The sequence below is a fragment of the Phalacrocorax carbo genome, chromosome 25 (genome assembly GCF_963921805.1).
Source record: "Phalacrocorax carbo chromosome 25, bPhaCar2.1, whole genome shotgun sequence".
In the NCBI taxonomy this organism is placed as follows: Eukaryota; Metazoa; Chordata; class Aves; order Suliformes; family Phalacrocoracidae; genus Phalacrocorax; species Phalacrocorax carbo.
Window position 1 is genome coordinate 1,624,252 of NC_087537.1, and position 53,256 is coordinate 1,677,507.

At 56.5% G+C, this 53,256-nt stretch overlaps 6 protein-coding genes across 9 annotated transcripts; 1 reads left to right on the forward strand and 5 right to left on the reverse strand.

The window, feature by feature from the left end:
* Positions 1-1,482: 1,482 nt before the first annotated feature.
* Positions 1,483-4,494, reverse strand: CSF3 (colony stimulating factor 3). The gene is made up of 5 exons (XM_064473620.1): positions 4,155-4,494; positions 3,635-3,804; positions 3,102-3,209; positions 2,803-2,949; positions 1,483-2,592 (listed from the first exon to the last, which is right to left on the reverse strand). The coding sequence occupies exons 1-5, from the start codon at positions 4,168-4,170 to the stop codon at positions 2,422-2,424; spliced, it is 612 nt and encodes a 203-aa protein (XP_064329690.1). The 5' UTR covers positions 4,171-4,494; the 3' UTR covers positions 1,483-2,421.
* A 2,266-nt stretch (positions 4,495-6,760) lies between these two features.
* PSMD3 (proteasome 26S subunit, non-ATPase 3) lies at positions 6,761-11,459 on the reverse strand. The gene is made up of 12 exons (XM_064473356.1): positions 11,246-11,459; positions 10,313-10,503; positions 9,820-9,957; positions 9,453-9,589; positions 9,164-9,354; positions 8,876-8,979; positions 8,657-8,771; positions 8,265-8,384; positions 8,049-8,152; positions 7,576-7,731; positions 7,410-7,460; positions 6,761-7,284 (listed from the first exon to the last, which is right to left on the reverse strand). The coding sequence occupies exons 1-12, from the start codon at positions 11,409-11,411 to the stop codon at positions 7,207-7,209; spliced, it is 1,551 nt and encodes a 516-aa protein (XP_064329426.1). The 5' UTR covers positions 11,412-11,459; the 3' UTR covers positions 6,761-7,206.
* A 749-nt stretch (positions 11,460-12,208) lies between these two features.
* LOC135317316 (gasdermin-A-like) lies at positions 12,209-19,994 on the reverse strand. Its single transcript, XM_064473357.1, has 11 exons — positions 19,394-19,994; positions 17,470-17,738; positions 17,096-17,306; positions 16,349-16,514; positions 16,164-16,257; positions 15,300-15,338; positions 15,055-15,093; positions 14,641-14,795; positions 14,065-14,215; positions 13,366-13,439; positions 12,209-12,784 (listed from the first exon to the last, which is right to left on the reverse strand). Exons 2-11 carry the CDS (start codon positions 17,687-17,689, stop codon positions 12,548-12,550), a joined length of 1,386 nt encoding a protein of 461 aa, XP_064329427.1. The 5' UTR covers positions 17,690-17,738; positions 19,394-19,994; the 3' UTR covers positions 12,209-12,547.
* Positions 19,995-20,328: 334 nt separating this feature from the next.
* On the reverse strand, positions 20,329-27,656 carry LOC104050553 (gasdermin-A-like). The gene is made up of 10 exons (XM_064473358.1): positions 26,993-27,656; positions 25,353-25,621; positions 24,979-25,189; positions 24,232-24,397; positions 24,048-24,141; positions 23,175-23,222; positions 22,761-22,915; positions 22,185-22,335; positions 21,486-21,559; positions 20,329-20,904 (listed from the first exon to the last, which is right to left on the reverse strand). Exons 2-10 carry the CDS (start codon positions 25,570-25,572, stop codon positions 20,668-20,670), a joined length of 1,356 nt encoding a protein of 451 aa, XP_064329428.1. The 5' UTR covers positions 25,573-25,621; positions 26,993-27,656; the 3' UTR covers positions 20,329-20,667.
* A 3,512-nt stretch (positions 27,657-31,168) lies between these two features.
* ORMDL3 (ORMDL sphingolipid biosynthesis regulator 3) lies at positions 31,169-39,856 on the reverse strand. 4 transcript variants are annotated; one of them, XM_064473360.1, is made up of 4 exons: positions 39,405-39,856; positions 34,711-34,911; positions 32,948-33,099; positions 31,169-32,811 (listed from the first exon to the last, which is right to left on the reverse strand). In XM_064473360.1, the coding sequence occupies exons 1-4, from the start codon at positions 39,612-39,614 to the stop codon at positions 32,676-32,678; spliced, it is 699 nt and encodes a 232-aa protein (XP_064329430.1). In that variant the 5' UTR covers positions 39,615-39,856; the 3' UTR covers positions 31,169-32,675. The 4 variants fall into 4 exon arrangements, with proteins under 4 accessions (XP_064329430.1, XP_064329429.1, XP_064329432.1 ...); XM_064473359.1 differs by having other exon boundaries at positions 34,711-34,917; positions 39,405-39,854; XM_064473362.1 differs by lacking the exon at positions 39,405-39,856 and adding an exon at positions 39,085-39,231 and having other exon boundaries at positions 34,711-34,917.
* A 3,392-nt stretch (positions 39,857-43,248) lies between these two features.
* Positions 43,249-48,153, forward strand: LRRC3C (leucine rich repeat containing 3C). Its single transcript, XM_064473125.1, has 2 exons — positions 43,249-43,364; positions 45,312-48,153. Exon 2 carries the CDS (start codon positions 45,390-45,392, stop codon positions 46,170-46,172), a length of 783 nt encoding a protein of 260 aa, XP_064329195.1. The 5' UTR covers positions 43,249-43,364; positions 45,312-45,389; the 3' UTR covers positions 46,173-48,153.
* The last annotated feature ends 5,103 nt before the right edge of the window (positions 48,154-53,256 follow it).

The following is a 53,256-nucleotide window of genomic DNA, read 5'->3' on the forward strand; positions in this document are numbered from 1 at the left end:
GCGGGGCGAGGGCTGCTTCCCCCACGGGCTCGGTGTCTGCACTGTGCCATGGCCGGTGCTGCTCCCCACCAGGCCTGACTCGGGCATGAGTCCTGCGCTGAGCTGGCACCGACCTGCCCAGGCCCCTCTGCCCGGGCCGGCGGCAGCGCCTGCTCGCCCAGGGGCGGCTCTTTACCGTTAGCTCGGAGCAAAGAGCAGGACCTGGCGCTCTCGGCCTTCCCAGCTCTGTCAATATTTGCCGGTGGCAGCCCCGCGCTCAGCATTGGCGCCCGGCACTTCACCTTCCAGGAAAGGGCTGGAGCGGGAGAAGGCGTTTCCTGTAAGTGCTGAAAAGCCGGGGGAGGAAGGAGCAATGGCTCTCGTCGGTTGCTCCCCTGGGAGCCGCAGCAGGCAGGGTGTGTGGCCAAACAAGCACAGGCACGATGGCAGCGATGGTCCGGGATGGGGCGGTGGGTGGCAGTGGGGCTCCGGCCTCATGCCTCTGCCCCTTCCCAGGGCTGGGAAATTGGGGGAAGGCAGGAACAGGGACCCCCTGGCACCCACCGGAGCTCGGTTCCGCTGTGGTCAGGCTGAGCACAGTGCAGGGATGCTGGCGGTCATGGGACGCGAGCACGGGACTGGTGGGAGGAAGCGGGGCTGGTGCAAGCCTGGGAGCACAGGAACAGCCCGTCGTGGCCAAAAACCTGCGGGGGAGTGGGGAGAGGCCGTGGGGCTGGCCGGCGATGGCTGTGGGGGCTTGCCAGGGCACAGGGAGATGCCCAGGGCTCCTGGCTCTGCCAGCTTTACTCAAGCACATCCATTTGTCCATCCACCTCGCCTTTCTCACTGCTGGAAATCCCGTCCCATTGTGGTGGCTCCGGGAGAGCTCCAGGCATGTCCCCGGGCAGCTCTGGGGCAGATTCCTCTTGCAGCAGCAGCAAAAGAGGGACGGCTGGGTCCCCCAGCTGCCACCGGGCCCAGGGCCCGCGGTGAGGACACAGCACCCAGGTTGGCCCCGCAGCTGCCGCCACAGAGCCCCGAGCACGCATTACACCTGTGCTCGCCCTCCTGGTGCTCCCTGCGCGGGGCGAGGATGCTCTGCGCTGCCGGGGTGTGGGTGAGCCCCCACAGCGCGTCCCGGCGTGGTGCCGGTGCCAGGGCTGCTCCCCGTGACCCCGCGCTGCTGCCCTCGGCTCCGTGCTGCGGGCGGGCTCCGGCGCTTTCTAGGAATCGGCTCTTGCCCAAGCGGCGCTGCCGGGTGCGGGAGGAAGCTGCCGCCCCCGGGGCAGCCGCACCCAGCCATCCCGCAGGTGCTTCCCAGCCCTGCGGGGGCTTGTGCCACGTTGCAGGGCCATGGAGGGCCGGGCGTGCTGGTTTTCACCCGCGCTGGGCACTACTGTGCCAGTGGCCACAGTGGAAACAAACCCGTTCCCCCGTGCCCTGGCCACGCAGCATCTCCCCCCACGCAGGCGGGAGACAGCAGGAAAGGCAGACAGCCCGGACTCTGGAGCAAAAATAGTTTATTTCCATTTTTATCGCATATAAAAAAATAACATGTATTTTTCTTGGGGCTCACCCAGCTGCAGTAATAAATACAGTACAAAATGCACCGCGCAAGAGCCCCTGCCGGGGCGGGCTGTGAAATTTCCAATATGCAAATACAGCGGCGTGGGCCAGTGGGGGCTGCCACAAGCCTGGGGGCTGTGCAGGGCTCAGGGCAGACAAGACTGTGTCCCACCGAGCCCTGCTTTCCCAGGCCAGGAGATGGGCGCAAATAAGTTAAACTGCAATAAATACACTGAGTTTAGCAGGGAAGGGGGGACGGGTGCTGGCAGAGCGAAGCCGCAGCCCCCCCAGAGGTGCTGGGGGTCCCCTGGAAAGCCTCATCGTGGGAGGCTGCTGCATCCCTACAGCACCTCTGTCCTCCCCTCCCTCCTCTTTACCTAATGGCTAATAAATATTAATTAATATAATGATGCCTAATAGAAATAACAGCTGTCAGATCTGTCCCTGCAGGCTGCAGCCCAGGCAGGGAGATGCTGCTCTGAAGCATCTTCATCCACAGACAAAGACGGTTTCCCCTTGGCCAGGCGGGACGCTGCAGGGGTACCCGCAGCGCCCTGCGCGAGCCGTGGGGAAACCGAGGCACACGCGGTGCCCACGGCAGCTGCGGGGGCTCAGCCCAGCTCCCGAACCTCGTAGCAGAGATACGCTTTTGTTTAAATATTAAACAAGGGTGATGCTGCGCACAGATACCTGTGTACGGATGCCACCGCAGGGCTGGCCGCCCTGCTTGGGGGCCGATGGGTGGGGGAGCATCCCCAGCCAGATAAATATTAAATAGCGATAAATATTAAATAAGCGGAAAAGCCGGGCACTCCTGGGGAAGGTCGCTCAGGCTGGGGCATAAATAAATAGGGTGCGGTGGTGCGGGGCCGGGTGTCAGAGGCAGGCGAGGTGCCGCAGCGCCCGGTACGCCGTCTCCAGGAACCTCTGGAAGTTGGCCAGGATGAAGAAGCCGCCGACCTGTTGCTGGAAGTGTGAGGAGAAGGCGGGGAGGGGGCCCTGGCTCTCCGTGGGGTACGTCACCGTGGCCAGGCCCAGGTCCTCCATCTGCAGCCGGGCAGAGGCAAAGGCATCAGCTCCGGACCCGGACACGTCCCCGGGAGCACAGCAGTGTCCCAGCGGTGCCTGCGGAGCTAGTGCGGGCCCAGGGGGGGATGCAGAGCCCCGGGTCCCTGCCGTGCCCTCCCCGTCCCCCCAGGGAGGCAGACCCCGTGCATGCCTACCCCATGCCCCCCAAAGCCCCTGTTCCTCCCTCACCTGCTGCTGGATGTTGGAGGAGAGGTTGGCAGTGTCCAGCTGCAGGGTCTCCACCATGCCGGTGTGCCCCGGCAGCAGCTCCAGGACGACGGCGAGGGAGCCGTGGTAGGTGCGGAGCCCGTCGCGGATCTGGCTGAAGCAGGCCTCCTGCGGGCAGGCACGGCGTGGTTGGTGGGGCTCGGCGCAGCCCAGCCACTGTGCCTCGAGCCACGGCGGGCTTTGGGCTGCCCGAAGTAGCGGCGAAGCCGGCGAGGCTGAGACCGGCCAGCTCATGGCAGGAGTGGGCTGCTTGCACTCACCACCTGGAAGGTGCGGCTGTGGCACTTCTCCAGCGGCACCTGCGCGATGCCCAGGTCCTGCCGCACCAGCAGCAGCTCTTCCTCCTTGCACAGCTGGAAGGTTTTGCACTGTGGCCAAAGGGGACAGGGTCAGGGTGACTGGAGGACCCCGCTGCCCCCTGACACCCCATCCCTGGGGTGCGGACACCCCCACAGCCCAGCCAGGAGGCGGGAGGGGATGGGGTGGACCTGCCACCCGGTGAGATGGGGACGGGACAAGAGCAAACTGCTGCATGGCTGCCCCGGCCGGTGCATGCCCCGGGGAGGTCCCCACACGTTCCCGAGGGCGCAGCGGGGCTCTGCGTGGCCACAGCCCCTGCGGGTGCCTCAGGACCGTGGTGCTGAGCAGCGTGGCGGGAGGCCGAGGTGCAGGGGACACCACTGGCTCCCGGCCTTGCGGTGCTGATAAGACTGGGGAGGGGAAGGTCACCTTATCTGCAACCCCGCAGCGCCCACAGCCGCTGTCCTCCCCAGCTGCGGAACCCAGGACTCACCACCGCGTCCTGCAGCGCGGCCACATCCCCCTTGATCTTGCGGGTGAACTCGAGGTTCTTTTGCAGGAAGAGCTGGAAGTCCTGGTCCCCCGAGAGCTCGGCCAGCGGCGCCCCGTGCAGCGCCCGCCACGGCGCCCACAGCAGCGTGCCCAGCAGCAGTGCCAGCGTGCCTGCGGGGACAGCGGCTCAGCGCCCACCCTGGGGACACCCCGCTCCCCAACCCAGCGCCCGGGTCTGGGCTCCACAACCAGCTGCCACCCCGCCAGGGATGGCGGCACCAGTGCAGCCTGGGGAAGGGGCAGAGACCCCCACCAAAAGCGGGGGAGAGGGACCGGGCGCTCCCTGCATCCCACCAGCCCCATGGTGCCGGGGCCACGGGGCAGTGGGCTGGGGGCTCTGGGTGTGCATACGCAGCGAGGGCTGTGGGTGCTCAGGTGCAGTGGGTGCTACAGGTAGAGTGGGTTTTATGGGTGCAATGGGTGCCGTGGGTGCAGTGGGTGCTGGGGCTGTGGGTACTCACGGGTGAGGGAGCACATGGTGCCCGGCTCGGCGTCTCCTCCTCTCTGCAAGTACGGCCCGGCCCGGCACAGCTCCTGCCCCAGCTCTGAGCGGCCTCATCGATTAGGGCATTTATAGCGGGCTCCGGGGATTCACACTGATGTGGCAACAGTGACGATTGCCTCATTGTCTTAATCACCAACATGCAAATCCTGGGAGCCGGGCGCTCCTGGCCGCTGCCCACACCTCGCTGCTGGTGGGGCTTTCCCGGGGCAGCGGGCAGCAGTACCCCTTGGTGCTGCCGCGGGCGCCCAGCGGAGCCCTGGCTCTGGGGCGGGTGCCGGGATGGTGCTGGTGGTGGCTTGGTGACTCATTAACCCACTCGCAGCGCTCCGGCCTCACTGGCCGGTGTCCGGCACTGCAGGGTCACTCATGGGTGACCGGGTGAAGGGATGGTGGCTTTTCACAGCCGGCATTCCTCCGGGATCATCGCCATCCCCAGCCCATGTGGACACCACCCCCGCCAGCTGCTCAAGCCCCTCACCCCGGCGTCAGAGCGGGCACCGGCGGTGCGACCTTCGCGGTGGTGGGACCAGCTGGAGGTGGCCAAGGTAAGACCCCCATCCAGGCACCTCGGCATCCCGGCTCAGCACCCCAGGGCCAGCCGCTGGCTGCTACAGGGCTGTGCTCCGCGTCCCCGTGTGCAGCGCCAAGCGCCCGGCCGCAACAGGGGCCCAATCCCTGCTCCCCCCACCCCTCCCCCCGCCTCCAGTGAGGGGCCATCCCCGCCTGCCCCTTCGGGGAAGCAGCTGCCAGGGGCAGCCCTGGGATCGGGGCCGGCTGCTCCCTGCCCTGCCGCGGTCCCGCCGTGCTGACGTGGGAATTTTGGCTCGTGCTGGTTCCCGCAAGTGCTTCCAGGATGATCAGTTGGGCCGGTGCCAGCTGGGCCGGCTCCTGGACAGCACGGGCCGGCTGGGGCGCAGGAGGCACCTGCTTGACCCACAGCCCCGGGGCCTGAGGGGGTCTCTGGGCAGGGCAGCACTGAGCCGGGTGGGGGTCCCACTCTGCACCACCAACCCCCGGCCTGGGTCCCACCACTGCCCTCCTGCAGGCCATGGGGACAGGGACGGGGATGGGACCCGCCCTGTCCTCGCACATTGCAGACCCCAGTGCACACCGCGATGGGCCGCACGCCTGGCGGGGAACAGCCCATGGGGTACAGCCGGCAGAGCCCCCCGGGCCCTGGGAGCTGCCCCCGCCTCCAGCTGGGGAAAGGAACCCCTGCGGCTGCAGCCAATCTGTGAGCACCACCCAGGGCTTCGCCCAGCATGAGGCAGGTGTTAACTCTGAAACCTAGTGATGACGCCTCTTCCCATAACCTGGCAGCACTAAGGGTTCTGCTTTCAGGCGGTGTGAAAGGACCTTGGCAATGGAGCCCGTTCATGGGATTTCCTGGGAGAAACCCCCTCCTGGCTCTGCCTTTGTCCTCCCCAGAGCTGGGGGAAGCCAGGGCCCTTCCGGAGTACATGGCCATTGAGGGGGCTTTGCGTGGTGTGCCTGAGCACCTGGGGGGTCACCCTTTTCCCCAGCGCAGAGCTGCCGTTTCAGCAGGTCAGTGCTTTCAGGAATCGGGGTGGGGGGATGTGAATCAGCGCTTGGTGGGGCCCAAAGCCCCCGTCAGCTTTCCAAGGAAGGAAGTGGTGGCCGGACCCGAAACCTCGTGGGTGTTGGGGCGCGGGTGGTGGAGCTGGCCCAGCACAACCATCTTCCCCCAGGGCTGGCACTGCTCAGCCCAGTCCCAGGGACTGTCCTGGGCACCCGCCCCGCTGTGGTTCTCCCTCGTGGTCACTCTTCCTCTCTGTGGGGCCTGACCCAGGCACCCTCAGCCCCTTCCCAGCATCTGCCAAGAAGCGAGAGCTTCCAGGGCACCCCCAGTGCTGGCTGGGCTCTTGCCTTCCCTGGTCTGCCCCGGCCACTGGGGTCCAGCCCAGGGACCCCAGGGGTGGCCCCAGAGGAGGGACAGGCTGCATCCATCGCCCTGGGGCAGCCCCACGCTTACCCCTCAGCCCCCAGCCCAGCATGGGCGTGCTGGGAGATTCCCAGATTTCCCCAGAGGATGAGGCCAGCTGGTCCCAGATGCCGCTGGGACCCACCCAGTGCGGCTGTATGTCCTCTGTCCCCACCATCACCCAGGGCCGGTGGGCTGCGGGAGGCGGTGGGGCTCAAGGAGGGCCCAGCCTGACACAGCAGGGTGAGGGGGTGGCAAGGCTCAGCCTTTTCTTCCTCTGCACAGACCCACGCTTGCCATGCCGGTCCTGGTAATCCCTGCTCTGGCCTTTGCCTGCAGCAGCAGCAGAGTTTTGGGGAAAGAGGGTCTGTGGGCTGGAGCAGTTGGTGTCCGTCAGCACCAGCCAGGGTGTTCCCTGCCCAGCCCTGCTGCTGCCATCGACCCCCAGGTGTCCCTGGCTCAGCACCAGGCTGCCCCACAGGTCCCAGAGGCCCCGGCCCCCCATCTCTGAGCTCCCAGGGCTGGTCCCAGTGCAGCCAGGACATCAGCTCCCACCCCCAAGAGAAGTCAGCCCCACACGCATGCAGTCACAACAAACCCACGGCAGGAGCAGGCCAGGCCAGTGTTTTTCCAACTTTTATTTTAAAAGTCATAATTGAAGCTTAACAAAGTTTGACCCCGTTATTGTTGCGAGAGCTGGGGGCAGCCGCGGTCCCTGCAGAGCCACGCTCCTGCCCCCCACCTGCCCCGGCCCCGCTTCCCCCGGAGCTCCCAATTCATGGGCTGGTCTGTGCCTCTGCTGGGCTCAGCAACCACCGTGACCAGAGCAACCTTAAAAGAGTGTTTTTTTTATTGGGGAAGGGGGTTCCCACCGTGGGTGGCAGAGGGACGGGAGAGCAGGGCCTGGGGCTGCGGGCCCAGGGACGCCCCGTGTCCCCCCCCACAGTACAGACATGCAGGTATTTATAAAAGAAAGGCAGACGGGGGACCGGGGCTGCGCGGGGGAGCTCCGCTCAGACAGCATCTTCCCTTGGAACAAATAAAAAAATACAGCCAGGCCAGAGGGTCATGGAAAACCGTCGTCATCATCCTCTGCCATCTCCTTTGCGAACTCCAGGTCCTGCTGCTCGCGCTCCCGGCGCTCCTAGAAAGCAAAGGCAGAGGTTGGTGGCAGCTGGGGGACAGGAGCCACGTCCTTCCCGCGGCCTCGGTGGCTGCAGCACGAACAGTTGCTGTTAGCAGGCTGCAGGGACCCAGATGAGATCTCACCTCTGCAGATTCCAAGTCCTTGTTATAAGATTTAGGTGGGAACCTCATGGCCTGGAAAAAAGACATGAGAGGAGAAGCTCTGAGCCGAGAAGCACCTCAACCCTGGCCCGCTGTCCTCTCCAGCCGGGCCCTGCCAGCCCCTCGGCCGGGGACCTGCTGCCCTCACCTTGACGGACATGTTGTGGATGTCGAGGCAGAAAGAGATGCGCTGGTGAAATGCCAGCTGGGGCTCCCGGGTGGAGTAGATGTCGATCATTTCCTTCGACTGGACATAGCCCTTCTCGTGGTTAATGCTGGCCTCGATCACGCCGTCCCGAATGGCCTGCAAGCCGGAGGGCACGCGGTCAGGGCACCCGCTGTCTCCGAGGGCTGAGGCAGCAGTTTAGAGTGAAGGGAGGAGCTGGCTGCTGTGACAGGAGCGGTGGGCTCAGGACACAGCGCACAGAGAGGGGACTTGGTGCCCTGAGTCTCCCCAGCAACCCCAGGAGGGGCCTCAACCTAAAGCCAGCGAGTGCCCCAGGAAGGGAGCGCCGCAGGGACAGGGCAGGGGCAGCCTGGCAGGAGAGCGAGGCCACCTGTGAGAAACAGGGGCTGTGGGCAGCCCAGGACCCAGAGGGACAGGACTTCAGAGGCAGCTACCTTGGCGACAATGAACTCCGCATCCTCCGGACTGTCCAGCTGCAGCTTCTGGGCAATATCAGCCAGGGAGATGCGGGAATAGGAGAGGCTGATCATACGGACACCTGCGGGGGAGGAACGAGAGTGGAGCCCCCCAGGCCAGGCAGCCCCGGGCCTGCTGAGCCCACGGCGCTGGCTGCGACGGGATCCCCAAACGCTGCAGAGGCAGCCTCCTACCGGTCTTGATGACGTTGTGCCTCAGACGAATGATCAGGGTGTAGGTGCCATCGGCCTGGAACTTGTCCCCAAACTGATCGAGGACTTGGTTGAACTTGGCCAGGTTCCCGGTCCTGACAGCTGGAGGAGAGAAAGTGTTAATCAGGGGAGAAGCGAGGGCTGAGGCGCAGGGGGGACAGTGAGGCAGGGCTGACTCTCAGGGCTGCCATCGCCTCCTCTTAGGGCCTCCCTCCTCCTCCTCCTCCTCCTCGCCAAGGGGAGTCTGCAGCTGGGTCCCATTGAGGGCAGAGGAGAGAAACCCCCGCTGCTTCCCCGCCCAGGGCTTCCTGCTCCCTCGGAGCATGGGATATTGCTGCGAGCGACCGCGCGCGGGCAGGAGCCACCTGTCGTACCCTGAGTCAGGAGGAAGTAGGGCATGAGCGACCGCTTGAGGGAGGGTTGTCTGAACTGGAGCCTGTCCGGGATCTCCCCAAGCAGCAGTTCCACCACTATGAGCAGCTTGTGCACCTTGGGCAGAAAGAGACCGTGAGCCTCCGCGGGCACCACCACAGAGGCAGCTTCCTTCGGGACCCAGGGGGTACCGGACCCCACAACTTCCCATCCCTGCTCACCGTCTGCTTGAAGCCGACGGCCGTGTGCTGCGGTGCCTTCCGCAGGGCGTTTGTCATGGTTCTCCGTGCCTCCGAGTACTCCAGCTGGATGGCCTTGATGCGCCCTGTGTTCACACAGGGCAGAAGGCGTTTAGAAAAGCCACTGAGTGAATCCAACTGGATGGAGCTTCAAATCCTGCCTGGAAGCCCCATCTCCAGCTGCTCAAACAGGTTCTCTGGGCAACCAGAGCCCTTGATCTCAGATGCAGCCCGAGCTGCCAGCGCTGTGCGGGGCGCTCTGCGTCTCACCTGTGTAATAGAGGTACCGAGCCCACTCGTTGTTGTTGGCCTGCTCGGGAAACACAGACTTGGAGACGAGCTTTTCTGCTTGGTCATAGAGGTTGTAGTGGAGATAGTTCCTCAGCAGCAGGTTCAGGAGGGTGGCCTGCCCATCCGCATCATGGCGTAGCGTGGCTGTCCGTAGCCGGGCGTGCAGGAAGCTGCAGGAAAGGGAGAGAGCGTGTCAGGGAGGAGGAAAGAAACAGTCCTGCTCGCCAGGGCGCACCAGACCAAGCTCAGGGAGAGCCCACGCGCCTACCTCCTGACCACGTCGAGTTTATTCAGGAATTCATAGATGCGGGAGTGGTAGTAATAACATTTTGCTACCACCAGGTCAAGGGCCCGGCGGTTTTGGGAACTGATCTTCTGCATCAGGTCATCGGACACTTTCTGAGCCTGCAGGAGGGGAACAGGGGTCAGAGCAGAGGAACTGCTGCCCGGGAAGAGCAGAGACACTGACAGGGCTGTGGGACTGAGCCCGGGGGCTGCCTCCAAACACAGCTGAAACTAAGGGGAAAGCATGGGGCCACAGACAGGCAGGTCCCTGCAGTTGTCCAGACCCTGTGTAGTGCAGAAGCACCACAGACAGAGCTCAGCTTCAGAGCTGGCAGCTCAGAGAACCTTACCTCTGGGTATCGCTTGCTGTTCATCAAGTAGATGACAAGGAGTAGTTGGAGGTAGGTCTCCACTTCTGGCAAGAGAGGGGCTGAGGCTGCCTTCCCTGTCCGCGGGCGAAACTGCAGCTCAGCTTCCGTGTCCATGGACTGGGGGGAGACAGATGTGCTGGACCCCTGTCCCACCAGCATCGCTACCGCCTGTCCAGCACCCCTCATGCCTCTGCCTGCAGCGAGGCCTGTCCCCAGCCCGATGACAGCTCTGCTTGAGGTGTGACAAGAGAGCCAGCCCAGGCTGCTGGCACTACAGTCCCATCCCTGCCAAGAGCTGCAGTGACCCATCTCATCTCACACATGCTCCCCAGCAGCATGTCCCAAGTGTCCCCAAACCCTTGCTGGTCCCAATGCCCTCCCGCCCTGCACAGTGACACTCCAGATGCTCCTCGGTGCATGAAAGGTGTCCCCTCCGCGGCTGGTCATCTCTCCCCATCCCCTACCACCGTACCTCCTCCAGGAAGCTGAGGAGGAAATCCCGCATGGTGCTGTTGGAGGTGAAGAAGCCATTGATGGCTTTGTGAAGCACATTGGAGTTGAGTCGGCGGGAGGTGGAGGGTAGAGCCCGCAAGGCACGCAGGACATAGCGTGGCTCCTTCCCAGACACTGCCTTCTCCAGCTGCTTCACGTGCTCTTTGATATCTGCAGGAGCACAAGGGATGTGCCATCAGCACCAGAGCGAAGTCGGCACCGGGATCCCTCCTGGTACGAGGTGCCCTGTCCTGCTGCTGTTGGGTTCCTCTGCCCACTGGTGACACTAGGGCTGTGTGGCCCAGTGTCCTGCGTGACCTGACCCCATGGCCATCCCTCCTCCTCCTCCTCGGGGGCTGGAGAAGACCCCTCCAGAAGTCCCTTCCTCCTCATTCACCCCACAGGCTCCAGCCTCCCTCTGCAGCCACCCAGGGTCCCACCACAGCACCTTGGGAGCTCCCCTGCCCCTCACAGCGACCCTCCCAAGGGCTCCCCTGAAACAACACCTCCGTTTCCCTCACAGGGCGCCCCCGAACTCCTTTTCCCTACTGTGATCCCCCTGTTCCCCTCCTCTGACACTTTCCAGCACCTCCTTCCCCCTTCCTTCTCCCATAGGCATCCCCACAGTACCCCCTACTCTACAAGGATACCCCTATTCAAGGTCCCCTATAGCCCCCCCCCATACCCCAGGGCACCCCACAGCCCCCTCCCGCCCCGGGGGTCCCCTATAGCCCCCCACACTCCAGGGCCCCGTAGAGTCCCGCGCCCCGCCCCAGGGCCCCCTATAGCTCCCTCTCCTGTACATGCTCCTCACACAGACCCCTCTGAGCTGCCCCCGGTCCCTCTCGCCCCACAAGCCCCCCCGCCTCATCCCCGTTACCGGGGCCCCCCTTCGGTGTCCCCTCCCCCTTACCCTCCAACGTGACGGCATCAAGCTCTCTCTGCGGCTGCCGCTCCCCGGCCGTTTCGGCCGTCGCTGCCTCCTCCTGCATCTCGACATCGGGGGGTGCGGGTGGCGGCCCGTCGGGGGGAGCCTTGGCCTTGTCACCGCGGCGGCGGGACGCGCCCTCCTGCTTCATGGCCGGGCGCGGCGGGCCGGCCGTGACACTGCAACAACCGCGGGGCACGCCGGGAGTCGCCAGGCCCAACCAGCCGCCACCGGCCCACACGGCCAGGCCAATGCTATCGAGCACCGAGAACGAACCCGTTCGGCTCTTTACGCCGCGCCCGCTCGTGTATTTCCGACACGCTTTCGGGTGTTTCCGGCAAACGCTCGGGTATTTCCGCCAGCCGCTCAGGCCATTCCCGCCCTTTGGGCGGCGCATGCGCGGATGCGGATAGGTCGCCTGCCGCGTTGAGGTGAGGTGCGAGGCGCTGGGGCTGCCCCAGGAGCGGCCGCCGTTCCTCCCCAACACCCCTCCGAGGGGCCGGGGCAGGGCTCCCCTCCCAGCCGGTGCAGAGCGTGGCCAGCCCACTCGTGCCGCCGGTGCCCCTGGAACCATCGGTGACTGCCCAGGGAAGCAGCGCTGCCCCTTGCGCAGGGCACCCCCTTCCCCCGGGAGCCTGAGGGGAGCTGGGCCTCTGGTCAGGCAGCCACCCCCGGGTGACTGAAAATACGTCCAGATTAAAAAACTGCCTTAAAGAACATCCAGTTATTTGGTAAGAACTTATCCTCTTTGCTTCTAAAGCAGTAGTCAAATATTTGTACTATTTTTCTGAAACTTTGTAATGTATCACCTGCTGCTGCTGCTGGTGGGGCGTGTAATCGTGTGATGGAGGTGCTGTTTTCCTGGGTGTGCATCATTCAAGTCCCCTGAGGCCCCACAGCTTCCTACCATTTAGCAGTTCATTGAGTCTCACATGAATCACAAATAAGTGAATTATTGCTGATTTAGTCCTTTGTGCTTTATTGGTTGCATATAACATGGTATAAGCACTACTGAGCAACAAGTAAAACATCAGCGTGTTATTAACATTATTCTCCCACTAAATCCAAAACGCGGCGCTGTACCAGCTCGGGTGAAGAAAATTAACCCTATCCCAGGCAAAAGCATGACACCGAGCCGTGTCCAACCGGCAGAAAGCACTAATGAGGAGTGCCTCACCTATGCAGGGGTAGAGTTTGGAGGAAGAAACTGGCTTGCTGTGAGAGGCTTTCGGATACCTTGTTAGGTGATTCCCTTTAAATCATCCCTAATGAGAGGACCCCAGGCACCTAATCTGAGTTGCTCAGAAGATTGAGGACGTACAGAGACACGTACAGGGCTGCCATGGCCGAGAAGGCCGCTTCCGCATAGACAGCGGATCCATCTTTCTGGAGCTTCACGCCGCTCATCTCAACCATTACAATGGTTAATTTTTCCTTCCTTTCTTGTGAGAAGGAGAGCAAGCTGGCATCCACGCTGAAACGCCCCTCCTTATTGTCCAAGTTGTGTTCCAAGATGCTCTTGACCTTTGCAGCAGCAGCAACAACAACAAAAAAACCCCAAATCAGTATTTTTAATACTCCCACCTGTGGAAGTTGTTTGGTGAGTGAATGACCTCTTTGACTTGTGAAGTGCTTTACTGTCTTACAGGCACAGTAAATAATCGACATTTCTATTTGGGGCTTTTCACGCTAAAGACTATCATGCTGATGTACCGAGTTCCCCGTTTCTTGTGAATTCGTTATGTCCAGGGAGTTAAGCGTTGGGTGCGTGTGTGGTGTTGTTTTTAAATCTGGAGCCAAAGAAGCCAGAAAATTCTGACTACCATTTCAAGAGAAATGGTAGCCAGCTGTGTCCAATTTAATGTTCATTATCAGCAAAACAGTTGTTAGAAATCTTAGGGTGTCCTGCCTTGGGGTGATTTCTCTTGAGGTGAGCATTTTGGCCCCTGCCAAGTTTGAAGGAATTATTCCTTCCCTTCTTCCCAGGGTTGCCTTAAGCTGTGATACCGCTACCCATATCACCCCCTGAATGTTGCTTTGCTTAAAATAACAGCCCCCCTGCCCGCCCCTTCATTTTCAGCCAGATGTGATGCGTGTTCTCTCACCAGCTGAAGCTGTTGGGACACAATCTTCTCTTCCAAAGACTCCAGCAAAAGCAGCAGCTGATCCATCGTTAGCTCTGCAGAATTAAAACAGGTTTTGTACCAAAACCCCAGCACCAATGTTTCAGAGACAACTGGCGAGATGTGAAGGGTGACCGTCAGTGCTCTTGCAGGGGATGCCTGCTTGGTCAGAAGTTCTTCAGCCGTTTTAAACTAAATTATTAGCGCAGCCTCCCTGTGGTGACAGTAACATGGAGTGTAGAGACCAGGGGGTTGAGGGGAGGTTCAAACCGTGTCTTGTGGCAGCCTTGGGAAAAGAACCCTGGAATTTGCACTGCTCTCTCTGTAAGGTGACCTTGCCATCCTTACCCTCGTTTTAATTCTGATTTCAAGCCCTCCTTTTGAAGCTCCCCTCGCGCGCGCTGTTCTGGACCGAGCGGTAATTCGGTGTCGTGCTCCGGGCGGTGAGCGCTCTCCGCGACACCCCAACTGTTGCTGAACAGCGGCCGCTACGGACAGGTCTGTGCTCTCAGCACAAACCCCCTTCCTTCCCCCAGTCTAAGAAATGATCTAACGTGAATCCTCTGCGAGTGTCTCGTGCTCTGTGAGTTTTCTGTGTTCTGCTAGTGTTGTTTGGAGGAATGCTCTTACTGTATTCTGGTGCTACTGGATTTCTGTATGAAAGTGGCCAGAAAGCCTTACCATCTAACGCGTCAAGAGCGTAGGTGATTGCTTCTGAGAGCTCAAGGAGAGGGTCTCTTGGACAACGCTGCAAGCTGCTCAGCAGGTCTTTCAGGTCTGGGCTTTGTGTTTCCAGCTCACAACTAGCAGTTTCATCAAGAAGGGCTTGCATCTAGGGGGATAAGGAAAAGAAATGTCAGGACTTAAGGGAAGAGGCTGCTGATAGGCCCTTGCAGTCGCCCTACAGAAGCATCTGAACAGTCACGTAATATGTGTCTCCCCTCCCTCAGCTCTTGGTGAGGCTGTAATTGAGGCTGCAGCATTCACAGCGGCTCCAGTTGGAGACAGAATATGAGATGTAGGTGGTCTGATACTGGTTCAGGTGAATCTGCTAGCCTATATTCAGGACGTATTTCAGGAGCTGACTCTGGCCGAGCACCTCCTTTCTCTGTATGGCGATGAAGACGAGGCAGATGTGCTGAGTGGAGGATTTTTGGGTTGTTAGGTGTGGCACAGGAGAGAGGACTTCTGGGGCAAGAGGTATGATCGTGGATGTCTCTATTCATAAATGCTGGCAGTAAGAACAACTTTGCTTACCCTCTGGGTCAGTTCTTGAAAGAGCTTCCTGTCTCTCATTGCAGCTTTGATGGCTTTTAAAACTATGACGGCCAGATCAGAAGACAACATGGAGAGAATTTGACAGTTCCATTTAACTTCTTCCTCCAGTGCTCCTAAATTCCCTTCTGAGGGAGCTGAAAGCCAGAAAGAGTCCAAATACGTTACCTGTAAAGTGGACCATCCCGCAGTATTCCCTGGACCCCTAAATTTAGAATTTGAAACCTTTCTATGAATATTTTTGAAAGCAATAGGCGATTCTGAGTTGGACAGTTGTTGCATCTCAGGTAACAGGCAAACAGGAAGCGCGTTGGTTTGTGTTTCTCCTGAGCGATTTCATCTTACCCAAAGGGGGTCAAAGCAGTGCAAGACAAAGCAGTAAAGTACATCGCTTACCTGCACGTGTGCTCAGCTTTCTTTGTACAGGCCCAGGAACTGCAACAGGACAAAAAGGGCATTGCTGGTTCAGAAAAATACATAAAGCTGGATAGGTATTTTTTAAATAGGGTCATTGTTTTTAAGTCTGAAGTGAGTGGTATCCCAGGTGTGAAATCTCACGTGCTATCATAAGTCAGACTGGTGTTTGCACTCGTCTCCAGCATGCAGTGGTGCAAATCAAAGTAGTAAAATACATTACTTACCTGTACTTCTGACCGTAATGCTTTGAAAACATCCAGGATCTGCAACAGTACAAAAAGGGCATTGCTGGTTCAGAAAAATACATAAAGCTGGGTAGGTATTTTTTTACCAGGGTCATTGTTTTTAAGTCTGAAGTGAGTGGTATCCCAGGTGTGAAATCTCACGTGCTGTCGCAGGTCAGACCAGTGTTTGGACTCTTCTCCAGCGCATCTGTGTCTGCTCTTTCATGTAAAACCTGTTATTCCTAGACCTTGTTCCCTACTGTCACATGCCTTATGTTAGGGTCTGTGTTGGCCAATACGTGTGTTAAGATACAAGTGAATTAAAACGGAAACTTATACTCAACAAGATCCACGCAGATGTGGGAAGCACAGAGCACGGGGGAAGCAAGCCCAATGTGGTCCCTGAAATCCTGCAGCAGGTTTTGTGGATCTCTGTCTTCTCTCTACCTACCCAGCATGAATGCCTCTTACACCAGTCTTCGCAGTGAAGGGTAAGGCACCCTGTTTCCTCCCTGGCTCTTTTCTTCTGAGTAGGAAAAGGAAAGAAAACCAAACCACCCTGTGTCTCCTGTGCTGTTTCTCAGCGGGAGCTCTGAAACTCGAGGTGAGACTTTGAGTACCCCTCTTTCATTTCCTTACCAGCCCCACCCCCCAAACTGCATCTCTTTCCCAAGTAGCTCTGTCAGCTTACGTTCTGCGTACGGCCTTTTCCCCGGTGATGTGTGTTACTCACGCTGCATGTGTTCATGTCCTTGCAAACGGGCTCAGGGTGGCCGTGAGGCTGAATGGTACTTCAGGAAAGTTTCTTCTTCTTCCGTGTTGTTCCCTGAACGGAGGAGTTGGCGGTTCCTGAAAGTTACTTACCCCATGGTTTGTCCTCAATGACCAGCTGGATTGCACTGAAGGCCACAGTGCAGCCCTTGGGTATAGTTATGCTTTGTTCGCTCTCTCTGGTGCCCTGGTCCATGAAAAAAAACTTTGTTACTAGACCAGGACGGTGTGCAGATGTTTGGGAAGGACTGACCCCTGAGGCTGGAAGGAAGACAAACCTTTGCACAAAACTTGGTGTACAGCTGGGCCATTAAGCTCCCCTCTGCCTTGGAGGACTCCTCGTAGCTGGTCTCCTCGGAGGTTTCTAGTGTTTCACAAACCACGTATAATTTGTGTTGTTTTTTCCGTAGTTGTTGAATGAAGGAGTGATTCATATTAATTCTTCTAAAAGAGAAAAAGGATGCAATACCCTGGCTAAAAGTGTCTGTTTTTCTGTGGCTTCTGACAAAAGTACTGTAACCTGCCCAGAGCCCAAAGCCTTATGCTTGCCTCCTTTCACACTCCAGGTAAATATCACGATATATACATGTAAATACCATGATATAAGGTGCTTCTGGGGGAAAAGGTGGCAGCAAATGGGCTGCACTTCTTTCTGTCCTCAGCACATTCCCCTTCAGTGTCTGAGGGGGACGAGGGTGGCGAGGCCGTGGCCTTGGCAGGTCATAGAGGCGATCTCTCCTGATCTGTACGCTCCTCTGCGGGTACAAGCCCTGAGAGAAGGTGGCTTGGCTCCACGTTGAGGCCTTCCCACTTTCTGAATGACAAAGAACTCTATAAGCTTTACAGAGCTATCTAAGGAGTCTTTATTGCCCCCTCTGTTGTCCTCCAGAAGTAGGCATCCTTAGGGAGAACGCATGCTCTGGGGTCTTAACCTTGGGTTTTGGCTGTTGAAAAACCATTGCGAGAGCTGGCGTGGGTAGAGGAGGATGACCGGAGGGCATGTTCTCCCTTGGCATCTGCCTTACCTTTCTGTTCTCAGTGGCTCAAGTTTTGATACCTCTATGTGCTTCTTCTCCAGCTTGATGGACCACTCTTTGGACAAGGAGGCAACTCCATTCAGCTCTAGGCTCGTAGTGGCAACAGAGAGGTTTAGGCTCCCATCAACTCTGTCACAGGTGTTTTGTTTGATTGTGAATGTTTTTGCATCTTGACTGCCTCCGCTGGGAAAGAGAGACTCTGAAATGATTCGATGCATTAGCTTAAGCGTGATTGCACAGCCTCAATAGTACAACTATTGCACACACAAGGAAGATGGAACACAGTAGAGCTCAGCCACAAATGATCCAAATGTTTTGTCTAAGAAAATAGTGACCTTAAGCTTGATAAGCGTGGGCTTTACCTGTGCTGTTACTGTATTTTCCAGGCAGCAGTATGTCGTCGAGTTTGTACCATGTCCGTCTGTAGCAGTGAAATGGGTGGAACACGTTTTTTTTTTTTCTTGTCACCAGACAGAGGAGTTTGAAATGTTCATGTTTGAAGCTGCTGTGAACAGGGACCAGGTCTCTGTCTCCTTTTGGATCCATTTCTTTTACTATGGATTGGGTGACTCTGTTAAACATTCTGTGGCAGCTGGATGAATTTTTGAACCAAAGCGAAGTGTACCTGTGCCTTAGGAAAGAGGCAGGACAAGTTAAACAAAATTACTTGAAATAGAAGCAGAAGGGTATTACAAAATATGTACATGAATTATTGGGAACTTTTCAAAATTGGTAGTAACCCCCCCAAGGCCACGTTATTACAAGGACACAGCTTTCACAGGGTTGTGTATAGGGAAGCATTTGGAGAGGCAGGAGTACGAGCTGTGGCTTGCTACAGAGTCGTTCCCCTTTGCCGATGAACATAGTGAATGTCCCCCTCCAGAGGACATCCATCTGTCCCTTGGCCATCTGTCCCTTGCCCAGACTGAGGATGCAGCTAGCAGTTTCTGGGGGTGCTGATCCTCAGCCCTGAGTCTGCTACTGTTCTTTCAGTTAAGGTCTGTTGTTGTAGATACCAGTTCATCCCATAATAATTTGCATTTCTACACTAGACATGATTTCCTCAAAGTCTACTGCAAGGAATTGGAAGTGCTGAACAGTGGGTTGAGGGGAGGTGGAGAGGTTGTCCTATGGCAAATGTGTCCAGTTTTGGGGCGCCCAGTTTAAGAAGAACAGGGAACTGCTCGAGCAAGTCCAGCGGAGAGCTACCAAGGTGAGCAGGGGCCTGGAGCGTCTCCCTTATGAGGAAAGGCTGAGAGACCTGGGTTTCTTCAGCCTGGGGCAGAGAAGACTATGGGGGGATCTCATCAACACTTATAAATATCTGAAGGGCGGGTGCCAAGAGGATAGGCTGGACTCTTTTCAGTGGTGCCCAGTGACAGGACAAGGGCAACAGGCATGAACTGGAAGGCAGTTTTCTCACCTAAATGTGAGAAAAACTCTGTGCGGGTGCCAGAGCAGTGGCACAGGCTGCCCAGAGAGGCTGTGGGGTCCCTTCCCTGGAGACATTCGAACCCCGCCTCGATGTGATCCTGTGCCCCTGCTCTGGGTGTGCCTGCTCAAGCAGGGGGGTTGGACGGGATGAGCTCCAGAGGGCCCTTCCAGCCCCACCATTCTGTGATACTGTGAAATCTCCCCCAGGTATGGGGGGAATAATCCCAGCACAGCTACTTGGGTGAGCCCTGGTGCCCTGCCTGTACCCCCAGCAGAGGAAAGCTGGGTCATTAGAAGGCAGAAACAACATCACTGCTGGTTTCCTGTTGCTGCTTGATTTCACTCCACACTTTTAGTTTCATTATTGCTTCTGGCTTCAGTTGGGGAACACAAGAGGGGACAAAAACCCCTTCGATCTACAACGGGAAAAACTTCCTGTACTTATTGAGAAGAAGAAAAGCGTGCAGGTCTTGCCCTCTTCTGCACCCTACTTTATCACATTGTGTTAGAGGAGAGATGCTGATCCTTGTTCAGATGAGGGGATGGCGGGTGGGGTGGGGGCGATACCTTCCCTCTCCCTAAAGTCCCACAGAGGTCTGAAAGAAGAGGCTGATTTAGTCCAATTCTTTGAAAAAGTAGAAAGTCTGTCACATCACAGAGGATGGTGTGTTGTACGCGATGGAGCTGTGGAGGGGAGATAGTCTTGGGTGCGCTTACTGTGGGATCATTTTAGTAGTACCTACAGAACTCATTCCCTTGGGAGACTTCAAGAAGAGGTAAAAACTAAACAAGAACACTTAACAGTTTGCTCCACCCCTCTGCCATACCAAAAGCTCTTAAAAATGTACTTGCCTGTTTGTGAACGGCTTCTTGTGTGCTGTCGGTGGGTGCTGTGCAGAGCAGTCCGCTGTGCCTCTGAGGAGATGTGGTGCCTTTCCAGCAGCAGGGCTGGGGAACTGCCCTCTCCCCGCCCTTCCTGTCAGAGATCCAGGAACATCTGCCAAGTTACGGCACAAAAAGCCTGTTGCTTGCAAAATTCTTCCTCCAAAAAGTTTCAGCCACTGGCCTTGAGTGAATCTCTTACAGTGGCTGTGGCTACCTTTAGCTTGTTGTGCAGATGTATCATTCCTGTGAGGTTTGTTGGATTTCGAGCATGGTTGTGGTTTTCATTTATAGTTCTGATCTGTTAGGATGACGAGAGATGTGTGTTCTGGTTTAGGAGGATCTCACAAAACCTGCGAGAGAGCCACCTACTGCAGTGTGGGTGTAGGCAAGGTGTGAGGCTCTGGCGCTGCCCCAGGAGCGGCCGCCGTTCCTCCCCAACACCCCTCCGAGGGGCCGGGGCAGGGCTCCCCTCCCAGCCGGTGCAGAGCGTGGCCAGCCCACTCGTGCCGCCGGTGCCCCTGGAACCATCGGTGACTGCCCAGGGAAGCAGCGCTGCCCCTTGCGCAGGGCACCCCCTTCCCCCGGGAGCCTGAGGGGAGCTGGGCCTCTGGTCAGGCAGCCACCCCCGGGTGACTGAAAATACGTCCAGATTAAAAAACTGCCTTAAAGAACATCCAGTTATTTGGTAAGAACTTATCCTCTTTGCTTCTAAAGCAGTAGTCAAATATTTGTACTATTTTTCTGAAACTTTGTAATGTATCACCTGCTGCTGCTGCTGGTGGGGCGTGTAATCGTGTGATGGAGGTGCTGTTTTCCTGGGTGTGCATCATTCAAGTCCCCTGAGGCCCCACAGCTTCCTACCATTTAGCAGTTCATTGAGTCTCACATGAATCACAAATAAGTGAATTATTGCTGATTTAGTCCTTTGTGCTTTATTGGTTGCATATAACATGGTATAAGCACTACTGAGCAACAAGTAAAACATCAGCGTGTTATTAACATTATTCTCCCACTAAATCCAAAACGCGGCGCTGTACCAGCTCGGGTGAAGAAAATTAACCCTATCCCAGGCAAAAGCATGACACCGAGCCGTGTCCAACCGGCAGAAAGCACTAATGAGGAATGCCTCACCTGTGCAGGGGTAGAGTTTGGAGGAAGAAACTGGCTTGCTGTGAGAGGCTTTCGGATACCTTGTTAGGTGATTCCCTTTAAATCATCCCTAATGAGAGGACCCCAGGCACCTAATCTGAGTTGCTCAGAAGATTGAGGACGTACAGAGACACGTACAGGGCTGCCATGGCCGAGAAGGCCGCTTCCGCATAGACAGCGGATCCATCTTTCTGGAGCTTCACGCCGCTCATCTCAACCATTACAATGGTTAATTTTTCCTTCCTTTCTTGTGAGAAGGAGAGCAAGCTGGCATCCACGCTGAAACGCCCCTCCTTATTGTCCAAGTTGTGTTCCAAGATGCTCTTGACCTTTGCAGCAGCAGCAACAACAACAAAAAAACCCCAAATCAGTATTTTTAATACTCCCACCTGTGGAAGTTGTTTGGTGAGTGAATGACCTCTTTGACTCGTGAAGTGCTTTACTGTCTTACAGGCACAGTAAATAATCGACATTTCTATTTGGGGCTTTTCACGCTAAAGACTATCATGCTGATGTACCGAGTTCCCCGTTTCTTGTGAATTCGTTATGTCCAGGGAGTTAAGCGTTGGGTGCGTGTGTGGTGTTGTTTTTAAATCTGGAGCCAAAGAAGCCAGAAAATTCTGACTACCATTTCAAGAGAAATGGTAGCCAGCTGTGTCCAATTTAATGTTCATTATCAGCAAAACAGTTGTTAGAAATCTTAGGGTGTCCTGCCTTGGGGTGATTTCTCTTGAGGTGAGCATTTTGGCCCCTGCCAAGTTTGAAGGAATTATTCCTTCCCTTCTTCCCAGGGTTGCCTTAAGCTGTGATACCGCTACCCATATCACCCCCTGAATGTTGCTTTGCTTAAAATAACAGCCCCCCTGCCCGCCCCTTCATTTTCAGCCAGATGTGATGCGTGTTCTCTCACCAGCTGAAGCTGTTGGGACACAATCTTCTCTTCCAAAGACTCCAGCAAAAGCAGCAGCTGATCCATCGTTAGCTCTGCAGAATTAAAACAGGTTTTGTACCAAAACCCCAGCACCAATGTTTCAGAGACAACTGGCGAGATGTGAAGGGTGACCGTCAGTGCTCTTGCAGGGGATGCCTGCTTGGTCAGAAGTTCTTCAGCCGTTTTAAACTAAATTATTAGCGCAGCCTCCCTGTGGTGACAGTAACATGGAGTGTAGAGACCAGGGGGTTGAGGGGAGGTTCAAACCGTGTCTTGTGGCAGCCTTGGGAAAAGAACCCTGGAATTTGCACTGCTCTCTCTGTAAGGTGACCTTGCCATCCTTACCCTCGTTTTAATTCTGATTTCAAGCCCTCCTTTTGAAGCTCCCCTCGCGCGCGCTGTTCTGGACCGAGCGGTAATTCGGTGTCGTGCTCCGGGCGGTGAGCGCTCTCCGCGACACCCCAACTGTTGCTGAACAGCGGCCGCTACGGACAGGTCTGTGCTCTCAGCACAAACCCCCTTCCTTCCCCCAGTCTAAGAAATGATCTAACGTGAATCCTCTGCGAGTGTCTCGTGCTCTGTGAGTTTTCTGTGTTCTGCTAGTGTTGTTTGGAGGAATGCTCTTACTGTATTCTGGTGCTACTGGATTTCTGTATGAAAGTGGCCAGAAAGCCTTACCATCTAACGCGTCAAGAGCGTAGGTGATTGCTTCTGAGAGCTCAAGGAGAGGGTCTCTTGGACAACGCTGCAAGCTGCTCAGCAGGTCTTTCAGGTCTGGGCTTTGTGTTTCCAGCTCACAACTAGCAGTTTCATCAAGAAGGGCTTGCATCTAGGGGGATAAGGAAAAGAAATGTCAGGACTTAAGGGAAGAGGCTGCTGATAGGCCCTTGCAGTCGCCCTACAGAAGCATCTGAACAGTCACGTAATATGTGTCTCCCCTCCCTCAGCTCTTGGTGAGGCTGTAATTGAGGCTGCAGCATTCACAGCGGCTCCAGTTGGAGACAGAATATGAGATGTAGGTGGTCTGACACTGGTTCAGGTGAATCTGCTAGCCTATATTCAGGACGTATTTCAGGAGCTGACTCTGGCCGAGCACCTCCTTTCTCTGTATGGCGATGAAGACCAGGCAGATGTGCTGAGTGGAGGATTTTTGGGTTGTTAGCTGTGGCACAGGAGAGAGGACTTCTGGGGCAAGAGGTATGATCGTGGATGTCTCTATTCATAAATGCTGGCAGTAAGAACAACTTTGCTTACCCTCTGGGTCAGTTCTTGAAAGAGCTTCCTGTCTCTCATTGCAGCTTTGATGGCTTTTAAAACTATGACGGCCAGATCAGAAGACAACATGGAGAGAATTTGACAGTTCCATTTAACTTCTTCCTCCAGTGCTCCTAAATTCCCTTCTGAGGGAGCTGAAAGCCAGAAAGAGTCCAAATACGTTACCTGTAAAGTGGACCATCCCGCAGTATTCCCTGGACCCCTAAATTTAGAATTTGAAACCTTTCTATGAATATTTTTGAAAGCAATAGGCGATTCTGAGTTGGACAGTTGTTGCATCTCAGGTAACAGGCAAACAGGAAGCGCGTTGGTTTGTGTTTTTCCTGAGCGATTTCATCTTACCCAAAGGGGGTCAAAGCAGTGCAAGACAAAGCAGTAAAGTACATTGCTTACCATCAGATGTGAATGTTGATGTACTTTCATCTGGGAAATAGGCAAGACCTGCAACAGGACAAAAAGGGCATTGCTGGTTCAGAAAAATACATAAAGCTGGATAGGTATTTTTTTACCAGGGTCATTGTTTTTAAGTCTGAAGTGAGTGGTATCCCAGGTGTGAAATCTCACGTGCTGTCGCAGGTCAGACCAGTGTTTGGACTCTTCTCCAGCGCATCTGTGTCTGCTCCTTCATGTAAAACCTGTTATTCCTAGACCTTGTTCCCTACTGTCGCATGCCTTATGTTAGGGTCTGTGTTGGCCAATACGTGTGTTAAGATACAAGTGAATTAAAACGGAAACTTATACTCAACAAGATCCACGCAGATGTGGGAAGCACAGAGCACGGGTGAAGCAAGCCCAATGTGGTCCCTGAAATCCTGCAGCAGGTTTTGTGGATCTCTGTCCTCTCTCTACCTACCCAGCATGAATGCCTCTTACACCAGTCTTCGCAGTGAAGGGTAAGGCACCCTGTTTCCTCCCTGGCTCTTTTCTTCTGAGTAGGAAAAGGAAAGAAAACCAAACCACCCTGTGTCTCCTGTGCTGTTTCTCAGCGGGAGCTCTGAAACTCGAGGTGAGACTTTGAGTACCCCTCTTTCATTTCCTTACCAGCCCCACCCCCCAAACTGCATCTCTTTCCCAAGTAGCTCTGTCAGCTTACGTTCTGCGTACGGCCTTTTCCCCGGTGATGTGTGTTACTCACACTGCATGTGTTCATGTCCTTGCAAACGGGCTCAGGGTGGCCATGAGGCTGAATGGTACTTCAGAAAAGTTTCTTCTTCTTCCGTGTTGTTTCCTGAACGGAGGAGTTGGCGGTTCCTGAAAGTTACTTACCCCAAGATCCGTCTGTGATGTCAAGCTGGATTGCACTGAAGGCCACAGTGCAGCCCTTGGGTATAGTTATGCTTTGTTCACTGTCTCTGGTGCCCTGGTCCATGAAAAAAACTTTGTTACTAGACCAGGACGGTGTGCAGATGTTTGGGAAGGACTGACCCCTGAGGCTGGAAGGAAGACAAACCTTTGCACAAAACTTGGTGTACAGCTGGGCCATTAAGCTCCCCTCTCCCTTGGAGGATTCCTCGTAGCTGGTCTCCTCGGAGGTTTCTAGTGTTTCACAAACCACGTATAATTTGTGTTGTTTTTTCCGTAGTTGTTGAATGAAGGAGTGATTCATATTAATTCTTCTAAAAGAGAAAAAGGATGCAATACCCTGGCTAAAAGTGTCTGTTTTTCTGTGGCTTCTGACAAAAGTACTGTAACCTGCCTAGAGCCCAAAGCCTTATGCTTGCCTCCTTTCACACTCCAGGTAAATATCACGATATATACATGTAAATACCATGATATAAGGTGCTTCTGGGGGAAAAGGTGGCAGCAAATGGGCTGCACTTCTTTCTGTCCTCAGCACATTCCCCTTCAGTGTCTGAGGGGGACGAGGGTGGCGAGGCTGTGGCCTTGGCAGGTCATAGAGGCGATCTCTCCTGATCTGTACGCTCCTCTGCGGGTACAAGCCCTGAGAGAAGGTGGCTTGACTCCACGTTGAGGCCTTCCCACTTTCTGAATGACAAAGAACTCTATAAGCTTTACAGAGCTATCTAAGGAGTCTTTATTGCCCCCTCTGTTGTCCTCCAGAAGTAGGCATCCTTAGGGAGAACGCATGCTCTGGGGTCTTAACCTTGGGTTTTGGCTGTTGAAAAACCATTGCGAGAGCTGGCGTGGGTAGAGGAGGATGACCGGAGGGCATGTTCTCCCTTGGCATCTGCCTTACCTTTCTGTTCTCAGTGGCTCAAGTTTTGATACCTCTATGTGCTTCTTCTCCAGCTTGATGGACCACTCTTTGGACAAGGAGGCAACTCCATTCAGCTCTAGGCTCGTAGTGGCAACAGAGAGGTTTAGGCTCCCATCAACTCTGTCACAGGTGTTTTGTTTGATTGTGAATGTTTTTGCATCTTGACTGCCTCCGCTGGGAAAGAGAGACTCTGAAATGATTCGATGCATTAGCTTAAGCGTGATTACACAGCCTCAATAGTACAACTATTGCACACACAAGGAAGATGGAACACAGTAGAGCTCAGCCACAAATGATCCAAATGTTTTGTCTAAGAAAATAGTGACCTTAAGCTTGATAAGCGTGGGCTTTACCTGTGCTGTTACTGTATTTTCCAGGCAGCAGCATGTCGTCGAGTTTGTACCATGTCCGTCTGTAGCAGTGAAATGGGTGGAACAGAGTTTTTTTTTTTCTTGTCACCAGACAGAGGAGTTTGAAATGTTCATGTTTGAAGATGCTGCGAACCGGGACCAGGTCTCTGTCTCCTTTTGGATCCATTTCTTTTACTATGGATTGGGTGACTCTGTTAAACATTCTGTGGCAGCTGGATGAATTTTTGAACCAAAGCGAAGTGTACCTGTGCCTTAGGAAAGAGGCAGGACAAGTTAAACAAAATTACTTGAAATAGAAGCAGAAGGGTGTTACAAAATATGTACATGAATTATTGGGAACTTTTCAAAATTGGTAGTAACCCCCACAAGGCCACGTTATTACAAGGACACAGCTTTCACAGGGTTGTGTATAGGGAAGCATTTGGAGAGGCAGGAGTACAAGCTGTGGCTTGCTACAGAGTCGTTCCCCTTTGCCGATGAACATAGTGAATGTCCCCCTCCAGAGGACATCCATCCGTCCCCTGGCCATCCGTCCCTTGCCCAGACTGAGGATGCAGCTAGCAGTTTCTGGGGGTGCTGATCCTCAGCCCTGAGTCTGCTACTGTTCTTTCAATTAAGGTCTGTTGTTGTAGATTCCAGTTCATCCCATAATAATTTTCCTTACTTAATGAGACATTTCTCCTTGACCTAGGGCCTGTCATGGTCCTAACTGCTTTAAGCTTCATTTAATGCATTTTCCTGACTTAAGTTTAAAAAAAACCACAAACTTGAGCGATTTTTTGCTCTTATTTACTGCCTCAGTGTTTCCCCCATGCATATTGTTGCCCAGCAGACAGGAGCTGCTTAGCCATGTTTAAAAATAGGGCATTAGAAAAATTATTTCCTCAAATCTTACTGCAACGAAGAGGAAGTTCTGAACAGTGGGTTGAGGGGAGGAGGAGAGCTCATTCTATGGCAAATCTACCCCAAAATAATAAAAAAACCCCAACCTCCCAGCACAGCTGCTTGGGTGAGCCCTGGTGCCCTGCCTGTACCCCCAGCAGAGGAGAGCTGGGTGTTTGAGAGGCAGAAACAACATCACTGCTGGTTTCCTGTTGCTGCTTGATTTCACTCCACACTTTTAGCTTTAGTTTTGCTTCTTGCTTCAGTTGGGGAACACAAGAGGGGACAAAAAAACCCCTTCGATCTACAACGGGAAAAACTTCCTGTACTTATTGAGAAGAAGAAAAGCGTGCAGGTCTTGCCCTCTTCTGCACCCTACTTTATCACATTGTGTTAGAGGAGAGATGCTGATCCCTGTTCAGATGAGGGGATGGCGGGTGGGGTGGGGGCGATACCTTCCCTCTCCCTAGAGTCCCACAGAGGTCTGAAAGAAGAGGCTGATTTAGTCCAATTCTTTGAAAAAGTAGAAAGTCTGTCACATCACAGAGGATGGTGTGTTGTACGCGATGGAGCTGTGGAGGGGAGATAGTCTTGGGTGCGCTTACTGTGGGATCATTTTAGTAGTACCTACAGAACTCATTCCCTTGGGAGACTTCAAGAAGAGGTAAAAACTAAACAAGAACACTTAACATTTTGCTCCACCCCTCTGCCATACCAAAAGCTCTTAAAAATGTACTTGCCTGTTTGTGAACGGCTTCTTGTGTGCTGTCGGTGGGTGCTGTGCAGAGCAGTCCGCTGTGCCTCTGAGGAGATGTGGTGCCTTTCCAGCAGCAGGGCTGGGGAACTGCCCTCTCCCCGCCCTTCCTGTCAGAGATCCAGGAACATCTGCCAAGTTACGGCACAAAAAGCCTGTTGCTTGCAAAATTCTTCCTCCAAAAAGTTTCAGCCACTGGCCTTGAGTGAATCTCTTACAGTGGCTGTGGCTACCTTTAGCTTGTTGTGCAGATGTATCATTCCTGTGAGGTTTGTTGGATTTCGAGCATGGTTGTGGTTTTCATTTATAGTTCTGATCTGTTAGGATGACGAGAGATGTGTGTTCTGGTTTAGGAGGATCTCACAAAACCTGCGAGAGAGCCACCTACTGCAGTGTGGGTGTAGGCAATGTTTCTGGAGGCACTTTTATCAACATATCGACCAGCTGGTGCACACACGTTTCCATGCTTTATGGCTTGTTGTTGGGAGCAGAGGGTTTCAGTGGCACAGCGTTGTGGTACCCTGTGAGAGGCGATCCATTCATGGTCTGCATGCTTTGCGCTTTGCTGCAATCCATCGCTTGGTCGGCTTGGAATTGCTGTATGGTATTCATTTGCTGTACTTGTTTAAAAGTGAGGCTTGTCTGTGTAAAAATTCAAGGAATCAAACACAGGGTTTTACATGAATACGTACTTTATTAGTTTCTCTTAGAATACTGTACAAAGGAGTAATAAAAATACTCACACTTATTTTAGAAAGTTCTCTACACGAGACTTCTTTATACACAGCAAAAGGAAGGGCTACTGGAAAAAACCCTAAAACTTTGTACAATCTCAGAATGTTCCATTAAAAAAAAACCAAACTAATTTAGCTCACTTAAACAGATCCAAGGAGGATATGTATACACAAACACTCGCATGCTTAAAAGATATTATAGGCAATGATAAAGCAACGTAAGTCACAACAAGAAATATTAATGTATTAATAATGGTAACCAGCTGCTCTCCCCTTTTCAAGGGCCACTACCATGCTTCTATCAAAACAAGCAAAAAATTAAACAATTATTTTTTAAAAAAAAATAGGTACTCAGGAATTAAGTACCCCTAGATCTCGGGCTTTTTATTCTTTGAAAGGCTCTCTCCTGGGAAGGGTTGGACAGTATGATAGCGCGTTAGCTATGTTCAATGAATCACAAACATGACCCCAAATTCGGAAGCGTCGGCTGTTGTAAGTACTTGATTGTTCTCTGACTTTCTGGTGCAGTGACCGCCCTACTGTGCGAATACATGTGTGGTCTTTATGGTGGCTTAGAAGGTGCTTTGCCCGGTGGTTTGGCAAAAGCCATGCCTGGTCCATCTATAAGATGGGGCAGAGGGACTTCTGCCAGTTCGAGTGGTGGTTTTCAAAAGCTTTTCTCCTTTGGCATTCATTGCAGAACAAAAAAGAAAAGCATTTTAAGTACATACTTATCCGGTAATTGTTTCTCAGTCACAGGATGGAATCCACCTTTAATTTTCCAGCTGATATTCACTCTAGCCGCTACACAGGAAGCCAGTACAGGTTTGAGAGGAAAATGTGTCAAGTGTGATGCTGGAGCGTGTCCAGAGAAGGGCAGCGGAGCTGGGGAAGGGTCTGGAGCACAAGTGTGCTGGGGGGCGGCTGGGGGGGCTGGGGGGGTTTAGCCTGGAGAAGAGGAGGCTGAGGGGAGCCCTTCTCGCTCTCTGCAGCTGCCTGAGAGGGGCTGGAGTGAGGGGGGTTGGTCTCTTCTCTCAAGTAACAGGCGATAGGACGAGAGGAAACGGCCTCAAGCTGCGTCAGGGGAGGTTTAGGTTGGATATTAAGGAAATGTCTTCCCTGCAAGAGCGGTCAGGCCCTGGCACAGGCTGCCCAGAGAGGTGGGGGAGTCACCGTCCCTGGGGCGGTTCAAAAAACATTTAGAAGTGGCACTTGAGGACATGGTTTAGGAGGCCTGGGGGTGTTGGGTTGATGGTTGGGCTTGATGATCTTAGATGTCTTTCCCAACCTTAACGATTCTATGATCAAAACCCCATTTAAAATCAATAATGATCAATTATCTCCTTCATGCAGGTACTTGGAGAAAATTCTACATTCTAAAAGAATGACTAGACAGTCTTTGCACTTGCGTTCTGGTTCTCCATGCAAAAGGTAAGCTTCACTCTTGGCTCGCTGCTGTGTTAGCTGCAAGTACACATATGAAAATCCCTCATCCTGCCCACGCTGTCCTGACCTCCTTTTTCTCAAATTCTTGACACTGTGAGAGTTGTAGTGTTATGGCTATGCTCCTTAACCTGCCTCTGTGCAAGATTAGCCTTCGAGCGCTGGGCTCACTTCTACATCAATTTCACAAACACAAATAAACTAGAAGTGGCTTCAGTACAGAGTTCCAGGAGACCCAGAACTGTGTCCGTTACTTCCACAGCCCAGCAGTGCTGGTTTCCAAGGGGAAGCTCGGTCGGGTACCGCTTGCTTCTGTGACGCCCACAGGAAGGAGCCATGCAACTGGCTGTCAGTGTGGCTCGACCAGCAGTACCCAAAACTCTTTCACTTAAAACTACCTCAGGGACACCTAACAAGGAGCAATTGTGAGTGTGGTTTAATTACAATTAACTTATGGTTTCTATTTCTGATTAATTCTGATACCTACCCTGAAGACAGGATGTTAAGGAGGATACTATCAGATGTGTAATTGTTCAAGTAATTATCCATCTTACGCAGATACTTAACATACCACATTATTAATGTGAAATCTTTCTTCAACTCTCTCACTTCTTCCCATATTTCTCCAGTTTTCATGTATATTTCCCTTAACTGGATTAACTGTATGAGTCCAAGTCAACCTCAGTTATTCTGTGGCAAAAATGCTATCCTTGTGTTGTAAAGGATGTCATTTTCCATGTGACACGTACCTGTGTAATGGCTGTGTTAATCATTTGTGTGAACAAGGTAAATCAGAAAAGCTTACCATTATAATTAAGGCTTTGCCTAACAAGAAGTTTTAGACTTTAGGCTTTAAAAACTGCCTTTTTGAGATGCTGATAATCCCATTCTGTTTTACAGTTGATCTTTAGTTAAATAAACAGAATCGGATGCCCATAGTGTCAGTTAACAGCACAAATCACACGTTCAAATCCTCAGCTGTTGTAATGCAAAGGCCTTCAGGGAAACTGTGTGAAGTGCTGTGCTTCATTGAGAAGAGCCGACCCCTACTTTCCATTTATGCTTAATCTAAAAATAGCAAAACTGCTTTGCCCTTGTGTAATGTGCCTATACTTAGAAATAATCAGTATATGTCTGTCTACGTAGGAGTAATGTTTTTAAGCATATGGTGACTGTTTCTGTTGCAAAAAAGCTGATGTTTTTCCCCCTCGTATTCTACCAAAATAAATAAATAGTTTTCTTTCCTCTGGAGATTCACCATTGGCATGTAAGTTGTGTCTGCGGGCAGACATTCATATCCGTTAAGCAACGTATGGTCTGCATTACAGATACAGCCTTTGCCATCCTGGTAGGGGCAAGACTCCACAGCTCTGAGGGCAGGGGTCTTCCCATAAGCGTTCTGGGTGTTGACGCTGCTGGTTTCTTAGTCATTTCAAAGGTACTTAGCTGACTGATGAAATCTATTTTTAAAACAATATGTTTTTTTCAACAGTCACTGTCTAGTATCTTAAAGGCTATATTAGCTTTAGGGTATATAGTACCTTAACTAAAGCAGCAGTCCTTACATCATGGTAGTTAAAAGGTTTAACCCCCCATCAACTAAATTGCACATCTGTCGAACTCCATCACTGGAAAACAGCACACGGTTATCAAGTCAGACTCTCTTCTCTTTCTACCTTCTTGAAAGCTTCCTTTTTACTTAAAATATTTCCACTTTTCAAACATATTAGGTAATGATTCTCTAGGCATTCCAGCAGCCCCCTGAGGTACACTAAATGTTTTTTTCCCCTTCTCTGCAGCAGTCCGATAGCAAGTGAGATAGAGGACTAAAGCAGCTTGCCTAAAATTATACATGTAGTAGTACTACATCTTATATGCAAACCTGGAGTTCCCCCATCCATGTCCTATGCTCAGGCCATCACACAACTCAGCAATATCCACTATGACCTCTACAGGTAGAACTGGCTAACGCAGGAACAAAAAGAGCGTATTTAAAATGTTTATACCATTGTCAAAAGTGTGAGACAATATAAGCACTAAGACAACAAAAATACAGGCTTTCATGAGTTTACAGGGGAAGCACGAGGAAACACACATTTCATCTGGCACACAACCCAGAAGAAAAACCAGTTGCTTTGAACAGGAGAAAGCTGCCTCAGCCAGGAAATCTAAACCTGCAAACCTACTTTATTTAGGTGGTAACTTTATGGGAAAAAGGCTCCATTTTGTTCCTACACTAAATGATCTATTACCTTCAGCACCCCATTGCATCCTTCTGTTGGTTAGTTCAGTCTGCTGCTGGTGCTGTTTGTTAGTATTGCTCTCCCGCAGCTCCTGCACCCTCGGCAGTGATCACCCGAGGGCTCGGGGCATGCTGCTGCACCGCTTGCCTGTGGGGCTGAGTGACAGACCTCCAGGTAAGCTGGGAATCAAATACTCGGTTGCCTTGACTCAGTTACTGAGTTAAATCCACTGGCAAATCCCAGTAGCACGTACACAGACTTAAGAGACCAAGGACTGAGGGGAAAAAATTCCAATTATAGTCACTAACAGATTATAGCAAGCAGCCATCCGTCTCTCATTTGGCCTACACCAGTCCGTCTTCAGCTTCTCCCATGCTTGTGTGGTCTCCGTGTACCGAGTAGCTCAGTGGTGTTTTTCGTCAATCATTAACATGACCTGCACCCAAGCCCTTAATCCAAATGCTGTACTGCCTGAACGCTCAGAGGGTGCTTAAAAACTAGCCGTTTGGGGTGGGGAGCAGAGTTACCCAGGCAGGTTCTGGTATAAGCTGAAAACAACTAGTCTGATTTAGGATCTATACCTTTTCCCTGAACCACATGAATGGTACCGTAGAAAACTGAAAGCTTTGTCAAATTGCAGGTCATTCCTTCCTATACTGTTTTTAGTAAAAGAGCTTCCTTCCTTGGTGGTGTAAAAGATTGCAAAATAAACATCTGTCACTCTCCTCCCCCTCCTCCACCCGAAAAGGGAACTCAAACCCTGAAACAATCAAGTATTGGGAAAATCTGGCTGTATCCCTTTGAATTTTCCCCACGTATCGCTTAAAGCACCTAGCTTCAGAAGGGGAAATGTATTTTAAAGTGCATTTACCACAGCAATAGTACCAGCACTAAAAGCTTTTCCCCTCATCCCTATTCTCATCATTCAATGTCTGGGATAGATTAAAATCTCCCCAGAATTCATCCTCTTTGTACCTTGAAGTCTCAGTGTATCTGCATCTATTTATGACACTGGAATAAAAGAAATCCAGCGTCATGCATCCTGCTCCGCACTAAACGCTACTCTGGAGCTTGTTTAGATTTATTGGGCATGAGGATCCAGCATGCGGTATATGTCTATTGGATACTGCGTTTAAACAGCCGCTGTGAAATTACATCCCAGTGTGCGTGGGGGGTGAAGAAACAGGACTAGAGAGAAGGAACTTCCCCCTCTCCCCTGCTCCTCTTCAATTTGCTCCAGCCACGCAGTTCAATACTTGTTGATCCCAAAGATCCGGACTCCGTGAAACTGAGGCAGTTTGGGGATCAGGACGCTCATAAGGGAGATGGTGTTGATTATGAAGTGTATCCGGTCATACTTTGTGTAAAAGCTGGTTAGAAAATACCTGGAAAGCAGGGGAACAGAGAGAGGGAAACTGAATTGTAGCACCTCATGTTTTTTGTTTCCCAGGACAGCATGTGCAGCAGAAGTGTGGGCCACTACAGGCGCGCGAGGGAGCTGGGCTGCCCCGACCTACTCACAGGACGATGGGCATGATGGTCAGGAACTTGCGCGATGCCGTGAACTGCACGCCATAGTCCATCTGCTCCCAGTGCGTGAGCAGCCGAGCCTTCCCCTGGTCCGGAGTCTCGAAAGGAGTTCCTTTCACGGTATGTAGGAAGATGTACATGCTCTGTAACAAATACAAATGCAGCATGAAGCACGGGCAGCATGAAGCACGGGCAGCGTTCTCTACACCCCTCACCGCGCCACTAGAAATGTTCGGCTTCAGCAAGAACAGCACAGTTGTGCCAGCTTGCACCGGCACGCTGTTCCGCTAGAGGGACGCATCGTCGCTGCTGGAAAACCCGCTTGAACTCGGAGCGGCTGAGGAAGCAGCGAGAGTTAGGGAGGAAGGCCGCTAGCTGGGGCTAGCTCAGGTTTGGCTCTTACACGTGAGGCCTCTCGTTCAGCTCCTGGGCGTAAACTAAGAGGGTGGCTGTGAGATTACAGCACTTAGATCTCTGGGATGAGGAGATTAGCAGGGACTTGCTCTGCTGTGCAACAGCAATGCTAACGCTTTCTAAAAAAAGTGGTGGTGGAGCCGTAGGCAGTGAGGGTCTGTTACCGCTCTGATTGCGAGTTAATCTCTTCAAGTGGAACACAAGTAACAGATAAACAGCAAGTACTGGCTACGTTGCGTCTTTTAAGTGTAGCCATTGCTGGCCTTTAATCTCCTTTCTGCTCCCAGGACCGAATCGTTTAAGCTGCCAGAGAAGGGGAAGGAGCTGGGTGAGAAGCAGCCAGCTTGCGAACTGAGCCCTGAGCAGCTCTAGTTGGCGGTGTTGTGGGTTCCCCCGTCTACCGCCCCGCTGGAGACATCAATAACACGAGCATGAGGGCCCCCAGTAAGGGTGCCGTTTTTGTCTCTGGAATACTCTCGGCCTGAGATATTATTTAAAATTAAGGATACAAAAGTGATCGCTGCACCTCTGAAGCATTTTGTCCCCTGAGCCTCTGAGGGTGAGCGGCTGCCCAGAGCTCTGTCCCTCAGCTGTAGGACCCCAGTGTGCCAAGGCATGCGCAGTGGGATGGCGGAGGCGCAGAAGCGAGCTGTTAAACAGAGCGTGGTTTTCTCCTGCTCGCTAGGGCAGATGTCACTGTGTGGCCGTGGCTTTGTCAGGGCCCAGCACAGGACAGCGCTGTGCAAAAACAGCAGCTTCGGGCATCGCGGAGAGCCCGCGTGCCGTGCGTACGTCTGCATGCACATCTGTCTGCTCTGCTTACCTGTGCACCCCTAGCACAATGCTGACACCGTGCCTTTGGGTACCTGACCCTTAGAAGGGGAGAATCTGTTCCTGGACTTATCTTTTACTTTAAGGAGAACAAAGTTTGGGTTTTAATCTTGTTTTCTTAACTCTGATGAGGCCAATTCGGCTCGCGTTAGCCAAAGTAAAAGCTGTCCCGCCGGTTTCTCTGGCCTGTCACAGCTATTCCTCTGTTCAGAGGGACAGGACAAAGGGACTTACCCTGCAGGCAAATTAATTCAGGGTCCCCTCTGAGCAGCCTCGGCAGATATTTGCTGTCTCATCAGTACCTAGGCTGGATTTAAATACATGACCTAGAGGCAAAGGTGCAGTCTGAGGGGTGGAGATTGAGTAACTTACCCTGCGTCTTCAGAAATACATAGAGAGGAATTGTTTCAACAAGTATTCTTACTATATTGTGCTCAAAAGAACAGCTGGCGCTGCGGGATTACCTCTCCGTGCCCCAGGAAGTCAAGCCAGCCACGCTCTTCCCTTACCATGTTGTGAATGATGTTGGTAAGAGTCCAAACAACAGGGACGCTGAAGAAGGGGATGCTCAGGAGTACGACGTGCAGCAGGCCGATTCCAAGGACGTAGGACAACCAGATGCCCCGGCTGTTCATGACGCGGGTGTTGGGATTCACCTCGCTGTGTGCTGTTCCCACGTTCATGGTGGCTCTTGCGTCAAATGGGCACCCCTGAAACTAAAGCAGAGTCACGTCAGTGCTTGGCTGGTGCCAGCCCTCCACCTGAATTACTCGGGTAAGCACAGCGGGGCTCGAGCATCATCTTGCTGTTAAGCAACCCTGAAATATTTTGTTTGCTATAAAAATCACAAGTCAGTTCGCTTCTCTGTTCCTCATTATTCGTAGAGCTGATGTTTCTAAGGGGAAGCTAAATCTGGGAGCAGTTGAGATTTGGGAATAATGTGTGGGAAGCCCGTCTGTGACAGAAGCTACTGAAATGTTTTCCTGGAACCAAGAAGTCGAGGTTCAATCCCAGAATTGCCTGACAAAACTCAGATGAATACTTCTAAGTGCTTTTTAAGTCATCATCACAGTGTTAATCATGGAAGCACTCGGCATGCGAAGCTTCTTACATGTTTATGGGTTCAGCATACCTTAAACTCAGAAAGAGAACATAAGTGTTTGCAGACTAAAGGCACAGCAGCTCTGTATCAACAGATCTCCTAATTAGTTCAACTAAATTATCAGGGTTCCACACGGCTCTGGAGGCTTGATGGGTTCCTGGTCTGGCTTACATGTTCTGCCTTCCAATTTAAGACTTACAAGGTAGGGGTAAAAAAAAGTAACAAAAAATTCCCCCGCAGGGAAGAAGTGAGATTATTCTTCAGGAACATAAAAAGTTAGAGATAACAAGGAAAAGTGCATTAGGAGGATATTTCAGAGCAAGAGTTGCAGAGGAGATGGCTCTTCCCCTACCTGGAAGGAACAGCTGCCATGTAGGAGGAAGAGATATGTTTTTCTAAAGTACCAGGAGGGTGAGAAAGCGAGATGGTGTCACCTTCTCAGAGCAAGTCTTTGGAGTGGTGCCCTACAGACAGCGCAGGTATCGGAGTGGCTTTGCGGACTGCCGCACCAATAGCGGCAGCAGGTGTTGGTCAGCTTTAAGGCTTTCTGGGACGACGAGGGCTCTGGTTTACCTGTCCCCAGGGATTACAGGAAACAGCACAAATGAGAACCACTGAAAGTTGAATATCTTTACACCGAGATCAGGGATGTTCTTGTGTAAAGCCATCTTTGTCTGTGTCCCATAGAAAGGTAGTTTCATTAGATGATACAGTCCGTCCCTCCTTGTATAGAGGACCCCAAGGGGCGAGCTGTTTCCTGATGTCTAGCCTTGTGTTTTTGCTGCTTGGGTTCCCACAGCTGGAGGACGGCGTTGCTGTTCTCTCTAGCTCTCAGTCTTCAGTCTCAGGAGGCGAGCCTGAGCCAGATCCAACATTACGCTCTGTGTGTCGCTGCCAGCTGTTCTGAGTTCCCCTGTGAAGTGCTGGGCCTGGCTTGTTTCAGAAGCTGGCTCTCTCCCCTGTTCCTGCCCAGGGCTAGGACACAAAGCGAACGCTTGACTCTGCAGCTCCTGGGACACTCGCTGTAACTTCCAAACCTCTCAGCTGCGCAAGCGGCTGTTGCTCAGTGTTGCAGGCAGCTCCGGCGAGGCAGGGCTGCTAGGTGAGCTGAAGAGATGCTCGCCTACCTCTGCCACCCAGGTGTCAGTCAGGGGGTTTGTATGTGGAGAGGTTTTTGTTACCAGAAAAGAGGCTTGCAGGTGTGTGGAGCGCTCGTTTTCTTGTCACTCATCCTCCCGGGTCTAAGGATATCAGCTACTGGATGCTCCGGAGAAAAGCCTGAAGCTTAGTCTGGAAGCAGGACTTGGAGCCAGAGTTCAGGGCTTGAGTCCTAGCAGGGGAAGCAGCTCCGTCCTTATTCTGGTGCAATTCCTAAGGGCTTTCAGAAGGAAATCTAGGGGTTGTGCTGAAGTGTAACATGAGTCAAAAAAGTCATGTTGTTGCAACAAAAGGAAAAAAAAGTAGCCACCCCCATGGAATGCATAAACAGGAGTGCTCTTTGCCAGACTTGGGAAATAATTCTCCTAGATATTGGTAAGGCTGCAGCTAGAATACTGTCCAGTTGTGGGAGGAGCTGGAGGGATTCCAGGGGAGAGCAGTGAGAATGAGCAGAGGTGTAGGAAAAACATGACCTGCAAGGACAGATTGAAGGAAACGGGTTTGTTTAGTCTAGAGAAGGCTGGAGAGAGGCATGAGGAATAGTCCTCAAACACTTAACAGACAGCCACACTGAGAAGGGAGACAAACTGTGTGGCGAAGTTAAGTGCACGGCTGAGACTTGGAGCAGCTCGATAACGCAGAAGGACTGCCTGCAGAAGGCAAGCGGGGGTCCCACTGGACGCTTTAACACTGAGTTTTATAAACAGCGAAAAAAATTAAGATTCCTCTTTGGAACGGGGTGGCCTCTTCAGGACCCTCTTTTCTTGAAATGCTGCTGCTCCCCAAAGGCTGCAGAAGCCAGCAGACCTTCTGGCAAGCCCCAGAGCTGGAGGGGTGCCCTTGCCGGCGCAGGAATAAAGGGGAATTTCCATTTGAGGACAACCACGAGTGTAATTTTCAAAAACTAATAAGCAACTTCTACTTGGTCCCCTCTGCAACCTGCACCTGGGTGGCAAAGGGCCAAACTTAGAAGCCGCACAGGAAGCAAGTCTCCCTGCGCCTCAGTTTCCTTGCGTGTAAAAGTGAGCGTTAGACGGGCGAAACGCTAGAACGTGCGAGAGGTTAATCCAGTCTTGCAACAGAGGGACAGAGGCGTCAAGCGTTCGGTCCTACGATGATGATAGTTCTGCGTGTTTCTCCAATTCTGCCCTTCCCCACCTTACAAATATTTAATTTTGAATCTTTTCCATTTCTGAGCTGCTGTTTGCAGCCCTTGCCCAAGCTCTGCGCTTGCTTCAGATTGCACATGCAGCTCTGCACAGTCTTGCAAAAGCCTGGCTGAAGGAGCGAGAGTTCTCAAAGCTCCAATCCCTACCCCCATCCCAGATCCCATGTTGTTTGCTTTCTGATTCTACACCGGGCATTTGTTCACCTGCCGGAAAAACAAGGCAAAAGACAACAGCGGGAGGAACTCCAGCTCCCCGCCCGGCGCAGCTGGCTGCAAAGCTCTGCCTTCCCGCTTGTGCGGCGGTTTTTCAGGACAGAAAAGCTTTAATGTTTCACCAGACTGAGTGTGAAGGTCGGGCCTGCACTGATGTTGGACGGTGTCCGTCCAAGGAGGGGAAAAGTCACAACTACAGTCAGGCGAACAGCAGGCTGTGGTGAAGCTGAGCCCTTCCTCTGCCCCGTCCTTCGTGTCCTGTTCCTGACTTCCCGCCCGCCGCCGCGCCAGCTCCCTGTCCACGGCTCTGTTGGGGAAGACTCTTGTTCTGGGGCTCAGAGCAAGCACTGGGGCTGTGCCAGCTCAGCACGCGCTATGACAGCATCTCCCCGCTTCTGAGGAAAGGGCAAACAAAACGGCATCAGCAGTTTCCCGCTCCCTTTGTCATCCATCTGCTGCTGGAGGACCCACAACCTCTGACCGTGGCCATGCCACCAGCACCCCAAGGCGCAGCTCCTTCTCCACAATTGTTTTTGCCCCCAGTCTGTTCCCATCCCCTCGCGTTTTGGTCCCGGTGCTGGGCAATGACATCGCCCTTCCCCAGGGCGTCCCCAGGATCGTACCATGGGGCCCAGCACCCTGTTCCGCCTCGGCCGGCTGTGGGAACTGGGCTAGCAGAGGGAAGGAGGGCTGCAGGTGCTTATCTCGGTGATCTTCCTGAGTGTTCCCAGAATGCAAGCAATTATGATCCCACAGAGCGCCGAGGAGCCGAGATCCCTATCTCTGGCAGCAACAGCAATCACCCGTCTCCCAAGCAAATATTTTAAACCCTTCTTTGCAAGATGGCATCAGCGTTTGAACCAGAGCATCGAGCGCATCGACGCTGTCTGCAAACACAGCGGGCAAGGGAGCAGGGTGGTAGGTTAGACCTAAGCCAGCACTGCTTTGTGCCCCGGCCCGGCCTGGAGTCGCTGATGGACTTCCAGAAGTCTGAGCCCCAGAGGTGCCTGGTCTCTCCTTGGGAAGCCGGGAGGGCCCGGAGCTGGTAGAGGAGAGCGGGAAGCGGGAGTTGTGGGTGCAGCTCTGGGGACGAGGAGCAGCGTGAGCCCTCCCCGATGGGCACGAGAGCAGCTGGGGCTCTGCTCCCTCCCAGCCCCTCTGCCGAGCTCCCAGGGACGGTTCCACGGCGCAGGGAACGCGGCTGGGACCCTCCGTGGGCTCGGGGTCCCGGACCCCGCTTACCTCCCTGCAAGGACCTGCGGAGGACCCGCACCCCGGGGTGCTGGGCAGGACCCGCTACTGCCGGGCTCCCCCCGGCCCGGCCGTGCGCAGGGACACTGCGAGGACCCCCCACGCCCCGCGGAGATCCCCGCTTTCTGCTGCCGGGCGGTTTATCTTTCGGGCCGGACCCCACGCGAGGTACCTTCCCCCGCGGGGCCGGAGCGGGGCTCGGCCGCCGCCTCCTCCCGGGGAGGGGGCTCGGCCTCCCGCCTGGGCCCGCCGCTGCCCGGGCCGCTCCCCGCACCCCCGGAGGAGAGCCGCCGGCCCCGGCCCGCACTCACCGCTGCTCGGCCCGGCCCGGCTCGGCTCGGCGGGGCCGGGGCTGCCTCCGTCGCGCACCCCGCCGCCCCGGCTGCGCTCCCGGCGGGCACCTCGGCTCGGCCCAGCCCCGCCGCCGCAGCACGTCGGGAGCTGTAGTCCCGGTAGCGCCCGAGCACCGGGAGAGGCCGGCCCCGGGGCGGGGAGGGGGCCGTGCTTGCCGTGCACGGCATGGTGGGCGAGCTGAGCGGCTTCAGGAGCGGGGGGCGACCCTGGCGGGGGGCGAGGGGGGGTCCTCGGCTCGTCCACTTGTGTCCTGTGCTGGTGGTCCCTGTGCCCACCTCTGCCCTCCCCAAGCTGGTCCCAGCAGAGGGGTCGGGGCTGTAGCTAACCCGCTCTGCACCCTGGGGGACTCAGACCCAGCTAGGTGCTTCCACCCTGCTCGGGGAGGGTCGGCACCCCTTCCCCTGCCCCTCTTCCCAGTGGAAAAACTCAGCAGCAGGTGTTGTGCAAGCAACCTGGGTAGGCCGGCATGGTGCTGCCGGGACACCCGGCCAAGGTCAGGGGCCGGGAGCGCAGGATTCCTGCGCTGGAGCGTGGGGGTGAGACCATCTGGCCCTGCTTTTGTTTGTACAACGATCAAAGCTAATAGCGTGGTGCTGCGGCGGCCCCTCGGTGCGCGCAGCCATCTGTGCAGGGCTTTGTGTGCGCCAGCCGCCGCCAGCTCTTCCGCCCAGCAGCGGCAGAGGGTGCAGCGCTGTCGCCCAACGGTGAAACCGCTTTGTGCTGCAAACCCCCTGCCCAGAGCTGTACAGGGGTCCCGGGCCGAGCACAGCCCACGGCCCCGTGAGCAAAGCCTGGCGGCGAGGTGCTCCCCGGCCACCCACACGGCCCCTGGCCTTGCAGGGCTGCTCCCAGCCCTCCCTGGCCACTTGGCAAAGCCCATCGGTGGGGTTTTGGTTTTGGCTCAGGTGGGTTCGCAGCACTGCTTTGTGCTCAAAACATGGAGGATCCTGCCTGCACTGGTGGTCCCCAAAGGCGGGGGGTCCCTGTGCCGGTGTCCCCGCAGGGCTCCCAGGCTGAGCTTTGCATCCTGACCCTGTGTGCATCCATCTGGCCTCAGCACTGGCCACACATCCGGCTCCAGGCCTGAGCCGGCCCGCGGTTGTGTGCAGGCTGGGTGCAGTGAGGGCACAGAGACCCCACCGACTGCCAGGCCCGGGGGTGCCACGCACTGGCACCATGCTGCTGGCAGGGGCATGGTTGCTTCCTGGAGCCAGAGCTCCCCACCACTGCTCCCAGAGGGCTTTAGGCGCCGTGGGGGGACACGCGCGCCATTAAAGCAGCTGTTGGGCCGCTGACGGGCTCTGCGGCCACCAGCCAGGAGCACCCGCTCCCTGCCCGGCCTCTCCGGCGTGCCCTTGCCAGCCAGGCAAGGTGCGGGGATGCCGGTGTGCGGAGGCGGGGGATCCCGCGGGAGCTGGCCCTGCTTTGCAGGAGAGCCACGCACGCACGGCAGGCTCTATTTTTATCCCCGCTCCTGCCTGACTGAGCAGCTCCCTCTGCGCAGTGACATCTAATTTAGCAGCTTCCCCGCACCCTGCCGACTCTGCACGTGAGGGGGAAGCACAATGCGACAGCTATTTTTATACGCGCATAAATATTAATCCCTCTCAGTGATGCAGCAGGCAGCCTCTCGCTGCTGGTGCGAGTGCAGGGTGGGGGGGACCCAGTTCCTGGGCTCCCCAGATCGGCTTCACCCACCTGGGGAACCCCAGCACCGGGAGTGGGGGTTCCCTGGGTGGGGGAATCTGTCCCCATCCAGCGCCCCGGCTGGTGGCCGCCCAGACCAGCGCTTCCTCGGTGCTCAGTGGGGCTGTTCCCGTATGAATTCCCAGGCCTCGCTTGCTCCCAGCTGCCCCTGTACTGGGGGGCCGTGCTCCCCTCCCACTCTCCCGGGCTGCTGGTCCTGCTGCCCGCTCGATACTGGCTATATTTAGCGCTGTGATGGCAGCGTGGAGCTGGTGCCGGCTATTTTTAGCCATCGCTGCCGTGGCTGCAGCGGGGAAGGGTCCGCGTGGGGTCGTGCTGCACTGCAGGCACTGGGTTTTCAGGCTGGTAGGTGCCGTGTCCTGGCATGTGGGGCACCCGTGGGGTGCAGCCATGGTGCTGCTCCAGCTCTTGGGGTCTCTGCCCACTGCCACGGCAGCTGTGACCCTCCACCTCCCTGGGTCCCGGCACGAGCTGGGACTTGCCAAAAGCTTGAGCACCGCTGAGACCCTGCCTGCCGCCTCGGCCCCTCGATGCCGCAAGCCCCGTCCCGCAGCGGGTGGCTGGGTCATCCAGAGCCGGCCCCACGCCCCCACAGGCCCAGCACTGCTCCCACTCCATGCACAGCTCCCAGCGGCACTGGGACCGGTGATGGGCAGTGCAGGGCTTCTCTGCACCCCAGCCAAATGGGGAAACACCAGCACACTGACCGTAGCCCCCCGGCTGCTGCCTGCCGTATACCCCGGCCAGCCCTGCCTGGGCAGCCCCTGCCCCAGCCTGGTGTCGGGCTTGGCTCTGGTCCCAGCGCCGGCAATGGACTGGGTGGCTGGGCCGTCCCGAGCACGGGCCATCCCGGCAGCCCCGGAGCCCCCCTGCATCATGATCTGGAGGCGATTCGGTGGCTGCCCCACCATGTGCCGACCCTCCGCCCTGGTGAGCCCTTGCTGGCTGTGGGGCGTCGAGGTGCGGATCCGGCTCGGCCCTGGCCCTGTCCCGCCCGCCTGGCCTCAGCTGGAGGGCCGGGGTCTCCCTGGGGAGCGTGGGGGTCCCAGGGGAGCGTCTGGCTCCAGCCCTGCCTGGCTGCGCCTCTCCCGTCAGGTTTTGTTCTCCTAATTGAGCAGAGATCCAGGCCAGGCGCCTTGTAAACGGTTTATCCTCCCCGAGCAGCGGGAGAAGGTCAATGCGCAGAGCCGGGCCCTTCCGCCGAGGAGAACCGGCGCCGGGGCTGCGGCACGGGGCCGGGACTGCCCCCTGCCCGGTGTCCCGCTGGGGCCGACCCCGCTGCTGGCGGGTTTGCGGGGAGCAGCCCCGGCCGTACCCCGAGCACCGGGGCGGGGATGGGGGGACGTCCCCTGCCGGAGCCCTCGCCCCTCTCGGCGGTCCCGGGTCACACCGGGGCCCGGCCCGGTAACGGCGGCCGCTCTCCATGGTCCTGAGGCGGCCCCGTCGGTGTCCCGGGGCGGCGGGTACCGGCTCAGCCGCGAGTCCCGAGCCCAGCCCGGCGAGCCCCGGGCCCGGGCAGCTCGGGGGTGGGCTGGGGGCCCGCTGCGGCCCCCTTGGGGGGCAGGCCAGCTTCTGCCCGCCGCGGCGCGGCTCTCCCCGAGTGAGCGATGCCGGTGCCGGGCGGGGGGCGGGGACCGTGACCCCGCCGGCGTGGGGGGAGTCCTGCCCTCCTCAAGGGGATGGGGGTGGTCCCGGGCGTCGGCGAGGGCCGAACGGGGCCTTGCGCCCCGGGGGGGCGGGCCGGGGTACCGGGGCTACCGAGGGTGCTCCCACCGGGGTTCGGGGGGGCCGCTGCGGGGCGGGGGGCGCGGTGATCCCCGGGAGGCCCTGGCGGCGGCTGCCCGGGATCGGGGGTCCCGGGGGCTCCTCGCCGGGGCTCCTCGCCAGGTCTCCCCGTTTTGCCTCTCCCCCCCCCGCCCCTCCCCCGGGATGTGCACCCGGGTCAGAACCTCTCCCGCGGGGCGGGGGGGCTGGAAAGGACCCTGGTGCGGGGCCGGGGGTGCTCGGCGCTGCACAGCCCCCCCCCCAGCTCCCCCGGGCGGGGCGGGCCGGGGGCGGGGAGCCCCGGGGAGGCCCGGGCGGAGGATCCCGCCCACCGGCCCCGCCGCCGCCGCCGCCGCCGGCTCCGGGCCCGCCGCGCTGCCGCGGGGCGCGGCCGCTCCGGCCCGGGGCGCGGGGCCGGTCCGCCGCCGCGGGGCCGCGCACGGCAGGTGAGTCCGCACCGGGACCCCCCGGCGCCGGGAGCGGGCAGGGAACAAGGCGGTGGGGGGTGTGTGTGTGTGTTGGGGGCGGGGGGGTCCCCGGCACCGCCGCGCCGAGCTCAGCTTCCCCCGGGGAAGCACCGGGCTTCCCTCTCCCGCAACGCCCCCGGAGCCGGCGCTGGAGCGGGGCCGGGGGGATCCCCGGGCATCCCCGGCTGCGCCGGGTGTACAGCGGGTCCCGGCGCCGGCACAGCCCCGCCGCGGGCAGCATGACCGGCCCTCGGCTCCTCAACCGCCCTCCACGGAGCTGGCGGGGTCCCCCGCGTCCTGCTGTGGGTTGCGGTCCCCAGGGTAGCGGTGGGGGGCCGCTTGTGCCCATCCTCGCAGCGGTGCGTGGTCTACAGCACCGTGGCCGGGAACCGTCCGAGCTCACCGTGGGGCCCTGGAGAGCCACATCCCACCCGCGGGGGTCCCCTGGCCCCCTGCGTCCAGCAGACGAGGCACCCCCAGTCCTGGGTCACCAGCCCCTGGCTCAGTCCGGTGGGTTCCCCGCAGTGCCCAGCTCTGCGCTCACCCCCGGGGCAGTGGGAGGGTGGTCCCGAGGGGCTGCGTTTGCCCCAGGTTTACTTCTGGCAGGTCTGGGGGGCCGGTCCCCCGCCATGCCGGCGTACCAGCCTGGTGCTCGGCTCCTGGCGCCCTTTGGCTGCTTTGAGCCCTGGTCTCCGCTCAGGGACCCCGAGGCACCTGGCGGGGGGCAGCAGCTCAGGGGTCAGCCCTGCACTGGCATGACCTTGGGGTGTTTCGGCGTGGTTAGGCTGCCTTACGGTGCCTGGCACTGAGGGTGCTTGCCCAGGCTGCGCTATCGAGGCCACCCTTGGGTGGGCACCTCTGCCCCTTTCTGGGGAGCCCCGGTTGGCGCCTGGAAGCGGGTTTGCCGTGGCGGGGTTCCCCGGGGAGCCGGGGGGGTGGTGGGATGAGCAGGCTGGTGCCTGGCGTCACAGCACGGGGCTTTCCACAGCGCAGAGCTTTGCCTGACGAGGTGTCACGGGGTGCCCTTTTACATCGGTGTCATTAATCATGGGATGGTGGGAGAGCCCCTGAATCCTGCCTCGATGGCTCTGCTGCCGCAGCCCTGCCGGGGACAGTGTGGGGCCCCTGGACATGGCGGGACCCATGGCTGGGAAAGCCGGGCAGCGCGTTCGCAGGGCTCGGACGTGGTCCTTATCTGCCGCCACCACCCTGGGAACTCGCCACACGCTCAGCTCCAGTGAATTTCCTTTTTCTGTTTTTGTTTCTTTCCTGCTGACGTTTTTCCCCTCCGGAATAAAGGGCTGGATGGGGACCATGGTTACGGGGTGGTGTGGGCAGCCCGGCCCACCGCGGCCGGGGTGGCACCAGGCAGGGGACAGCGGCACCCAGCCACCCGCCTGCACCGGTCCCCTCGAGAGGGAAAACCCAGTGTGTGCCCCGGGAGCTGCTGGAGAGCAGGGCCAGGGAGCGCGAACCTGCTCCGCCGCTGCCCACATATTTCCCATGGTGTTCCCCAGGGGCTGCCCGCAGAGGTTGCTCGCCTGGAGCCAGGGCTTGCCCGCCGGCACGTCCTGGCGGCCGCCGCTGCAGGATGTATCGGCCTTCTGCGAGCGAGCGATCAAACCGCTGGTGACCTTGGCAGGACGGGAGCTCACCCCCGCCTCTGGCTCAGCCCGAGCCGTCTCCGTTTGTTACGGCCCAGCTGCCGGCACGCTGGAGACATGCCTTCGCTCGGCCCCTTGGGGCCTGTTCCTGCCACGCCAGAACCCTGAGCAAGGCCGCTGGTGGTAGAGGAAGGGGGGATGCATGAGCCGTGCCGGCTGTCCCCGTCCCCGTCCTGCGGCCAGGCTCCGCCGGGGCAGGTGCAATGGGTCTGCCCCTCAGCACCCCTGGTCTGATGCTGTCCCCTTGCTGTCTCCATCTCAGATGCACCGAGTCCAGCTGAAATCACCGCGGGCGAGAGCCACCGGGCTGGCAGCCGTGCGATAAAGCCAGTGTGGCACCATGCCTGCGGCACAGCGGGTCCTCCTCTGCTCGGTGACCATGTGGCTGCTCCTGCAGAGCCTCCTCCTCCTGGCCTCCTGCCTCCGCTCGGCCACCGCGTTCCCCAAGGGCTGCTACCCCTCAGAAGAGGAGGGGCTGAAGACCTTCCGCTGCAGCAACGCTCAGCTGACCGAGGTCCCCCGAGACATACCCAACGACACCAACAAGCTCTACCTGGACTCCAACCGAATCCCCTTCCTGCCCCGCGACGCCTTCCGGGACCTGCCGCTCCTGCTGGAGCTGGATCTGTCTCACAACGCCATCGCCAGCATCGAGAGCGGGGCTTTCCGGGGCCTGGCAGAGCACCTGCACTCTCTGGACTTGTCTTCCAACAGGCTGGTGTCGGTCAGCAAAGATGCCTTTAGCAACCTGAAGGCCAAGGTCAACCTCTCCAACAACCCCTGGCTGTGTGACTGTCGGCTGCAGGAGCTGATCCGCACAGTGGACCTGGCGGCCGGCTCCTCGGGCGGCATCATCTGCGACTCCTCCGCACAGGAGGAGCACGTCGGCAAAGCTTTCCTGCAGGTGATCGCTGACACGGACTTCTGCAACGTGTACAAAAAGACCACGGACATCGCCATGCTGGTCACCATGTTTGGCTGGTTCGCCATGGTGATCTCCTACCTGGTCTACTACGTGCGGCAGAACCAGGAGGACGCCCGGCGGCACCTGGAGTATCTCAAGTCCCTGCCCAGCAAGCAGCGGAGGTCGGAGGAGTCATCCACCATCAGCACCGTGGTATGAGGCACCGGCATCCCGCAGGACATGGGGACACGTGGAGCTGGGGATCGGCCGCTCGGCAGGCTTGTCGTGGCTGCAGGAGCTGTCATGAGCCACCGTCACCGCACAGAAATAGTCACGGATTTGTTCTGTTCTCCTCGGGGAAGCGGCGTCTGGCAGTGGGAGCCACGGCCAGCGAGTGCCTGGCTCCGGCGCAGCGAGGGGCGAAGCGGCTGCGGCCGGTGGGCGGTTATCGGCAACGAGCACGGAGCAGCCATGGCATCGGCCTGCTGCCTCTGCCTTACAAAGGACCGGAGAGACCCCGAGCATCCGCCCGGCACGTGGCCGCTGCTCCGACCGACCGGGATGTCCGGACTTCATTTATAACTCTCATATGTCCTTTGCAGAGATCCTTTGGGGCATTAACAAAATCAGTGTTTTAATCCCTCCCCGGCTTACCCTCGGCTGCCTGAGGGATGTTCCTGGCAGCGCAGGGCAGCCTGGGCCTGGCTCCCTGCCTGGACGGGCAGCGGGCAGGGGAGGGCCATGGTCAGGAGTGGTACGGCCGCAAGGCCAGTGCCCTGCTGGGTCACCAGCCCCAGGAGGGTCACGGGCTGTGACCTCTAGCCCGGCGGGACTGAAGGACGGGGCAGGAGGGGGAGACGCGTGGGTTGGGAAAGGCAAGAGGCAGGGCTGGGGGTGCCCCGCTCCAGCTCTTGTGGCAGACGGTGCCACCCCATCACCCATCTCATCCCCTGCTGCTCCCTGCTCCCTTCCCGGCACCCCTGGCCAGGCAGAGCAAGGGTGTGGGGGCCCCCCCCAGGGAGGGGGCGGCTGGTGGGCGACCCCAGCACCTTCCCCCTCGGAGTGTGCCCTTCCTGTAAGAAACAAATGGGAAATGAGCTCCCCTGGGGCTGAGCCCTCTGGGGCCACCAAGGGTTGCAAGTGCTGATGGAGGGGAACTGAGGGGTCCAGGCAGTGGGTCCAGCCCTGGCCAGATTTTGGGGGGAGCAGGTTTCCCTTCGGTGCTCCCCGGGGACCATGCAGGTGGGTGCAGCACCCCTCGCCAGCCTGCTCCGATCTGGAGCCAGAGGAGAGCTCCCACCTCTCACTCAAGGACTCACAAGCTGCCGACCGGTCACTGTGATGGGAAGCGGGGAAGGAGGGAGCCGCCCTCTCCCCACTCCCGCGCCGCTGGCAGGAGCCTGAATCTCCCCTAAAACGCCCCAATGTCCCTTCTTGACACTTCCAGTATTGGGCTGCAGGATCCTGGTGTCGGTAGGTGGAGGCGAGGCCAGGGCACCGGGGGCAAGTGCGGGTGGGGGTCAGTGCCCACCTTTGGGTGCATGGGGTCCAAGCGGCAACTCAGAGCAAAGCCAGAGCAGAGCCAGACTCTTCCAACCGAGCATCTGGTCCCCGAGAGCTGGCTTTGCTGGGTTTGCCCTTTTTTTAAAACCAACTGAAGCTAAATTGCCTTAATTCACCAAGAGCACCAACCAAAGCTGCTTGAACATCCTCTGTGCCGGGCCAGACCCGGCTCCGGGACCAACCTCAGACCCTGGTGCAGGCAGCGCGTTTCGGCGCAGGCAGGGCCCGTCCTCCCATGCCCCAGCACCGTCCTGCCGTGGGACGGAGCTGGCCGGGAGCGGCACCCGCGCCCCTCCACAAGTGCCTACTTCCCCAGCGCAGGCCAGGGGCTCTGCAACGCACAAGCGCCTCGTCCCAGCTCCAATCCAGGCGTCCCCTGGGCCCGCAGCCCCACGGCAGCTTCCTCCCCAAACCCCCCATACAACCGGCTGTGGAGAAAAGGGGCTTGGGGGGACCGAACCACCGCGAGCGGCTGCCCCGTGGCCCCAGGCACTGCTCCCCTGCGGGCATCCCTGGGCGGCCGCTCTCGTGCCCGCGGCATGCGGGGACACCCGGGACCGTCTGACCCAATATGTGTTTTGTTTAAGGGACCTTTTACGTTCTTACTTTATACAATAAAGTTGGCTTTTACTTTGGAGCCCGTGCCCGACGCGTGCTGGCGTGTGTGTCTGTGGCGGGCTCGGGGCGCTGCTCCCCAGGCAGCTGTGGCTTTGGGCCGAGGCGGGTGGCGTCAACTTGTGCCGGGGCCACCCCGGTCCTTGGTGACATCCTGGCTGCAAGGGAAGGGTCTCCACAACACTCGATGTCTCCCCAGAGCCGTGTCTGGCTCTGCTGGGCGCTCCCGGGCTGGTGCTTTCAGAAACACGATACTTGGTCCCTCCAGTAACCCTGCCTTCGCCTTCAATAAATGAACACCTGGCAGCTCGGCTCCTGCGAGCGCGGCTCAGGTCACTGGCACGGTGTGGAGCAGTTTGCTGGGGCCCAGCTCCGCTCCCTGCCCTCCCGGACCAGCCCCGGGCATCGCGTGGCACGCCAGGCAGGGACCACGACGGCCGGGAGGGACAAGCCCTTCCCGATGCCCGTGGTCCCCCAGGTCCCCACGAGCAGCTTCTTCGGTCACGGCATCCGCAGCAGCTCACCAGTACCTTCCCCTGCACGGTGCCTGCTGAAGCGTGGTGCTGCGGAGGGTGAAACCGGGGACCTAACGCGGAGTGACAGCTCCCGCTCGCGGGACATTAACCTCGTTTGTCACTCGGCTGTCTCCAGACGCAGCGCGGCACGGCACGGCCACGACAGCCCACAGACCCCAGGCTCCCCGAGCAGATGGCTGCCGTCCGCTGCCCCGCTTCGCTCCCTGGGGACGCTTCTCCCGGGGCCTTGGGAGCAGCTGGGGAGGGCTGGGGGATGCAGCAGGACGGGCGGCCCCGGCTGCCACCCAGTCCGCAGCGCTGCGGGTCCCCGGGGTCCTGTCGGTGTCCCCCCATGGGGCTGGATAACACCGAGCACCTGGGGGCCAGCCCTGCCCCGGCTCTCCCGCCCGAGGGGTTGTTAGGGTGGAAGCCAGCCGGCTCGTTACAGCCTACACTAAGGAGCACAGGGGAAAGGCGGTGGATCCCCGTGGCAGCCCCTGCCATGAGGGAGGTCGGCTGGTTGTGGAACAGCCGCTGCCCCATGTGGATGTACGGGGGAGTAAAATATGTAAGAAACCTCATAAAAATCTGCAGTAAGCTTTGGGAAGACAACTTGGTCTGGGACAGAGAGAGTTGCATCCGGTTTACGCTGTTGGGAATATTGGATATTTAATCGGGTGTTGCAGGGAATGGGGAAAAGCAGAAAACCGGGATATTGGGAGTGTTTCCAGGCGGTGCCTGTGGCCAAGCTGGGGTGTCGGAGGGGTCTCAGGGGTCTGGGGCCGGCCGCCTGCCCGCGCCGTGGGCAGCTCCCCTCCCAAGGAGGGATTTTTCTCATCTTACCCTTTAGGCCCCAGAGCAAGCTGCCGAGGGCGAGATCCTGCCGGGGAGCTGGGAGCCGGCGCTCGGTAGTGATGGGTACGGGGACCTCGGCGTTAAAGTTGACACTTTTCTTTAAGCGAGGAAATATAATAATCCGTTTTAAAGCTGCATTTCTGGGTAATGCGTTTCCTGATGTACTGCAGATTTATCTGCTGGGATCAGCAACGGGAGAATTAGCAGCGTGACCTCCTTCTGCACCGTTCCAGCATGCTGGTAAATCTCAGTTATTAACTTCCAAGGTGCTCTTCCCACTCGTGCCGGCCGGGTAATTAACTGGCTGCCTGGGGAAGGCTGTTCTTCCTCGACGGGATGGAGGAAAATATGTCACTGGGGCAAGATTTAAGAACTGGGCGGTAACACCTCTTCTGCCCGCCTGGCCCTGAAACGCCCCCCCAGGGCCCCGGGCCCGAGCGATGCTCCCCGGGAAGCCAGGCTTTGGGCTGTTATTGAGCTCGCTGGCGGGCAGCCCGGCTGCGGGTCCGTCCTTTCGGCAGCGGTGGCGGAGGCTCTGCTCCGGGCCGGGGGCGAGCATCTGCTTTCGCAGGGGTGCGCGTTTTAGAAGCAAGGTAAAGCGATGTTTTTCTCAGCACGTGAACGAAGCGCGCTCAGCAGCCGCGGCCCCGGGCTGCATCCTGAACTCCTAACTGATTAGATTTAGAAGAGGGAAGGAAGGATGTCTAATTGTTTAATTTCCACAATTATAAAAATATTTATAAATAATTAGAACTGATGGCAGCAATTACACTGTGATTAAAGCTGGTCTACACTTCATTGATGGCCCTTCAGTTATGTAGCCTCACTTATTTATTTTCACCACAAAAAAATCCATTTTCAGTGGCATTGCTGCCAGTAACGAATCATACGTATTCACTGCCTGCAAAGGACTCATTAATCCGATGGTGTCGCTGGTTATAGGAACGGTGCTGTGCAGAAAATGCGGTCACTGGACTTCGACAAGAGGAAATTTAATTTCAGTGGATAGGAAACCAAAGCAGAGCTAAAAAGCACATCTCCTCCCATGTGGACGGTCAAGAGCTCAGCATTTAAGCCGGCTGCACGCTCCCCTCCTGACTCGCTGTGCCCAGCTGGGCATCTGATTGCTGGTTTTTTTTAAAGTGAGGTTGTGCCTGGTAATAAAAGGGGAGGACCTGCAAAGCTCCCCCTCTCAGAAGGAGACATCATCTTTCCAGGCACTTTTCCTGCCTCGGCGGGAGATGCAGGGATGTCGGCATCCGTGGGCTCGTGTCCGTCCCGTCCTCCTGTGGGAGCACTGCCGGGCCGGGCGCTGCGGCGGCGGCACCCCCCGCCTGCCCACGGCCTCGCTCCAGGCCAGGGCCTTGGTGCCCGGAAGCAGCACAAGCTCTTTTTCCCCCCGCCCTGGTTCCAGGTCAGCAGAGCACTTGGAAATACGTGTAATTTTATATAAATGACTGGTCCCATCGAGGACTTCGCTGCGGCTGCTGTACTGAAATCGGCTTTGCCTTTCACAAAAGGCTCCCTCGGCTCCCGGCCGTTGGCTTTGACTCAGCAAAGCAGCTGATCCCCTTCGTGTGCCACGTCCCAGCCCTTCTCCCGCCGCCCCGAGAGCACGGCCGCACGTGGGATTTCACCTCTCCCAGCACCCGTCCTCGCCGAGGCGCAGAGCGGCGTCCCGGGGCGTCCCCGTGACACCCAGCCCCAAGCACCCGGGGCCTCAGCCGGGGGCTCCCGGGGACAGAAGTAACACCCTCGGCTCCTGGCCAGGCTTCACTTTTCCAGCCACTTCCCACCAAATCGGCTCTTGGACGCGCCCCTGGGGGAGTTCCTGGGGGGTGGGTTAGCTGGGGCTAACCCAGGGATCCCTTGGCTCAGCGTCCCCGTCCCAGGTGTGATGAGTTCCTGGGACGTGCTGATCCCAGGGCACCTGGTCCTGCCCTTCTCCTTAAAATCTGCTGAGCCGGTCAACGCTCCTGCTGTGTTGAAGCAAACTGCTGGTGCCTTGGGCAGCTCTGTGAGCTGTTAAACTCCCGTGGGACTAAATTCAGAGGACCAATGTGCTCCTGGTTTAACAGAGGTGCTGTGGGGAGTTACAGACAACCATCTCACGGGAGCGGAGGCGTCACCGGCGGCTGCGGTCCCATAACCAGCGAGCTGGCGCGGCAGTGAGTGCTTTAGCAGGTGTTTGTTAAGTGTTTCTCAAGTGGTTTGTCCCAGGCTTGGGGGGGAAAAAGCAACTCCGATGTTAAAACAATGGGCTGCAGCTTCCAGCTGGCAGATTATTTTTGTCATCTGTGGATGTTTAAAAGCACTCGTGGGCTGTTGGGACGCGGCCCGTGGGAAGGGCTGAGCTACCGGAGGCCTGTGTGGGGAAGGGGACGGGAAGTCTGAAGTTCTGAAAGTGTTATTTGTGAGAATTCATCGCGACTCTTGAGGCATCGTAATCGTCCTTTGCAGAAAGCGAGATTAGAGCTGCGTGGTCAGGGCAGGGTAAAGCTCTGCTTTAAAGGGCTGAGCCTTGCAGGAGTAACAGGGGCTCCCCTGCTGTGCTGACAGCATCAGCTACAGCCCCCCCCTCGAGAGGGAGGTGTGTAAAAACAGAGTGGAACAAAATAAAGGATTTAAAGCAGGGAGAAAGGCTGTCAGAACTCCTTGTGAACGATTGCAGCTGGGGGAGGTAGAGAGAGATCATAAAAAGTAAAGGTGAGGCAAAGTGAGAGCTGATCGTGGCGATCTGTAAAACCTGGCAGCGACTCAGGGGCTCGGGAGGGGGGCCAAAAGATTCAGCTGCGTTCGGGCTGTCACGGGCAGCAAAGGGGGGAGCTGCGGCCGGGCGGAGGGAATTGACACAGGAAAGGTCAGAGCGGAGCCGTTTCGCATCAATGTCTCATCAATTTCTCATGAAAGTCTCCACAGCATTAATGACACAATCTCCTCTGCAAGGCGATAATGAAATATCTGACCTATTTTTCTACTTTTAAGGCCTGCTGAAAAACTTGAAGTGCTGTAAAAGCTTCTTTCACCCCCAGTTTTTAGGAGGAGGGAGTAAGTGTTCGCTTGTGACTCGCTTGCTGTTGCACTTAGTACCCGCTTACTGCTTTTTTTCTCCTCGTAACCTATGCATGTGGCATTCCTCCGTCGTGAAACGGGCCGAGAGGCGCAGGCAGCAATCGCTGAGCCCGTCTGCTTAATCCGTGTAAGCCTGCGCCGTGCGCACAGCGTCCAGTTGGCAGCGAAGGCAATCAGCCTACAGGCAGTTTAAACGCTCGTTACAGTCCATTTTATTTGTCAGTACTTAATAAGTAATGATTCTAAAAAGCTCGGAGCGCGGTCTGTGCCCGTACCATCCCCTGCTGTGTTCCTGTCAAAATGGATAAGTTAAACTGGATTGAATCTGGTCGATTTTTGGATGAATAGCCACCGAGGAATTTCTAGATGCCACAAGAAGTTGCGCATAACGAGTAGGAGGTGCCCTTTTGCTTGACTTAGTCCTACATAGTGCAAAAAAGAAAGGAACGGCTCCATGCCGGGCACGGCTTTCCGCGGGACGCAGAGTCCCCTCTGCATGGGCTGGGGGGGGGGTGTGTGTCACGTTGCCGTCACCTGAGTGGCTTCAAAAGGGACAGGAAAGCTTAAAACAAAGGTGTGTGGTTGCTTTTTTTTTTTTTAAAGCCTGTGTCCTGGCAGCTCCGCCGTGGCCTTGGAGGCCTGCGGCTGCTGGCTGCTCCAGTGGGTTCGCACAGGGGCTGGCA

Excerpts from the sequence above, each read along its gene's own strand:
- CSF3 (XM_064473620.1), bottom strand. Across the intron at positions 3,210-3,634 it reads CCGCGCTGCAGGACGCGGTG|TGCAAAACCTTCCAGCTGTG; the intron begins GTGAGTCCTGGG and ends CTTTGGCCACAG. Across the intron at positions 2,950-3,101 it reads ACAGCCGCACCTTCCAGGTG|GAGGCCTGCTTCAGCCAGAT; the intron begins GTGAGTGCAAGC and ends GCCTGCCCGCAG.
- PSMD3 (XM_064473356.1), bottom strand. The coding sequence starts at position 11,411 with ATGAAGCAGGAGGGCGCGTCCCGCCGCCGCGGTGACAAGGCCAAGGCT. Across the intron at positions 9,958-10,312 it reads TCCTCAGCTTCCTGGAGGAG|TCCATGGACACGGAAGCTGA; the intron begins GTACGGTGGTAG and ends GTCTCCCCCCAG. Across the intron at positions 9,355-9,452 it reads AAACTCGACGTGGTCAGGAG|CTTCCTGCACGCCCGGCTAC; the intron begins GTAGGCGCGTGG and ends CCTTTCCTGCAG.
- LOC135317316 (XM_064473357.1), bottom strand. The coding sequence starts at position 17,689 with ATGTTTAACAGAGTCACCCAATCCATAGTAAAAGAAATGGATCCAAAA. Across the intron at positions 16,515-17,095 it reads GAGCCACTGAGAACAGAAAG|AAGAATTAATATGAATCACT; the intron begins GTAAGGCAGATG and ends TTTCTCTTTTAG. Across the intron at positions 15,339-16,163 it reads CATTGAGGACAAACCATGGG|ATCCTGGATGTTTTCAAAGC; the intron begins GTAAGTAACTTT and ends GTACTGTTGCAG.
- LOC104050553 (XM_064473358.1), bottom strand. The coding sequence starts at position 25,572 with ATGTTTAACAGAGTCACCCAATCCATAGTAAAAGAAATGGATCCAAAA. Across the intron at positions 24,398-24,978 it reads GAGCCACTGAGAACAGAAAG|AAGAATTAATATGAATCACT; the intron begins GTAAGGCAGATG and ends TTTCTCTTTTAG. Across the intron at positions 21,560-22,184 it reads CGCTCTTGACGCGTTAGATG|AGCTAACGATGGATCAGCTG; the intron begins GTAAGGCTTTCT and ends TTAATTCTGCAG.
- ORMDL3 (XM_064473359.1), bottom strand. The coding sequence starts at position 39,614 with ATGCCGTGCACGGCAAGCACGGCCCCCTCCCCGCCCCGGGGCCGGCCT. Across the intron at positions 34,918-39,404 it reads CCGGGCCGGGCCGAGCAGCG|TTTCAGGGGTGCCCATTTGA; the intron begins GTGAGTGCGGGC and ends ACTCTGCTTTAG. Across the intron at positions 32,812-32,947 it reads ACCATCATGCCCATCGTCCT|GTATTTTCTAACCAGCTTTT; the intron begins GTGAGTAGGTCG and ends CCTGCTTTCCAG.
- LRRC3C (XM_064473125.1), top strand. The coding sequence starts at position 45,390 with ATGCCTGCGGCACAGCGGGTCCTCCTCTGCTCGGTGACCATGTGGCTG.